The sequence below is a fragment of the Pelecanus crispus genome, chromosome 21 (assembly GCF_030463565.1).
Source record: "Pelecanus crispus isolate bPelCri1 chromosome 21, bPelCri1.pri, whole genome shotgun sequence".
Classification (NCBI taxonomy): Eukaryota; Metazoa; Chordata; class Aves; order Pelecaniformes; family Pelecanidae; genus Pelecanus; species Pelecanus crispus.
In genome coordinates, this window is record NC_134663.1 from 1,022,563 (window position 1) to 1,085,418 (window position 62,856).

The window sequence follows — 62,856 nt, forward strand, 5'->3', positions numbered from 1 at the left end:
GGGATGGTAAGAAAAGGAGCTCAGGCACCTGCACCATGACCTTGCAAAAGAACCATCTAGAAACACACACTGGACAGCTTTTGCTAACTATTTCTGGAAGCAGACCCAGAGCACACTGAAACTTCCTGCAGTGACCAGGTGTTGCACGTGGGACATACGCAGATGTTTTGCCAAGAGGGCGTAAGGCACCTCAGCCTTTGCCTTTCAGGGGAAACCCAAAAGCAGTGTTTCTCTCAAGGCTATACACAGGACCACCTGATTTTTCTGCAACAAGTTGGTAGTTTCTTGCTGGAATGAATAAAGGACAGAAGCCACATTTATTGCATTAATCTCCATACCAGGAGACTCAAAATGATTTTTATTCCTCCCTTATATTGCATTTCTGTAACTTTTACAGTATTAAAATGATTAACAAAAGCATAAAACGGGAAACAAAAACAATCATTGAGAGTGTCTCCTCCGGCACTCCAAGGCCCATCATCAGCAGGGGCTGCGCTTGTGTATTCGCACCCACACGGAGAGGCTGAGGCTCGGTCCTTAACAGGACGCACTCTGTTCTCGGAAGGGAAGAAACCGCCTTTCCCAGGAAGCAGGAAGGCACTCAAGGCATGGGCTACTTTTAAGCCTGGCTGGTGGGAATCCTCAAGACAAGGTCCTGGCTCTTCACTGGATAAGCACTCTCAGGGCACGTGCTTTAGATGTCCATGTCGAACTGCTCTTCCTCACCTGCTGAGAGGGACAAAAAAGAAAAACCCCACAAATGAGTCTGCAAAGTTTCACATTAAATACCAAATATTTTATTGAAGAAACAACCATCAGCTGTGCTTCAGAAATGTGGCAGTTTGGACTTACAAGCTGCACTCAGGCATCAAGTTTGATATGCAAACCATCTTGCACAAGCAAAATGTAAGCTCTCTCCACAGAGGGGGTCTTACTCGCAGACAGACAAGAGCAGAGGTAGAGAAGATGCCCTTTAAATAATTTTTACCCCTGGATTTCCTTGTAAAAAGGAATGTAAAGAATAATGTTGATGACAATCACTGGTATAAACTTCTGTTACTAACGACACAAACACACATTTCACAACTTATTATCTGTTCAGCTGTTACCACGGCTCACGCAATCTGACAGGAGGCCAACATGAGCAGCAATGATCTATTCCTGAGGACAAGGCTTCTTTCTTTGGAAGAGTCACAACCAAGCTGGCACCCAGCGTGCAGCCCGCGTTTCAGTTTGCCACAGAACCCGGCGAGCCACTAAAGGTCACAACAGCGTGTAATAAAAAACATTAAGCAATATTGACTCTGGGAAGAATTTGCTTAGAGTGAGCATGGAAGCCAACTAATGAGCATTTAGATCTTTATTTTTAGAGAGAACATAAATAATCATACTTGGTAGTTTCAGGTTGCTTCAAGAAGTAACCTTGCATAGCTTTAAAAAAACCTGTTCAAGAGCAATAGTTGCTCATTTTGCTACTAGAGTGCCTTTAGTTAAGTGTTGATGTGCACAAAGTGGCCAATGACCTCTGTTCTCACCTCTACCTTGCCACCTTATGCACACCTGCAAGCTTCTGCTGAACCCCCTAAGGAGAGGAATGGATCCTGGATAATTGATATATATACAAATCAGGTATTAACATCCCCACTACGTAAACTGAGCTCACTTGTACACCAGAAGCCTGTGTCAAGAAAAGGCAGGAGGAATTTACAACTGAGGCTGATATTAAAAACCCCAAGCAAATCCTACTCTGAATTGTAATCTGATCTTTTTCAAAAATGAAAAGCAGCTGCAGAATGGGCCAGGATAGAGGCAGCAACAGCTGCACCCATTCTCTCACCACAGGACTACTAATCCAATAGCAGCCTCCCAAATGCTAAATTAGTGAGAATAAAGCAATTATGACAAATTGCATTTAACTAATTGAAAAAAACATCACATTGCTGGGGACCACAGTAGAACCTAATGAGAACCTAATTACCCCATAACATCAAGCACACTTTGATTTTGCAAGAAGTTATCAGAGTATTGACCACAGCTTACAGGGATCTCCTGGCTCCAGTCCACAGGTCAACTTTGGTATTTCTAGGAACCAGCACTGCACTGCACTTGGTGGTTTGTTTGGTTTTTTTTGCATGCACTCACCTGCGCTCACTTTCTCATCACAGTTTTGGACATGGTTGTTCTCAATCTTCAACTCCTCCACATTTGGGCTTGTAACACCTGGAATGTCCGGAAGGTCAGAAGGTGGTGTTTTGGCAAGCGGAGAATTGCGGCACTCCATCAAAAATTTACGATCATAAATAATCCTGGTACCTGGAGGGAGAGAACACTGTCAGCTTTTAGCATTTTAATGCATGGAATACAGCTGGGCCATCTTCACAGCCAGGTGCGCAACACAGGAGCCATTTAAAGTGATACCTATTATTTAGCACTTTGTTCACTCTGTGCTACCTTACAAGAAAGCCAGATACAATTAACACGAGCCACAAAAAAACCCCAAAAGGTGTGAAAGACTCACGTACCCAAGTAATAGCTAATGCTACTGGTCTGGTGCACAGAGAGAACAAGACTCCCAAGCCCAGACTGATGCTGCATGTGATAGGTAGAAGGGGCTGGATCAAACTCAAGGTCACAGAAAAACCCAAAGAAACAGTAAACCGAATTTCATTTCAACTCTTAAACATAACAGGCTTTTCTGAGTTGTCCAGGGCTGAGAACTGCAGGCAGACACGAGCGCATACATCAGGTAAGAGGACGTGGCACTGCCTCCCTATGCCACTCGGAACGCTGCCCGGCAGAAATTCCTGCATAGGCATTCGCTTTTGCATACCAGGTGCTGGCTGCCCAGCACAGCTACCAGCACCTTTCCAAAGCTTCGAATACAGAGCGGACTTAATGCCCGTCTGCTTTAATGGTTACGCAGACCACATCCCACTCTCCCTGTCCTACGTGGAACAAGCCAGCTCCAGCGCATTACAGCGAGCCTCTGCAGGAGCTGAGCTCGGCTCCGGGCACGGATTTCTAGGAATATCACTGGACTGAACAGCCCGTTCCTCATAAAGGAATTGCATTGGAAAAAGCTCAAAAGCCACACACGTCAAAGGAATCCCTCCAAACAGACCACAGCCTTAACCCAGAAAGTGCTGAAAATCAGGGGTTTTTTTTCTTCCCTCAAGAGGATGCCTGCAAAGCTCCTCTCTGGATCAGGCCCCTACCACTCTGCTCCTGTTCCAGCAAGAGGGAAAGGCACCTTCGCCTTGTGTACTCCCTGAAGAACTTTAACTAAAAATATACACACGCAGGGAAACAAGCTCCTATTAACATCTGTCCGGGGACATAAAACTCACTTGATTTTGAAGCATGGCTATAAAGTAATGTAGCTGGCTATCATGTTTCAAGAAAGTTCTGCTAATGAGCTCCCAAAACGCCAGAGACCTTTTCACTAAAAGATTTTGCATTTGAGTTGCTTCACTAGATCCAAGGGGAGATCAAACCCAATTCAGCGCTGTGCTCTAGCAGTTAGCTGGGTTTGAGAAGGCAGGCGACCAGTCTGCAAGCCGAGTGTTAAATTCCTGGGAGGTTCACAGAGGCAAGGACGGGGGTTCCTAGAACTGCAGCTCATGTACCGAGTATGAAGAGCACAGTTCAGGCGGACAAGAGCTTCCACGCCTGGTTCACGTTCCTCTGACAGTCACATGCCCAGAGCTTACGAAAGCAAACACCCTGCAGACCACCGGAGCAGGACACCCGGCCACAGCTGTCAACAGGCACAGCCCGAGGCCATAAATGGGCTCCTTCCAACATGTAAAAATCGAGTTAATAGCAGTTCTTCTCCTGTTGTAAGGGCGAGTGTTTAGTGTGACAGGCTACATCCCATGGGAATTGCTCTGCTCCCCGAAAGCCCTGGTTATACCACGGCTTCAACACCCGACCGCCTCACTGCGCAACCTGGAAAGCCCAGATGAGAATTTGGCTCACTGAGTATTTTCATCAGGACAAAACACTAGGTCTGAAGAAGCATCCAGCACAACACCTCACTCCTTTCCCGCTCCCCGATGGAGCGCAGGCACCGTGAGCCGCGCTGCTCTAAGCCACCCCCATCCCCGCTGCAAAAGCCAACACCTCCGTGGCCGAGCCAGCACGGAGGCAGCTCCTGCAGAAGGCACGGCGAGCACCAGCGGATCGCCACCCGCTCCGTGCCGCTCACGGCAAGCGCCACGAGCACTGCAGCTCGCCATGCATCTCAGTTCATGACAGATCAAGCTGCTGGGACTCCCCAGATACTACTGTACATGGGCTTTACTTAAAGATAATGTGTGTGTGTGCTGCCGGCAAGCGGGCGAGGAGCCAGGACAGGCACAAAGGGAACGCTGAGAACAGACTGTGCTTAAAGGTCACACACCACTTCTTACACGCTTCTCCGCACTTCTTCATACTGGGTTTGGGGTTTTTTTGGTTGGTTGGGGTTTTTTTTTTTTTACCACTACTGACTGCTGTAAGAAAAACAGCTACTGCCTGTGCTGGCAGAGGACAGGGAATTACTTCGCTCCGCCAACCCTTCCAGAGAGGATCACAGACCCCAGAGAGACCTGTGAAGGGAGCTAAAAAAGGAAAATCAAGTCCTTTGATTGCTGGCGCCAAACCAAGGCCCAGAAACCATGGTAAAACTCTGCTCGCTCACATCAGTCCCATGGTGAGCTGTGCCACTCCCCTGCTACCAGGATTAGAGGGAGGACACTTTAGAGCATAAGACGTGACTGTCCGCCCTCCTCGGATGGGCCCCTTTTATCCAAACCTTATCAACACTTCTGGAGACTCAAAAGCAACCGGCCCAAGAACTTCATCTTGGTGTTGCGCACACTGAAAAATCTTAGAAAGGAAAGCTTGTGTATTTGTCCACAAGCAGCAAAGCCAGACCAGAGTAAAGGTGTTAACGAAAAAGCTGATCTACATGTGCCTGGCGACTGGAAAAGCAAGTGTTCCCCTACTCTTTCCAAGTCAATAAACTCAGCTGCTAGATGCACATAACTCAGCGTACCGTAGCTGCGGAGCACGACCTTTTCAAAAGCCTTCAGTCACCCAGCACTGCTTGCTGCGGGTTACTAGCTCTGGCACCGAGCCCTTTTTCCATCACTCACATCCCCAGCGCTGCCTACAGCCAAAGGGATGACTTCAGAGACTACAGTCCTCAATTCTTCTCTGAAATTAGTCAGAGGTTTTGCATGACAAACTTGATTTGCTTCTTTCTTTTGATTCTTCAGATTTAACCTACTGTTTTGCAGGAAATCTCAGACTCAGTGGATACAAGGGTTCACGGAAAACAGATGAAGAGAGCACAGCCCAGGAAGGCTCTCTGAGTCCAAGCTGGCCTGGCCCCAGCACTCTTTAAAGTGACACTTTAGTGCGTTAATCTGGGGAGTTTGCTGTGAAATGTATTGATAATGTTCTCATGAGAGCTCTTCCAGACTGTACAGGACAAGGAATTCTTTGTAATAGTGACCACAAAGGCAGACCAACAACCCAAGGCATCGGGAGTTTTAAATCATTCCTCTTTTTAGCACGCGAATCCAACACCTGAAGACAAAGAGCCAGCGCCTGCAGCTGGGCCCCGGCAGCACGAGCCGTCCTCAAACAGGCTGGGGACAGACTAAAGCACCACGCAGTCACGAGAGCACTGTGGATTTTGCCAGGTGCGCACACCCTAACAATAAACACCATTTGTGTTTCTCCTCCGCACTCTAGACATTCATTAACTCTCCAACAGAGACAAACAGAGATGATAATCCTGGAAGGCTCATTATGCTGCACAGCACTGTTAATTGTTCATTTCCATTCTGTTACTCAGAGCACATGAATATAGCTGAGGAAGTCATTCTCATTCTCCCATCTTCCACGGCATAATTACCGCAAGTGCTATTTAAGTACTTCAGTTATTTGCTGCTTTCAGAGAAGAGAGAACATATGGCAAAAATAACACAAGAACTTCAGTTCCCCAACCAAGCTTTTCTGCACAAACACAAAAAAACCAAGTGAGTCAGCAATGCTGACTTCCCTCTTCTCTCTGAATTTTAACCCCTGAAATACCACACTGTAAAGAGACCGGTAGGTCTGAGGGACAAACAAACATCATCCACCGCCTGCCATTTAGTTTGTTCTTTGGGCTGAACTTCAAGTACAGTTTCATTATTCCTGCTGCTCACGTTGATCTTTTACGTAGCAGCATGGGGGAAAAAATTCTTAAAGATATGGAAAAAATTATCTCAAACCAGCGATCAGTGGGAGCGCAGGCAGCTGCTGTAGCTGGAAATACACACAACCGATCTGGTGCCCGGTGTCATCATCTGGAACCGCAGCCGCTTGTCTCGAAAGCCAAACTACTCAAAATAAACAGACGCTCAAGCAAGTGGCATGAACACAAAACCTTTCAGATGGACGAGCCCCTTTGGGAGCTTTGCACGTTATCTCCCTGCTGTAGGATGCAGAGACAGAAGACACACGAGGTGCAGCCAAGATAAACGCTGAGCTTACAGGCTGTGTCCTTGCAGCCCCCCTTAGCTGCCTCCACCCTGAGCAGGCAGCGAGCACAGCTCTCACAGTTTATTCTTCTTATTTGAAGATCAAATCCCTAAAAGATACCACTCCTGGTAGTTGCACACAGCACAGCTAACGGGGCCGCACAACAAGACTTGCAGCAAAGAAAGAGGGAACCGACCCACTGTCTTTTTGCGGTAGAGGAGGACCGCACTTCCAGAAGTTAGAGCAACTTGGGACGAGGGGGGGGGGGGGGAAAAGGCCCCAGGGTTTACTTACTGCCAGAGGAAACGGCAAATATTAGAGATTAGAATTAATAAGTAACTGAAATCGGAGGATGGGTTTGCTCCCTGCAGGGCTACCCAGGAGCACAAACCGCAGCCTTGTTTTTCAGCACGGACACCCAGGCAGGTGCTGCTTCGCTGCACGGGGAAGGTGGAAGCCCCCCGGCTCCCTTGTTGGAGCTCACAGCGCGGCAGCGGCCGAGCTCCCTGGCCCTGCTAAGCCAGACCCCGGCCCGGGGAAGAGGGATCCACTCCAGCCGGCCCACGGGGCTCCCGGGTCACCCCACAAAACAACGCCAAGTCAGCCCCGAAGCAAGAGCGCCCAGGCAGCCTGGCGAGCTGCTGCTGCCTAAGCGGGGGTCCCTCCCCACACTCCTCCTGCGGAGCGGGAGCCCCCCTGCTACCCGCAGCCCCCCGGGCAAAGCGAGAGCCCCGCAGCCAAAGCCCCAGTCAAAGTGGGAGCCCCCCCCTCGGAGTAAGAGACCCCCCAAGTCCCCTTGCAGCCCCCGGGCAAAGCCAGGGCTCCCCCTCGGGCAAAAGGGGAGCCCCCCACTTCCCTGCGCATCCCCAGGGCAAAGCGAGAGCCCTGCGGCCAAACTCCCAGTCAAAGCGGGAGCCCCCCCCCCCTCGGAGTAAGATACCCCCCCTAAGTCCCCTTGCAGCCCCCGGGCAAAGCCAGGGCTCCCCCCCCGGGCAAAAGGGGAGCCCCCCACTTCCCTGCGCGTCCCCCTGGGCAAAGCGAGAGCCCCCCCGGGGCCAGGAGCCCCCCGCTCGCCCCCCGCCGCCGCCCCCACACAAAGGCCTCCCCCCATAACCCCCCGGTGGGGTAAGAGCCCCCCGAGTCCCCCGGAACAAGGGCCCGTCCGGTTCCCACCGCAAAACCAGGGCCGCCCGCCGCACCCGGGGGGCTCCCGCTCGAGCATCCCCCCACAGGGAGAGGCCTGGCCGCGGCCCCGGCCCGCCGCTCACCGCCCGGCGTGGTCCCGAAGACGGTGCCCCCCGGCGTGGTGCTGTAGTCGCCGGGCGGTAGCGGGGCACCATCGGGCAGGGCAAGGCGCTTGCCAGGGCCCGGGATATCGCGACTCGGCGTCTGCTCCTGGCAGCAGCGGCCCGACATGGCGCCGGGACCGGGGCGCTGCTGCTGCCGCCGCCCTGCCCGCCCTGCCCGCCGCTTCCGCCCGAGGGCCCGCCCCTTCCGCCGCGCGGCGCGACGGGAATGGGCGAGGGGAGGGGGAGTGGGCGGGGTTTGGGCAGGGCAGGGGCGGGGTCTGGGCGAGGGCGGGGGAGTGGGCGGGGTCTGTGCGAGGGCGGGGAAGGGGGCGGGGTTTAGCCCGGGTATGGGCGGGGCCTGGGCGGAGGCGGGGGCGGGGCACACCCGGGCGGTCGGTGGGTCCCTGTGCCCGCCGGTCCCGCCCCCCCGGGGCACCCAGCGCCTGTGCCCCCCGCTCTGGGGGTCGCGTTGCCCCCTGCCCCCCCCGTGCCGTGCACCCAGCGCCATGCAGTCACCCCACAGGGTCCGCAGGGGGATGCTGGCAGCGCTGCCCCCTCCCTGCGCCCGACGGGGGTCCCAGCCCCCCCTTGCCCCCCCGGCGGTGCCCCCCCCACCCGCTTAGTGACCCCCGCCTGCCCCACGCGGGCCGTGCAGCTGGGGTGGCCGCCGTGGGAGGTCCCGGGTGGTCGCGGTGTGAACCCTGTGGGGACAGATGTCGGCCCGCCTGGGTGGCAGACCCCCATCCCAAATGGCCCTGACACCTGCGGGGGGGCAGGGAGCAAACGCGGGAGGGGCTGGGGGGGCCACACAGCGTCTGCACGCGTGTCCAGCACCCCCACGCCGCGCCCCGAGGGGTGCCGGGACGCACCCCGGGCAGGACTGCTCCGGTCGGGGCTGCCCAGGCCTCGGGGCAGTGAAAAAAACCAGTTTGTTTCTTAAAAATTTGTTAAACAGAGCGTTTAAAGGGGAGCTGAAGCGCAGAGGGAGGGCAGCAGGGCGGGTGGGACTCGCTGTGCGGGAGCCCCAGGCTGGGCAGGGGGGAGAGCTGGGGTGCTGGGGGCTTCAGCCCTGCCACAGAGCTTCTCCGAGCATCCTCGGGCAGGGCAGAGCCTGCTCCCCCCAGCACGACCACCCCGCTCACAAGTGTGATGAGTGCCGGCAGCTCAGCCCTGCCTGCGGGCCGGAGGGAGAGGGGCTCCCTGCGCTGGTCCGAAGGGTGCCATGGCTGGCAAGGGGCAGACCCCCACCGGTGCCCCCGCTATCCCAGCCTGCTGCTTTGCACACAAGGCAGCCGATGCTGACCCTGCGCCGTTTGTAAGCCGAGGGCCTGACCCTGCCTCTGCTCCTTGCTCTGCAGGTACCTGCTGGAAAAGCCCTTCGGGTCTTCCTTGCTCCCCCCGCAGTGACCGCAGGGCTCTGGACCCACACAGGGACACCGGTCCCATGCTGACATCTGCTGATGGCAGGGAAACAGGGAGCCGGCGTGGAGGCGAGCGCCGTTTCGGTTGGAAAACCATGGTGGTGGCCAGGGCTGTGGCAATGACGGTCCCTGGAAGGGGGCTTGGGCTGCTCTCCTGGCCCAGGCGGTGGTGGGACGCAGCCGGCCCCTGCCCTGCCCAAACCCCACCATCGCCCTGGCTCCAACAGATGGAGCTCAGCTGCCGCATGCCGCGCCGGACCCTGGCCCACGGCCTGCAGCTGGGCACAGCCAAACCGGCATTCCCTGCCTGCTCCCACCCACGCTTGGCTCAGGCAACCCCAGCCAGCCAGGGCTGAGCCAGCTCCCGCAGCCCCCCGACCACTGCCCCATCCCTGGGAAACGAAACCTCACCCCTGCGGAGCCGAAACCTCACCACTGCGGAGCCGTACTCCAGCCCTGGGGCACTGGGGGTCCCCGGGGGGCTCCGAGCCCTTTCTCCAGGGCAGCGTTTGTGTGAGCAGGGCAGGGGTCTCCTGCCAGGCTGGGGGATGGAGAGCGGCGCTTCGAGGGCTCTGCTCCCCAAGGACCCCCGGGACCCCGGGCAGGCTGCGGTGCCAAGCAGGCAGCCCGCGCCCTGTGCCGGCTGCTGAATCGATTACCAAGCGCTGGGGCAGGAAAAGAACATATCCGGCCGTGCGGAATGACATCAGCAGTGACCCCCAACCCAGCGAGGCATCCCGCCACCGAATAACAAGGTCCACTGCCATTTCCTCCTCCTCCTCCCAGAGAATGGACCATTACGGGGTCAAGGAGCTGGGGGGAGGTCAGGGATTAAGGGCACATCCTGGCTGGGGTGGAGCAGGGGGCCATGAGCCCCCGCTTCTTCGGGGGGTCTGCCCTCGGCGCCTGGGGACCCCCGGGTCAGGGAGTGGGCAAGGACTGGCTGCTACAGTAACTGTGGGGGGAACCCTCCAGGGTGTTCAAAATCCCACAAAATGCCATTTCTGAAGGTGCCCCTTCAAGGGACCGGACCCTTTCTGTCGAAGACGGCTTCTCCACGCCATGAGACCTGCAGGCACGTTCCCATGGGGGGGGCTCCAATGTGGCACTTGGGAGACCCCAAAAGGCTGCAGAGGAGCTGGGCAGCGCAAGATAGGACAAGAGGACATGGCCTCAAGTTGTGCCGGGGAGGTTTAGATTGGATATTAGGAAAAATTTCTTCACCAAAAGGGTTGTCAAGCATTGGAACAGGTTGCCCAGGGAAGCGGTGGAGTCCCCATCCCTGGAGGGATTTAAAAGATGTGTGGATGCGGGGCTTAGGGACACGGTTTAGTGGTGGGCTTGGCAGTGCTGAGTTAACGGCTGGACTTGATGATCTTAAAGGTCTTTTCCAACCTGAACAATTCTGTGATTCTATGATTCTAAGACAGCCAGTCCCCGTCCCGGACCAAGGATGTGGATGCTCAGCTCTACCTTTGCTGAGCTCTGCAGAGCTCCAGCCCGTCGTGGAGAACACGCTGCTCTCCCGGGCTGGCAGCGACGTCCTTCCTGGACTCTGCTGATACAATCTCCCCACCGGAGAGACCTCCCCAGAAACCAGCTGGCACCGAGCAAGCCGGTCTGGGATGCACAGCCCAGAGCCCTAACAATAGCCTTTCCTCCTCATCCGTCTCTGTCTCCCATTTCCCACACAGGCTGGAGATTAAAAAAGAAAAAAAAAAAAGCAAGAAGAAAGAAAGGGGAAACCACCTGGACCCAGGGCCAGGGAACAACCGGCCCTGGGCAATAAATCAGTGAAGTCTCGGGGGGGGCAGGACCCCTGTGCTGCCTGTCGCTGGGACGTCCAGCATTTCTCTGGGGTTCTGTGCACGGGAACGGCACCGACAACCACCAAGGACAGAGACGAAGGGGGATGTGGGGACCCCAGCCCCGCCACGGCATCGCCATCCCCGCGCCTGCCGGAGCTCGGTGCTCCTGGCAGCACGCGGGGGACCAGGGATGCTCCTGGACAGGGAGGTCGTGCGATGCCCCCGGCTGCCAGCTCTGCTGCCCTGGTGCTGCCCGCCCTGCGCCGGCGGGCAGGGAGGGGGCATCAGGCCCCGGCGTTCGCCTGCCCACGCTACCAGCACCCGCTGGTTACTGTATGTTCATCTCTAGGGTGTTTTATCTGCCCTTTCCCTGGGCAGCTAACAGGGCTGGAAAGCCCTTTGTCATCCTCATGCGATACCAGGTTATCGCCTTATTGCCTTCTAAATCGGGAGCAGAAGCGCTTCTCACAGCCGTCCGTCTCTTCACCCACCCACCAGCAATTGCAGGGTCTGCCGCTGACCCGGCTTAAGTCGCTTTGAGCTGGGCAGGGTTGGCTTTTTGTGAAACACTCGCTCTCCCAGCAGGCTCCCAGGGAGGGAAATCTGTCTCGTGGCTCTTGGAAAACGTGTCTTACAAGTCATGAAATACTGAAGTTTGCATTGCATGCATGATGGCCGGGGGCTGCCGTGGGGAACAGCCCCCTTCTCCGCTGCCCTGCAGCCCCTGGCGTGAGAGCAGCCTCGGGGGACGGGCAGCGAGGGGCAGTTCCTGGGCAGTTCCTGCCCATCCCTGCCTATCGCCGGCGGCACTTCCACCAATACTAACTGGGCTGCTGATTACAGGAGGGTTTGCTGCAGACAGGAAGAAAATAAACTGAGAGGAGGATAAACTTCTGCATGGTGGGCAGCGGGGACTGGCGGCTTTCGTCTCGCCCCATCCATCATCTCCCCGTCTGCACGGATCCCGCGCCGGAGGGCTTTGCAGCCCGACGCCGCACCCCGGCTCTCCTGTGGCTGGGAAACCCGGCTCCAGCCCCATGCAGGATGGGGTGGTGGCGGTGGGTCCCCGGGTGCTGCTGCCCATCGTGGCGACCCCCCGGCGAGGATGTCCCTGTGCCCCGGCATTTCCACCCCATCCGTGTTTACATTCCCCTCCGATTCCCGGCGGAGATAATGACAAACCCATATCCACTTTGCCCGCCCAAGGGCTGTTTGTGCAGATAAAAGTTGCCCCCGGTAAACAACCCCATCCTGCCCGTGGGAAGCGCACCTCCGCCCTGCCCGCAGCCCTCGGGGAGGAAAACCCTCGCCAGGGCTCTGCGGGAGCGTGGCTCCCTGTGTCCCTGTTCCCCGGGCGCAGGTCGGGGCTGGCACTTGCTGGGGGTGCTCAGCACCCAAAATGCACCCCTGGGGACGTGCCGTTTGGGTCACGCTCTTGCAAAGGAAATTTGGCAGAGGCAGGAACATCGCTGCAGGCTGGCACGGCACGGGCACGCGCCTGCTACCGGCATCTCGCACGAGCCACGGCTCTGCTCGCACCCGCACCAAGCTCTGCCCCAGACTGCGGGGTTGCAGGGGCTCCCCTGCGCTGGGGGCTGGGGGTCTCCGGCTGCTTGCGGGGGGAAAGCCTGGCAGAAATGACTGCAGGGGAGGGAAAATGGAGCAGGCAGAGCAAATGGCACCAAGTCAGACTCCCGGGAGCTGGGATGCTTCTCTGGATCGGGAGGGAAGCCTTTGCCCGTCGGCTGCAGGCTCACATCCGTGCCCTCCGCATGTGCCAGCGGCTGCGTTCGCCCCTTCCCGCACATGCCGGCCAGCTCCCGCCGGCTCCGTAGATGGGGCTGGAAGCTGCCCTGGATCAGCAAGCACTCGTGAGCAATCCGCCTGCCCTTCGGTACGGGTCCTGGCCTCTTCCTTGGGGCAGAAGCAGAGAGGCAGCACGGTTGGGCAGGCTGCGGAGAGGACACAGCTCGGCCGTGGGGTCCCAGCACCCAGACTCCCCTCGCTGCCCTCGTTCACGCTTCAAGTCGCTTTTGGGAGCCAAAAGGCCCATGTGCCAGTTGGGAAAAAAAAATATTCCTTGGACCTTTCCTGACCTCGGAGGGGCTCGGTCCCTCCGGCAGCCCGGCAGCTCCTGCTGGCAGGCTCCCCGCTCTTACAACACCCTGCCCTGCCCAGGCAAGCCAGCGCTGCCCTTCGCAACCACAGAAATGCCCGGGACAGGGAAAGGTTTTCATTCCCTGCCCGCACTGAGAGTAACCAGCCCTCGGCAGCCTGGCTGCCCTGCGGCCGTGCCGGATCCCGTGTGGACAGGGATGCTCAGGCAGGTCTGCTGCAGGAGATGAGGCTGAGCTGCCAGCGCGGGTTCTGCCTTCCCCTGAAAGTCAGGGTTTGGAAACCAGCTCAGCCTCTGCCTCCTCTTCCTCCTCCTCCTCCTCACTCCCACCTCCCTGGAGCTTTCGCTGCAGCCGCAGGACCTCCCCACTCATATTCTCCTCTCTCCCTACCAAAGGCACCCGGGAGTCACCAAACAGCAAGCTGCTTGCAGTGCGCATTGCATAAGCGTAAAAACTGAGCTCCGAGTGTGACGTGAACTGTGTACCGATGGAAACACCCGCCTGCGCGGCACGCCAAGAGAAACAGCCGGGCTGAAGGTGCTGTGGGTGCCAGAGCTGGGCTGGGACTGAGCCGGGCTGTGAAAGACAGCTCTGGGCAGCGACAAGGGCGCCTGGAGCTGTGAAATCTTGCTCAGCTCCCAGCCCGGGGGAGGGAGTTTCACCTGCCGGGGCAGAGGGACCCGGAGCCCCTCGCAGCCCCGGGGGTCTCCGTCCCGGTGGGCTGGGCAAGGGGACGGGGCGCTGGGGCAGCCGCTTCTCCCAGCACCCGGACCCACGCTCCAGGATGCAGCCGGCGGCGAGGAACCTTTTCCCCATTTGCTTCCCTCAAGAAGGAGGTTTCTGAGAAACGCCGGGGAGGCAGGAGGAATACACGGGTTAAAAATAGCCGCCATGGCATGGGAGCCACCGCCAAGCCCAGGGCCAGAGCCGGAGGGGAAGCGCCTGACCTCCTCCTCCTCCTCCTCCTCGTTGTTGTTGTTGTTGCTGTTGTTCTCCCACCCTGCAAACGGCACCGCGGGCTGGAAGCAAACGCAGCCCAGGGGCTGCGCAAGCGGGGCGAGCCCTTGCACGGGTGCAGCGGGTGCAGGGGCAGGCCCCGGAGAGGACCGGGGCACTGGGGAGCGGGGATGCGGTTAGGTGCCGGGGGTACAATTTGGAGCTTCAGCGGACGGTGCCCGGGGTGGGGAAGGGGACAGAGGAGGGGCAGGGGGATGCGCCATGGGCAGCACCAGGGGTCTGACACCGCGGTGGCACGTGGCGGTTTGGCCGGGGGCCGTGGCCGGGCTGGCAGGCGGCTCTGCTCCGGGCTGCTGATGCTCGCTCCCTCCCCGCTGGCGCAGGAGCAGGACCTGAGCCCCCATCCTTGCCCAACTTTGCCCAAAACAGCCTTTTCTCCCCAAAGCGGGGCCGGACCCGCACCCTGCTGCCCCGCGGCTTGGGGCAGAGCCGGGGAAAGCCACCGTCGGGATGCTCCTCTCTTCCTCGGAAACCGCTGTCTGAAAGCACAGCTACTCTCAGACGTTATTTTTGTTGCTGACCTTTTTTCATGACAGTTTCCACACTTTTTGTGAAATCCGTACCAATGTTATTGCAAACTTCTCCCTCCTTCCCCCCCACCCTGTTTTTCTTTAGCAATAGCTGCAGGAAAACCAGAAGAAGGAGAAGGACTTGTGAAAACATCCGTAAAACCTTTGTGGGTCCCGGCGGCAGCGCAAGGACTCTCACTTCTCTGGGTACCTGCAGATGGGGGGAGATGGGAAATGTCGGAAACGAAACCCTGCTGTGAGGGGTGTTAAAAATGTCAGAAATAGGGACGAACTTCCCGCAGGCGCTGCTCTTGCTGCTGCCGCAGGGTCTCACTGCAGCAACATGGGAAAGAAAACAGATTCTTTTTTTTTTTTCTTTTTTTTTTTTTTTAAACTCTGAAAACATAATTGCACAGGGATTTGGGGGGCAGGAGAAGGACCTGAGATTGCTTTAGTTTAGCCTTTGACACTGGCTGGGTTTCAGGATCTCGATGCCCCTTTCCCTAATTCTCACAACGCCGCCGTAGCCTCGGGAAGAGCCGCAGCCCCAGGGTGGCGAGTGGCCGTGCCCAGCCCCAGGCTGCGGGCTCTGGGCAGGGCAGAATTGGCCCCAGCAGCGAGATCCGTGCCTCCACCTCCTCTCCGGTGGGAAGCGATGCTGCTCACCGCCGTGGGGGGTAACAAGCTGCATTCACCATGCCAGGTTTGCCACCCGTCCAGCCCTGTCTGTCCTCCCAAAGCCACCCTGGGGTGCCAAGGCGAGGAGAAGGGATCCCACCAGCCCTGCCCAGCCCCATCCTCTGCCTTGGAGGGCACCACGGCTCCCTGCGCCGAAGCCGTGTGTCCGTAGGGCAAAACACTGTGGGAACAGGCTAATAAACAGTGAATCGAGTGACCTCAGCCCTGCCTGTGCAGGCAGCCAGCAGCGGGCTTTGACCTTCTCAGTACCCAGGGTACACTCTGCCTCTTTCATCATTATCGATGCATTTGCTCCCAGGAGCTGCGCTTGGAAAACAGGATATGAGCGTGCGAGACGGCCGCTCGCCCTCCCAAATACGCAGGAGCTCAGAGCCCGCTGGGACGCTCCTGTCCCCGCTGCTGCGGGGAGCACGGCTTGCCCCGAACCGGGGTGGCAGTGCCAGGGCTCACGTGCCAGCTCGTGGGGCTCGTGTGCCGGCTCATGGGGCTCGTGCACCGGCTCGTGGGGCTCGTGTGCCGTCTCGTGGGGCTCGTGTGCTGGCTTGTGGGGCTCGTGTGCCGGCTCGTGGGGCTCGTGTGCCGGCTTGTGGGGCTCATGTGCCGGCTCGTGGGGCTTGTGTGCTGGCTCGTGGGGCTCGTGTGCCGGCTCGTGGGGCTCGTGTGCCGGCTCGTGGGGCTCACGTGCTGTCTCGTGGGGCTTGTGTACTGGCTCGTGGGGCTCATGTGCCAGCTCGTGGGGCTCATGTGCCGGCTCGTGGGGCTCGTGCACCGGCTCGTGGGGCTCATGGGGCTCGTGTGCCAGCTTGTGGGGCTCGTGTGCCGGCTCGTGGGGCTCGTGTGCCAGCTCATGGGGCTCACGTGCCGGCTCGTGGGGCACCGGCTCGTGGGGCTCGTTGGGCTCGTGTGCCAGCTTGTGGGGCTCATGTGCCAGCTCCTGGGGCTCACGTGCCGGCTCGTGGGGCTCGTGTGCCGGCTCGTGGGGCTCGTGTGCCAGCTCATGGGGCTCGTGTGCCGGCTCGTGGGGCTCACGTGCCGGCTCATGGGGCTCGTGTGCCGGCTGGTGGGGCTCACGTGCCGGCTCGTGGGGCTCATGTGCCGTCTCGTGGGGCTCGTGTGCCGGCTCGTGGGGCTTATGTGCTGGCTCGTGGGGCTCGTGTGCCGGCTCGTGGGGCTCGTGTGCCGGCTCGTGGGGCTCACGTGCCGTCTCGTGGGGCTTGTGTACTGGCTCGTGGGGCTCATGTGCCAGCTCGTGGGGCTTGTGTGCTGGCTCGTGGGGCTCGTGCACCGGCTCGTGGGGCTCATGGGGCTCGTGTGCCAGCTTGTGGGGCTCATGTGCCGGCTCGTGGGGCTCGTGTGCCAGGTCCTGGGGCTCACGTGCCGGCTCGTGGGGCACCGGCTCGTGGGGCTCGTGGGGCTCGTGTGCCAGCTTGTGGGGCTCATGTGCCAGCTCCTGGGGCTCACGTGCCGGCTCGTGGGGCTCGTGTGCCAGCTCGTGGGGCTCGTGTGCCGGCTCATGGGGCTCGTGTGCCGGCTCGTGGGGCTCGTGTGCCGGCTCGTGGGGCTCACGTGCCGGCTCATGGGGCTCGTGTGCCGGCTCATGGGGCTCGTGTGCTAGTCGGGGGACCAGGTTTACTCCCCATGCTCTGCCGTGTGCTGCCGGGGAGGCTGCGCTAGGGAAGCAGCCAGGTCAAAGGAGCTACGAGACGTGCGATGGGTTATAAGCTGCCCCAGATGCAAAGCACAAACCTCGCTTAAACCCCCGTAAAGGTGATATATATGCTGCCCTGCAAAGGGAAATGTGTTGGGTACAGGTGGGGTACTGAGCATGTCTTGACTAATCCAAACTCTAAAACCAGCAGCTTGCATGAGAGTCAGTGAAACGGCACATTTTTATTACTTTTTATTGTTCTGCACAGAGAGTTTTCCCCTTCCTGCTGCTGCCTGTGCCTGAGCCCTGGCTGACACGATGCTACGGCTCCCAGAGCTGCCTGCGCTTGCATTTACCCGGGGAGGGGAGTTTATATAGAGCCGAGAGTTTATGTACAGCTTCCTCCGGCCTTCCTGGGACAGGCAGTACCCAGCGGGTTAAAGCTTCATCACAGCGTGTTTATGTGCTGACAAGGAAACATGATGACAGATAATCCCAAACAACTTCAAAGCAAGATTTGTGAATCCGATATGGAAACTATTCCTAAAGTCTCAGTGCGGAGAGCCCCAGACTAATTACCACTGCGGACATTAAAGGCAGAGCAGGACCCGTTGCCAAAAGCCCAGCGCCTGGTCTGGCCCTGTGCCCTCCCCGCCGAACCCCGGGCTCCCTCTCTGCGCCGCAGCGGGCGGCCAAGGGGATTTGGGGTAAAACGATGCTCTCGAGCAGCTCTTGCTTGGCAGAGGGTAGAGCATCACACAGTCCTCACCGACCTCCTGCGCTGTCCCCAGGTGTCCCCGTCCCCGGGGCTGGCCCAGGACAGCCCCATCTTGCCCCTCAGCTACGCCAGCCCACCCAGCAAGAGGGGATTAATGCTGAACCGGGATGCAGCCCCCTCCATCTGGGAGGCATTTAGGGATTAGGGAGGGATGAATAAATGAGGCTGAGGAGGTGGTGGGACGCTGGTGGCAGCCAGCACTACGGCAGGCAGCCTTGCAGCAGCTGGTGGCTTGCTCCAGTGCAGGTAGTGATGTGGTGCGTGGCTTTGCGTTGGGGATGGCTCCGAGCCCGCGTTGGTTCGCTGCAGAGGGGATGTCTCATCAGCCCCACGTAGCATTGCAGGGTGGTGCGGGGCTGTGGGGTCTCTGGGCAGGGCTTGCTCAGAGGCCCTGTGCAGATGGGGATGCCGTGGGGTCCTGGGCTGGCAGGATTCACGTGATGTGGATTGGCAGCTCTCAGCAGTGATAGTCCTGCCTGCAGAGCCTGAGCCTGCTGCCTGGTACCTGCCTGGGTGCTTCCCCAGAGGGTCTGCATAAGTAAATCACATTTTGAAGCTCTTGAGGGTTTTAGCGGCTGCTCAGGTTGCCCTGGCTAGGCTGGGGCATAGAGTATGTGTGGTTTCCTGGAAAACCTTTTTGGAAGCGTGGTGGGGGAGTGAGTGCTGATGAGGCTGTAGGGGTGCAGTGCCCATGACAGAGGTGCTGGGGCTCGCAGCTCTCCCAGGGCTGTGGTGCTGAACCTCTCCGCCTGCACTTGACCTTTGCTCTGGGCTGGGGACTTGCGCCAGCATGGCGCTGGCTCTGAGTTCCGTGGATGGGCAATGCTTTGCAACATCAGCCTGGCTCAGGAGGGGCTCTGGCACAGTCTTTTACTGGCGCAAAGCTGAACTGCATCTGTCTGGGTGCAGCAGTGCCTCTCCCCTGCTCCGCTCCCTGCACCCCTGCTCCAGGGAAGGGCTGGGGGTGGACAGGCAAAAATCCTCAAACGCTCCGTCGGCAGCTTCAGTGCAATCACTCGCTGCACCAGCTTTGCTTTCTGCCCCTCTGCTGCCATGGGGAAGCTGAGGAAGGCTGAACCAAAGAGAAGAGCAGTGGGGCCCCGGGCAGAGGGGGCTGCCGGCATCCCTGCCGTCGGTGTGCCGGCAGCGGCAATGCCAGCGAGCAGCAATGCCGCTGTGACTCCTGCTGTGTGCTGTTTTCTATCACTTGTTCTGTAATGGCGAGTATGCAAACAGCGTGCCAGGGGAGAGACAGAGCAAGAGTTCCCAGCTATAAAAAGCTTTTGTTTTATCCTAGCGTGGCATCAGTCCTGCTCAGCCTTGGCAGCGTCTGAATGTGCTGCCTTTAATGATGCTGGGAGGCAAAACTGGCGCTCGCCTGCTGCTGCCCGGTCTCTCCTCTCCTCCCATCGAGCCTGAGCCCCTCCTCGGTGCCTGCCTGCCCTCTCTGGGCCCAGCCAGCTTCGGTGAGCTCACAGATGCAATTATGAAATGAACGTGAGGTGATAGAAGATTAAAACCGTGCTTAATACCTGAGGTGGCAGGTCATGGGAGCTTGGGCAGGGATCTGATAGCTGGTGCCCTTCTCCCTGCCAGCTGCCTGTGCACAGGCTCGTGTACCACTCGCCCAGGCTGGATTCATCTCTTGGGTGGATGGAAATGATCCGTCCTCCCTCGGCCGGCCTCATCCCAGTGCATATCCACACAGGCACGCTGCGGTACCCCTGCTTTGGACAAGGTCGGGCTCTCTGGTTTGCAGGTGACAGGGTCAGCTCCACCACGTCTCTGGCTCGCGTTGCAGCCCCAAGGCAGGCTGCGGTGCTGACACTGCGACCGACGCCGGCTCGTCGCCCCTCGGGGTGCAGCGCCCTTCCCCTAAGCGGGCTGGAGCCAGAGCCCATGTCTGCCAAGCTCCTGCAGCCGTCACAAGCTCCCCTCTATCTGCTAAATGCCAGGCGCTGATTTATCTGCTTTACATGTCTGGGATCATGCCTCACCCACACCCTCGGTGAGCGGGATTAGTAGAACCAGAGCCGTATGTGTGAACCTGAAACACTTAATTAGGATGTTGTGTGCATGCAGCCTGGTTGGGTGGATAAGGCTGTGGGACAGGGATTAAACAGTGCAGGGACTTTACATCCACTTCGGCAGGAGTGCCAGCATGCAAAAACTTTGTTTAAGATGAGGGAGGGTGATTTACACCTGACACGGGCTCAGGATGTCAGGGCTGGCCAAAGCAGGGTCCCCTGGCCCTGCATGGGGGGCTACCCTGGTGCACCAGCTGGAGGAAGGTGGGCTTGTGCCCATCTGGCTCTGCAGGATCCCGGGTTGTTTCCCTGGGAATCTACAAAAGGGCATTTGAGCTCCTTGTAGGAGAAGCGCCGGCACGGAGGAAGCCCCCGCTCTGTCCTCCCCTGCTCTAAGGGATGGCTCCTGCTCGCTGCCAGCGGGCCTGGGGGAGGCCGATGTTGCAGGCTGGTGGGCAGCCCCGTGCCCTCAGCACCACCGTCGCAGGAGTCCAGGACCTTGCAGGCATCTTGCTCCGGTGCTAGGGTCCGTTTGCAGGTGGAATTGCCCCAGTGAGGCACCCTCCAAGAGCTGCTAAACACCAACACCCTCTGCAAGGGGCTCCATAGCTGCTCCTTGAGCCGTCTCAGCCCCTAACGCCGTGACCAGGCAGACCCCGTGCACCCCCAGATGCTGTTTGAGACCTCCGTGACCAGGCAGACCCTGTGCCCCCTCGGATGTGTCTGGGACCAGCGCAGGCATCTGTTTCCTCTCTCCAAACACATCCATGGGCACCAGAAGCTGCATGAGTAAGGAGAGCCACGCTGCTCATTCCCTGCATCCCAGCTCTCCCCAAGCAGGGATCTTCCCTAATCCATCCTGTCTCTCTCTCTATGTATAAAGAAGTATTTTTAAATATCCATTGTTTATTCTGTAGCAACAGCCAAAGGAGCTGCTCTGATCCATGGCATAAACATATTTTCCCAGAGTTTTCTAAACAGCCACTTGACCCGCTGGCCAGCACCTCCCTGTAGGGTCTCTCCGGGACCGGCTCTGCCTCCCTCTGCCCGTGGCCACAGCGGCTGCCCAGGTAGGGAGCCAGGCCAGCATTTGTGGCCCGTGGCAGGGACGAGCAAGGGGAGAGGATGCTTTCCCTGGTGCTCAGCCCTGGGCTGGAGGGTGCAGCTGGGGTCTCCAGCACCGCGGGGGCTCGGGTTGAGGCTCTAGAGCAGCGGGGATGCGGGTCAGGGCTGTGCGAGACCCAGCATCGCTGTGCTTCAGCTTTTCCAGCTGTAGAACTGGGACAAAGATACTGAGCCACGTTACTTCCCCTGCCTTGATGAAATGCCCGGGACTCTCCCTTCCTCTCCCCAATCAAGCCAGCTCCCTGGGAAGGGACGGCGCCCAGCAATCCTGTCTGGGAGTGGGAGGAAAAATCTCATTTAGGTGCTGGAGAGAAGACATCAGAGGTGGTGTTTTGGGTGTCTGCTTCAGCACCTTGAGAAAGCCTGGCTGTTTGTCCCACCTTGGGCAGCGGCGTCTGTCTGTTACTCACTTTGAACGTGGTGGGAGCACTCCTCCCAGGGCAAGGTGCTGTGGAGATGGTCTGAACATGCCGTGAAGGACCATCTGCGGGAGAATACACTGTCAAACACCCGGGGCCCAGTCCTGTAGCCCTTTCGGTGCCCAGGCTGGGCGCACACTGGGCGGCCAGGGCTGCTGGGGAAGCGGAGGTGAGGATGAGGAGCAGTGGCAGGGATGGGGAGTGGAGGTGAGGATGGGGAGCAGAGGCGAGGATGGGGAGCAGAGGCAAGGATAGGGAGTGGAGGCGAGGATAGGGAGCAGAGGCAGGGATGGGGAGCAGAGGCGAGGATGGGGAGCAGAGGCGAGGATGGGGAGTGGAGGCAAGGATAGGGAGTGGAGGTGAGGATAGGGAGCAGAGGCAGGGATGGGGAGCAGAGGCGAGGATGGGGAGCAGAGGCGAGGATGGGGAGTGGAGGTGAGGATAGGGAGCAGAGGCAGGGATGGGGAGCGGAGGCGAGAATAGGGAGTGGAGGCGAGGATGGGGAGCGGAGGCAGGGGTGGGGAGCGGAGGCAGGGGTGGGGAGTGGAGGCAGGGGTGGGGAGTGGAGGCGAGAATGGGGAGCAGAGGCGAGGATGGTGAGTGGAGGCAAGGATGGGGAGTGGTGGCAAGGATGGGGAGCAGAGACAAGGATGGGAAGCGGAAGCGAGGATGAGGAATGGAGGTGAGGATGGGAAGTGAAGGCAAGGATGGGGAGCGGAGCAAGGATGGGAAGTGGAAGCAAGGATGGGGAATGGAGGCGAGGATGGGAAGTGGAGGTGAGGATGGGAAGCAGAGACGGGTGGGGAGCGGAGGCAGGGGTGGGGAGTGGTGGCAAGGATGGGAAGCGGAAGCGAGGATGGGGAATAGAGGCGAGGATGGGAAGTGGAGGCAGGGGTGGGGAGCGGAGGCGAGGATGAGAAGCCACCAGCCCCTGGTCACCCAGCGGGGTGGTGGCAGAGCCGAGAACAGAGCTGGGCATCCTGCCCCGTGCCCAGCCTCTGCCGGCTCCATGGAGCCAAGCCCTTGTTATCCACGGACATTCCCACGGATGCTCTTGCTTTATTTTTCAGACACAAAATCCAACTGCGGCTCCGCGTGCTGATGCGCGCTGGAGTTGCGTGTGCAGCCACGTTGAAAAGATGATGACTTTTCCTGCACGCATCTCGTTTGTGCCATGCACCGTTCCAGCGGAGGGACAAATCGCCCTGTAAACAGCAAGTCCAGGGCTCGGTCCCAAGCCAGCGATTAATGCCAGAGCTGGGAGCTAAAAGGGGTTGCATCAAGCCCTTGTCTGACTGCTTTGGAAAACCAAAACAGTCTTGTAAAGATCAAGCTTGTAAAAATGGGGCTCTGTTTTGCTAGCTCATGAATGGGAAGAAATGCCAACTGGATAATTTTTTACACATATTTTTTTCCTCTTTGTCAACATTCCCCCATTTGGCTGAAACTTCAAAATGCCATATTTGGAGAGCGCCTGTCTTAGAAGTTCCAGTATTTGTATAAATAGCTGATAGTGAAAAAAATTACCCACGCTGGAGTCTGCCCAGGGGCCTTCAGGAGGAGCGGAGCTGGGGGCAGCGATGGGGCCGGGGCTGCTGGGGCTCTGGAGCAGCCCGGTGCCCTCCAGCCTGAGGTGGCTTCCGCTGCCGCATGCGAGTGGAGAAGGAGGTGTGGGTGGGGGTCTCCGAAACACCAGCACCCACCCCGAAGCAGGAGGGGGAGCAGCAAAGGTCTGCCCACTCTCCTCCATCGTTGGGAAGGGGATTTGGGCAGTAAACGTGGCAGTGAAATAGTGCCTGTGAGACGCCCTGGATGTCTTCTTTTGGAGTGGGGCCGTCATCTTGCCATCCCCCTGCTGATGTCGGGGGGGCAGGGGTGTCATTGTCCCCCCCAGGGACAGCCGGTCCTGCCCAGGGTGGGCCTGAGTGCGGTGAGGGGCGTACGGAGGTGGACACGTGGTGAGGGGCGTGTGGCAAATTCCTGGGGCGCGCGGTGAGGGGGTTAGAGCACAGGGTGCAGGGCGAGATGCTGAGGAGAAGGCCTGGAGCACACGGTAAGGGGTGCTCAGAGGGAATGAGGGGTGCAGGGTGATGGGTGCAGGGTGAGGGGTGCTCAGAGGGAATGAGGGGTGCAGGGTGAGGGGTGCAGGGCGAGGGGTGCTCAGAGGGAATGAGGGATGCAGGGTGAGGGGTGCAGGGTGAGGGGTGCTCAGAGGGAATGAGGGGTGCAGGGTGAGGGGTGCAGGGCGAGGGGTGCTCAGAGGGAATGAGGGGTGCAGGGTGAGGGATGCAGGGTGAGGGGTGCAGGGTGAGGGGTGCTCAGAGGGAATGAGGGGTGCAGGGTGAGGGGTGCAGGGCGAGGGGTGCTCAGAGGGAATGAGGGGTGCAGGGTGAGGGGTGCAGGGCGAGGGGTGCTCAGAGGGAAGGAGGGGTGCAGGGTGAGGGGTGCAGGGCGAGGGGTGCTCAGAGGGAAGGAGGGGTGCAGGGTGAGGGGTGCAGGGCGAGGGGTGCTCAGAGGGAATGAGGGGTGCAGGGTGAGGGGTGCAGGGCGAGGGGTGCTCAGAGGGAATGAGGGGTGCAGGGCAAGGGGTGCAGGGCGAGGGGTGCTCAGAGGGAATGAGGGGTGCAGGGTGAGGGGTGCAGGGCGAGGGGTGCAGGGTGAGGGGTGCTCAGAGGGAAGGAGGGGTGCAGGGCGAGGGGTGCAGGGCGAGGGGTGCTCAGAGGGAATGAGGGGTGCAGGGTGAGGGGTGCAGGGCAAGGGGTGCTCAGAGGGAATGAGGGGTGCAGGGTGAGGGGTGCAGGGCGAGGGGTGCTCAGAGGGAATGAGGGGTGCAGGGTGAGGGGTGCAGGGCGAGGGGTGCTCAGAGGGAATGAGGGGTGCAGGGTGAGGGGTGCAGGGCAAGGGGTGCTCAGAGGGAATGAGGGGTGCAGGGCGAGGGGTGCAGGGCGAGGGGTGCTCAGAGGGAATGAGGGGTGCAGGGTGAGGGGTGCAGGGCGAGGGGTGCAGGGTGAGGGGTGCTCAGAGGGAATGAGGGGTGCAGGGCGAGGGGTGCAGGGCGAGGGGTGCTCAGAGGGAATGAGGGGTGCAGGGTGAGGGGTGCAGGGCGAGGGGTGCTCAGAGGGAATGAGGGGTGCAGGGTGAGGGGTGCAGGGTGAGGGGTGCTCAGAGGGAAGGAGGGGTGCAGGGTGAGGGGTGCAGGGCGAGGGGTGCTCAGAGGGAATGAGGGGTGCAGGGTGAGGGATGCAGGGTGAGGGGTGCAGGGTGAGGGGTGCTCAGAGGGAAGGAGGGGTGCAGGGTGAGGGGTGCAGGGCGAGGGGTGCTCAGAGGGAATGAGGGGTGCAGGGTGAGGGGTGCAGGGCGAGGGGTGCTCAGAGGGAATGAGGGGTGCAGGGTGAGGGGTGCAGGGCGAGGGGTGCTCAGAGGGAATGAGGGGTGCAGGGCGAGGGGTGCAGGGCGAGGGGTGCTCAGAGGGAATGAGGGGTGCAGGGCGAGGGGTGCTCAGAGGGAATGAGGGGTGCAGGGCGAGGGGTGCAGGGCGAGGGGTGCTCAGAGGGAATGAGGGGTGCAGGGTGAGGGGTGCAGGGCGAGGGGTGCAGGGTGAGGGGTGCTCAGAGGGAATGAGGGGTGCAGGGCGAGGGGTGCAGGGCGAGGGGTGCTCAGAGGGAATGAGGGGTGCAGGGTGAGGGGTGCAGGGCGAGGGGTGCTCAGAGGGAATGAGGGGTGCAGGTCGAGGGGTGCAGGGCGAGGGGTGCTCAGAGGGAATGAGGGGTGCAGGGCGAGGGGTGCAGGGCGAGGGGTGCTCAGAGGGAATGAGGGGTGCAGGGTGAGGGGTGCAGGGCGAGGGGTGCTCAGAGGGAATGAGGGGTGCAGGGCGAGGGGTGCAGGGCGAGGGGTGCTCAGAGAAGGACCAGGGCAGGTGGCCAGGGGCTGGTGTGTGCATGGCGTGGCGCGGGGTGGATGGAGAACAACAAGGACGGATGGTGTGGGACCGGGACGCATGGTGAGGGGCACATGGAGAGGGGCTGGAGCACGGTCATGGACACATGGGCAGAGGCTGGAGCACAGTGATGTGTGCTCGGAGAGGGGCTGGAGTGCATGGCAAGGGGCACAGGGAGAGGGGCCGGAGCACAGTGAGGGGCACACAGAGACGGTCTGGAGCACGGTGAGGGGTGCATGGGCAGAGGCCAGGGCATGGCGAGGGGCACACAGAGAGGGGCTGGAGTGCACGGTGATGGATGCACGGGCAGAAGCTGGAGCGCGGTGATGGGTGCACGGAGAGGGGCTGGGGCAAGGTGAGGGGCGCATGGAGGCGGGCTGGAACACACGGTGAGGGGCACACGGACAAAGGCTGGAGCATGGTGAAGGGCACAGGGAGAGGGTCCGGAGCACAACGAGGGGCGCATTGAGAGGGGCTGGAGTACATGGTGAGGGGCACACAGAGAAGGGCCGGAGCACGGCGAGGGGTGCATGGGCAGAGGCTGGAGCACGGTGATGGGGGCACGGGCAGAGGCTGGAGCGCACGGTGAGGGGCACAGGGAGCGGGTCTAGAGCACGGCAAGGGGTGCACGGACAGAGGCTGGAGCACGGCGAGGGGCACAGGGAGAGGGTCCGGAGCCTGGTGAGGGGCGCATTGAGAGGGGCTGGAGCACACGGTGAGGAGCACACGCAGAAGGGCCAGAGCACACGGTGAGGGGCACACGGACAGAGGCTGGAGCGCATGGCGAGGGGCACAGGGAGAGGGTCTGGAGCACGGTGAGGGTCACAGGGACAGGGTCCAGAGCACGGCGAGTGGCACAGGGAGAGGGTCCAGAGCACGGCGAGGGGTGCATTGAGAGGGGCTGGAGCACATGGTGAGGGGCACATGGATGGAGGCTGGAGCGCATGGCGAGGGGCACAGGGAGAGGGTCCGGAGCACGGTGAGGGGCACAGGGAGAGGGTCCGGACACGGTGAGGGACACAGGGAGAGGGTCTGGAGCACGGCGAGGGGCACGGGGAGAGGGTCCGGAGCACGGCGAGGGGCACGGGGAGAGGGTCCGGAGCACGGTGAGGGTCACAGCGAGAGGGTCCGGAGCACAGCGAGGGGCGCACGGCGGGGCCCGGGGCGCACGGCGGGGATGCCGGGGGCAGCGGGGCGGGCCGGGGGGGGCCCGGCCGCGGGGGAGGCGGTGCCGCAGCCCGCTCTTCTTTCATTGATCTCCGGAGCGGGGCAGCCCGGGGCCGCCCCGCGCCTTTAAAGGCTCCTCCTCCCCGCGGAGGGCAGCCCGGCCCCGCCGCAGCCCCGCCGGTCCGCCCCGACGGCTGCTGCGGGCTCGGGGTGCTCGGGGAGGGAGCGGGGGGTGCGCACGTCGGGGGCGCGGGCCCGTGCCCCCCAGCCATGGCCGCCCTGCCCGTGGGCAACGGCAGCGCCTGGGGGGCCGCGGCACCGGGCAGCGGCAGCAACTGCAGCGGGGCCGGCAGCCTGAGCCGGCAGTGGGCCGTGGGGGCTGCCCTGAGCCTCACCGTGCTGGTCATCGTGGCCGGCAACCTGCTGGTGATCGTGGCCATCGCCAAGACGCCGCGGCTGCAGACCATGACCAACGTCTTCGTCACCTCGCTGGCTTGCGCTGACCTCATCATGGGCTTGCTGGTGGTGCCGCCGGGGGCCACCATCCTGCTGAGCGGCCACTGGCCCTACGGGACGACGGTGTGCGAGCTGTGGACCTCGCTGGACGTGCTGTGCGTCACGGCCAGCATCGAGACGCTGTGCGCCATCGCCGTGGACCGCTACCTCGCCATCACGTCGCCGCTGCAGTACGAGGCGCTGGTGACCAAGGGCAGGGCGCGGGCCGTGGTGTGCCTGGTGTGGGCCATCTCTGCCTTCATCTCCTTCCTGCCCATCATGAACCACTGGTGGCGGGACAGGGCGGACGAGCAGGCGGTGCGCTGCTACGACGACCCGCGCTGCTGCGACTTTGTCACCAACATGACCTATGCCATCATCTCCTCCACCATCTCCTTCTACGTCCCCCTGCTCGTCATGATCTTCGTCTACGTCCGTGTCTTTGCCGTGGCCACGCGGCACGTCCAGCTCATCGGCAAGGACAAGGTGAGGTTCCTGCAGGAGCCCCCCAGCCCTAGCTCCAGGAGCAGCCGGCGCAGACGGCCCTCCCGACTGCTGGCCATCAAGGAGCACAAGGCGCTCAAGACCCTGGGCATCATCATGGGCACCTTCACGCTCTGCTGGCTGCCCTTCTTCGTGGCCAACATCATCAAGGTCTTCTGCCGGCCACTGGTGTCAGATCAGCTCTTCCTCTTCCTCAACTGGCTGGGCTACGTCAACTCAGCCTTCAACCCCATCATTTACTGCCGCAGCCCCGACTTCAGGAGCGCCTTCCGCAAGCTGCTGTGCTGCCCGCGCCGCGCCGACCGCCGGCTCCATGCTGTCTCGCGGGACCTGCAGCGCTGCCCCTGTGCCTTCAGCCCCCGGGGGGGGCCCTCGGAGGACAGCAAGGCGGCGGGCCCCGGGCAGCCCGGGGAGGACGGCGAGGCTCGGGGAAGCGGCAGCAGCAGCCGCTGCAGCAGCCGGACAGAGGAGACCAACCTGTCCCAGGGCAGCGGCCACCGGCAGCGGCCCCTGAGCGAGTCCCGGCTGCAGGGCACCCAGACCACGCTGTGCTCACAGCTTGACGAGTAGGTACCCGCAGGTGCTTGCTTGGGGGGCCCCAGGGGACCAGCCCTTTGGGGTGCGACCAGGGGGGCTGTCGATGGTGGGGCCATGGTCTGACAGTGCAGCGTGGAGCTGGGAGGGCAGGCAGACCCCGGAGCCGGGGGGCAGGCAGAACGCAGAGCCAGAGGGCAGGCAGACCCCAGAGCCGGAGGGCAGGCAGACCCCAGAGCTGGAGGGCAGGCAGAATGCGGAGCCGGAGGGCAGGCAGACCCCAGAGCCGGGGGGCAGGCAGACCCCAGAGCTGGAGGGCAGGCAGAATGCGGAGCCGGAGGGCAGGCAGACCCCGGAGCCGGGGGGCAGGCAGACCCCGGAGCCGGGGGGCAGGCAGACCCCGGAGCCGGGGGGCAGGCAGACCCCAGAGCCGGAGGGCAGGCAGACCCCAGAGCCGGAGGGCAGGCAGACCCCAGAGCCGGAGGGCAGGCAGACCCCAGAGCTGGAGGGCAGGCAGACCCTGGAGCTGGGGGGCAGGCAGCGCCCGGAGCCACGGGGCAGGCAGACCCTGGAGCCGGGGGGCAGGCAGACCCCGGAGCTGGGGGGCAGGCAGCGCCCAGGGTGCATGGGAGAGGCACTGGGGTGTGGGGCTGGGAACCGCTGCCCTCTGCCTTTAGGTTCCCCTAAAACCCCGGCCCCTCCAGGGGGCTGCAAAAGTGGGGTCCCAGCTCAGTCCCACCTTGTCCCTTCCTGGGGAACACCCCAGCCCGCCAGGATGGGGTCTGCTGTTCCTGGGTAAAGAAAACGCTGGTGGTGAATAGGGAAGCAAATCAGCCAAACACAAACATGTCCCAAAGCCGGGGATTCCCCCCCTTCTCCCTCCGCTCCCACTTTCTGCAGTTAAAGAAGGAAAATGTGGGGACCCTCTCCGCGGTGAGGCAGCCGGGGGGCTGCTGTCGCCAGCCTGGGCTCTGCGGGTCGCTTTGCCCTCTGACAGACCATCATTCTGGGAAGGGAATTTATTTCATTGCTCTGTGTCCCTCGCTGCTGTCAGCTCTGCGGACGGAGATGGGCTCCCCGGAGCCGGCAGCCCCGTGCCAGGGCAGCGGGCTGGCAGGGACGCCTGTGCCGCGGCTCTGCCCTGCCCGCCCGCTGCCTGCGCCCTTACGTGGATTTACACCTCCTTCTGCAAATTACAGGGCGGGTTTTTCCCCCCCTGAGTTTTTTATTAGTATGAAAAAATTTGAATTATTCCGATTACTGTAGATTTTAACCAGCTTTCTCTGGTCCAAAACCGCTCCTGACACCCGAAGGCAGGAGAGGATCCTGCCAGCACGCGCAGGCAGAGCTGCTGTCGGCAAAGATGTGCAGAAAGAGGTGCCAGAAAGTGTTTCCTGAAGTCTTGTGTTTTGAGGAAGCATTCACCCATCCTAGGAACACGGGACGGTAAATCGTGGGAAAGGTCTGGGCTCTTCACGCACTGTGCTCTCTGTTTAAGGTTTGCCGGCAGAGAGACGCCAGCGGGTCCTTCCATCTGACTGGGAGCAGCCGAGAGCCGGGAAGAGAGTGAGTGCGCTTCCCCCTCGCCGGCGCTGCGGCGGGGTCGGGGCGATCGTCCCTCGCAGCGTCTCCTCTGCCCGCGTTGGCCGCTGCCTTCCCTGGGGGAGCGCAGCCTTTGGCCAGCCTGCAGGCAGCTGCCTGCTTTCGGGCACGTGAGCCTGGCATCAGCCCGGCCGGCCGCTGCGGCCGCCTCTGCTGCATTGGCTGATGGGTTGCCGGAGCTCCAGACCGCACGCACGGGTGCTTTTTGCCCAGCTCCGGTCCTGGCCCCCGCTCCGTGCACACCGCTCCCCTTTCCCCCGGCGCAGTTGCTTTGGGTTGCTGGCGCTACTCAGGGTTGAGCCCGGTGGGCGATGCTGCGTCACATCCCACCCTCTTCTTGCAGGGCCAGGCATTGCGAAGGGGACGGAGCAGCGGTGCTGGGGGCGACGGCGCTGGAAGGACCCTCCAGTGCAGGCACCGACCCGGAGAGGAGAGGGGCTCTCCCTCGGGAGCGCTCGCGGTCACAGCAGGGCACGAGGAGCCAGCTCCTCCATGCCGTTGGTGCTGGAGAGCTGGAGCCAGCTGGGAAAAAGCTCCTGAGCTGCTCACCAAGAGGCAGCGCAGCCTCGGGGACGTGCCCGTGCTCCCCGTGCAGATGGGGGACGAGCTCCCGCCCCGGGACGCACGGCTGGCGTTGGGATGCGGTGGCCAGCGGCTCTGCTCTCCCAAAGGACCCTGTCATCCTGGGCTCAGCCAGGTTTCGGACAGCCTGTCAGGAAGGGGAGAAGAGAGCAGGCATGAGCCCTTTCCAGGATCTCCACTCCATCCCTGCCCCAGCCGCTGCATTCCTGGGGCTGGGTGTGATCCCGGGAGCCGCAGCAATATCTTTAGCAAAGGAAAAGCACAGGGGAGCGAGGGGAGCTCCGAGCAGGGCGGGCTGGGCAAAAAAATGTGAATTATGCTCTTGTCAAATCTCCTCTTGTTTCTCCGTCTCCGCTGGGGGCAGATGTCCGTGTTCCCGTGCTGTTCAGGGATGGGGGGGTTGTTTAGGTGAAGCTGGAGGAGCAGCAGTGGGGCCAGGCCGGGAGAGCGTTGTAGGAGGGCGGTTTTCATCCTGAGGCCCCTGCACGCCAGCCTGGCTACGTGGGGCGGTGGGCTGAGGGCGGGGAGGTGACTCGCTCGAGCCGTAAATCCAATTTGTGCTGCCAGCACGGCGGGAAGCGGCGACAGGGCCAGTCCAGCTCCTCTGCGCACGCTGCGGCGCGAGCGGGATGCGAGTACAGACGGGCGCTCACGGCCGTGCCCGCGCCACGCTGCCGCACGGCAGCTTTTGGGGATGATGTTGGTTGTAAATATGTCGTGCTGACTGTAAAGTTTTTGTCCTGTTTTGTCTCCCCCCACCCTCTGTGTGAAATAAACCTTCGACACTCTGCGATGCCTTCGAATCTGTGCTGAGCTGAGGGATGTTTCTTCCACGTGCCCTTCCCGAGGGGCTGCCCGAGGCTCGGGGGTGCGTCCCCCTCCCGGGGCGGTGGCCGGCAGGGACCGGCTGAGCGGGCAGGCAGGGAACAAAAAAAGGGAACTTTGTGCCCCCCCAGGGTTTGCCAGCCTGGGAATGCACCAGAAAGTAGGCATCCATCCCACCAAAAATCAGGAAGTTTTTTACCAGTGTGAATATTTGCTTGGGAGAGCCCTGTGCCGGGATGATGCCCGGAGCACCGGGGTACCCCACACACCTGCAGCCCCCCGAGCTGCCCCGGCCACCCCGTCCCTCCCGGGGAGCCCGTGCAGAGGTGCCCAGTGCCACCTCCTGGTGCTGGGGAAGTCCCAGCTCCCACACGGAGCCTGCGGAGTCCGGCTGCAGCCCCAGGGACCGAGGTGCCGGGGGTCTCCCCTGCCAGGATCCTGCCTTGGCCCATTTTGCTTTTAATACCTAGCAAGGATGAAAGCACTAAATAAAGAGAAAAACGCAGCTGTTGGTGACTGTTTCCATTTTAGAGCTTCAGACGTTGGTTTGGTGGCTCTGATGGCTCTTGGGGGGCTGGTCTCTGATCCCTGCAGCTGACCCCAAGCACAAGCAGGTCCTGTGTGTCCCCCAGCCCCCCATGGCCTCATCGTCCCTGGGGTACCCTCCGTGACCCGCTGAGGGGACACAGCCCAGCATCAGCCCGGGAGCTGCTCTTTGGCCCCCCCAAGAGCCACTGTGTTAACAAATAACTTCCCAAACCGCAGGCAAGCCCCGGGCAGGGGGTGAAGGGGGGCTGTCCCAGGGAATGGGGGGCTCTAGGGCTCTGCATGTCCCACTCACAGGGCTGGCATCCTTGTCTCCAGTCAAGCCAAAGTCTGCTCAGGTGAAGCTGCTTCTGCCTCCAGGTTTAATTATGTGCGGTGATGGGGGTGGGGGGGGGTGCATTGGTGCCACCTGTCCTCCTGAAGCACCTGCGCCGTGTTCCCAAACTGCACCTCCCTCGGGGTCCCCCTTTTCTTTATTAGCAGCAGGCGCCATGCATTGGTGTTCTTTCCTCTTTGGGTGCTGCTTCTCCCTGGCTGGGTATGGGCTGCTGGGGGGGGATGGATGGACACACACATGTCCTGTGGTCCCCTGGGGCTGCTGCTGCGTGTGAGGCAGCTCGCTCTGACACCCTGGTTCCCATGCTGGGTTGTGCTGCTGGATTAAGCATCAATGCTGGCAAAGTGTTTGATGCTTGTGTGGCATTTAGAGGCTTCCAAGTGCTCTCTCGGCACTAAGTGCTTCCCTGAGGCTTCAGCTGCTCTGGTTAGCCAAAACTGCTCTGTGCTGGGAGGGAGCATGGAGTGTCCTGTGCTACGTTTGCGTACGGTGCTCCCCTGCTGCAGGGAGGCTGCTTGCCCTCTTAAAGCTGGTTTTGTCTGTAAATGCATTTAACTGGCTTTTCCTTTCCCCAGGGGATGCATAAGTGGCGAGGTGGTTTTATTCCTCACTCAGCGATGCTCTCCTGCCCAGGGGAGGCTGGTCCAGCTGCTGTCTGGGTGTGAGCTGCCCGCAGGCTGCTGTCCCAGTTCTGGGCTTTTGGGACTGGAGAGTTTGCTCTCAGTGCTCCTAAGTCGCGTTTCTTCTGCATGTTTCTGCTGCAGAGCAGCCCCACACTGTTTTCTCTGGTGCTTGTTCCGCAGGAGCTGGTTCCTACTGCCAGCGTTGAACCCGCTGCGGAGGATGAGCAGCTCTTCTCCCTTCTCCAGGTTGCTGTCAGAGGAGAGGCCCATTGCTGCCCTGTGGGGTACGGAGCTGCGCGCCCCGGGCTGGCTTGGTGGCACCTGGTGGCAGGAGTGAGCAGGGGGAACGGTGGCCGTGCCCTGCGGGCACCTGGGGTGGGTGTGCATGGGGAGTGTTTCCCCCTTTCTTGCAGCGCAGGCACCCAGGGAAGCCTCCCTTTTGCTTTTGGCTCGCCCGAGGCTTGCACCGGGGGAGCAGCGCAAGCGTGCGCAGATGGTGCTGTGTCCCCGCAGGCTGCCAGCTGCATGCGGGCACCCGGAGCTACGTGGTGAAGGAGGACGATGACTTCTTGGAGCACCTGCTCCTGCTGAAAACGGTGAGGTCCCAGGCTTGCCGAAGAGCCTGTGTGCCCCAGCAGCGGGGCTGGCTGACGGCTGGGCTCCCTGTCACGGGGTCTGTGCTTCGCCCCACAGATCTGCCTGGGGGCTGACGCCGGGGACGAGCTGCACGTGGTGGCCGTTGACTCAAGAAACACCTACCAAGAGCCCAAGCCACTGCCCGTCGCGGCGCTGCGGGCCTCGGTGCTCCCCATGGTAAGGGCAGCCAGATGCCTGGCGTGCAGCCTCTGGCTGCGGGGCAATAATTTCACCTCAGGAGCCTGCTCTCCACCGAGCCACGGTTGAGGCTCTGGGCAACGCTGGGAGCTCCTTCCCGCTCTGGCCGTGTCCATCTGACCGCCTGTAAACCCCTCCCTGGTGCAGCGGAGTTGCTCGCCCCGTGACAGTGCTGCAGGGATTAACGTGGGCTGCTGCCCACCCGGGCTGGGCTTGGGGGGTTCTGAGCTCCCATTCTTTGCAGATCAACCTCAAATGTCTGGAGCTGGTCCCCCCTGTCACCTTTGTGCTCAAGTGCGGAGCTGGACCGGTCTATCTCAGCGGGCAGCACGTCACCCGTGAGTGTGCTGGGCTGCGGGGCGAGCGCGTGGGCTGGGGGCTGCGCTGGGGGTGCTCTGGGGTCCCACAGTGGCTTTAGCGGCAGCTGGTGCCCTCAGCAGGGCGGCTGCGCCCCGGGGATGGGGGGATTGCCGGTCTGCAGAGGGGATTACAGCTTATTTGCATTTGTGGGCTCGGCAGGGTGGTCTGTGCCGGCTCTCCCCTCTGCCTTTGCTGCCGCGGGGCGGGACGGTGTCCGTGTTCCCGTGCCCAGCCTGGGGTGGGATTGCTGGCTGTGGCTGCAGCCGGGGGGGTTTTGCCTCCCCTCAGTGGGTCAGGGCCACCCCCTCCCGCTGCAGCCCTGTATCTCCCCTTCTCAGTGGAAGATGATGCCAAGTACGAAGCCCCTGAGGAAGAGGTCTCGAAGGAAGACGTAGGTGATGAGGATGATGCCGGAGCATCATAAATAGCTGCAGCTTGGAGAAGACCTTGCGGCTCTGGGCGTGGAGCTGGCGTGACGGTGGGGACACCCTGCGCCGGGATGACCTTTGAATGGGACGGATCCTTGCAGAGGGACACAAACTGTCTGGGCTTTGGATATCATCCCTTGTCTCCCCTCCCTGCCTTCTCTGTTCCTACCGTGCTCCCAGAAATGCTCTTTTTTCTTCTTTTTATTGCAATAACAATAGGAAAATGCAAATACCCTGGAGTTAGTCTGGATTGTGCTCTGGTGTTCCCACACCAGCCCGTTCTCGCCTGCTGTCCTGTCCCTGCTGCCTCCTCTTGGAAAAACTTATTCCATGTGTACGACTGCCGTGATGCTGTGGGTTGTGCTGCTAACCCGTGGGTCTGGGGGACTGGAATCCCGGCAAGCAGCCCCTGGGGAGCTGCTGCCCTGCCCTAGCCCAGGCCAGGGGCTCAGGGGCTCTCCCAGCCCCAGCGTGTCTGGAGGAGGAAGGCTGCGCCGTGCTCTGGCTCGGGGCTCACGTGTCCGCATATGCTCAGGCACCCCTTCGAGGGGAGGGCACAGCGCTCGGAGGCTGAGGTGCTCATTGCCTCCCTGCGCAGCCCTGGCACCGATTATCCTGTGCGCTCCCCTTAATGGTCCTTTTGTTCCAGTAGGAATCGCTCTGACCATTGCCTGCTTGGATCAACAGGACAAAGTTGTGTTGCCGCCTTTGTGGCAGCCCAGGAAACGCAGCTGAAAGCCGCCCAGAACAAGCAGCTGCTGAAATAATATAATTAAAAGTCCTAATTGAGAAAATTGCCCAAATCCATCAGATGCATGACATTAGCTGGCAGCGAGGCTGACTTTAAAGAGGAGCCCTGGCTCTGCAGGCGGGGTGGGCTGGGAAGGGAGCACACAAGTCTTTTTTTATTTTTTATTTTTTTTTATTTTCCCCACTTATCTCTGTGGCTTTTTCTATGATTAGCTGATCAGCGGGTGGAGGGAAGATTGCTGTCGTCACGCTGTAATGGCTTGGGAGAGGCTGGAGATGGGCCTGGGTGAAACCAGCTGCCAGCCCTGATGGGCTGCAGCCTGGCAGCGCGTCAGCCCCCCGGCGTGGGCTCTGCCCGGGCTCGGGGACACGAGGGGACAGGAACGCAGCCTTCGCCCTGGCAAGGGGTTTCTCGGGCATCACCTCCCGCAAGGCAAGTGTGTGCCCTGAGCCCCTTCCCCGCGCGTGGGTTTGAGATGCGCCCTGGCACGGGGAGCAAAAAGCCCTGAGCTCTGAGGGGGGAGAGGAGGGGAAGAGCAAAACTGTAATGAGTAATTAACTCGGCTGGCTTTTCTTTGCCCTTGCCTTGTGCTCAGCACGCAAGACTCTGCGTGCTACTTCTGGAGAGAGGCTCAGAGCCACAACCGTTGCATTTCGCACTGAAACAGGTGATTCTGGCTTGTTTTCCCCACAGGATCAGCTCCAGGACCTGTCTCTGGTCGGAGCTGGTCAGCGTGACAGTGAATTGTGTGGGAGGCGCAGGCTCTCCCTTGCACCCTGCTGCCAGGGCTGCTCAGGTCGAAGGTGTCTCGTGGGGGCCGGAGCGTCCTGCGTGAGCATGGGGACGACGCAGCCCCCCCGGTGCCTGTCCCAGAGGTGTTCTGGTGGTGCTGGGTGCAGGCAGCGCTGCCAGCCACAGAGGAGCAGCAATAAAAGCTGATGAATTCATTGCTCCTAATTCCTCAGGTGGGAACAAAATGTGCTGTTAATTGGAAAGCTTGCTGAATGCTGGCCACTTGGTGTGATCCTGCAGCTGCATTAAGACATCTCGCCGAGTGCAGATTAAGCCCTATAAAGAAATCCGGGAAGAAAAGAAACACAAAGCGGATTAAGGTCAGTGCTGGTGAATTTGCACGGTGGCCTCTTCAACTCCCGGTGCGTGTCAGGGGAGTGCGCGGCAGTGAAGTGCACGAGCAGCTGCCCTGGTGCTGGCTGACTTCTTGGTGCCTTCCCGAGAGCAGCGGGAGCCCGGTGGTCCGGACCCCCTGGCTGCGCCCTGCGTGCGAGGACTAACTCCCGGGTTGCTTGCCCGTGGGTGCACGGGCACGGAGCTGTCGCTCCATGTGAGCTGCAACCCCCTTGCTGGAGCCTGGTCTGCAGGACAGCATGCACCGCCCTGGCTGCAAAGTCGGGTCTGCAGGACAGCATGCACGGCCCCGGCTGCAAATGCAGCATGGGACCCTGGAGAGCCACGGCCCGTGGCCAGAGCTGGCATAGCCCCGGCAGCAGGACGGGTGGGTGCTTGGGGAGATGCTCTGTCCCCCTTCCCGCAGCCCCCGGCAGCGGCGTGCTTGCCCCGTCCTGCATCCTGCACAGCAGCGTCTCTTGGAGGGCTTTGGCATAACCATGGCAACTGCCAGGTAATTAATAAGACGAGTCTCAATGTCATGGAGACAAAACAGGAACAAACAGAGCGTGTGGGGCGCGGGGCTGCACGCCTGCCCAGCCGGGTGTGCAGGGCCCCAGCGCAGGATGCGGCCCCTGAGCAATGCTGTGTGCAGCTGGTGCTGTGTCCACCCAGCCGGCACCGAAATGGGCTCCGTTCCCCCCGTGGCAAGGATGACCCCGCCGCGAGGGCGGCACGTGGCAGCCGGCGTCCCCTCAGCAGGACTGGGCTCTGCGGGCAGCGCAGCCCCCGCTCCTCGCAGCACTCCTACGCAGGATGGGCGCCAGCCTGCGGCACAAAAGCGGGACCCTCAGCTGCGTGCCGGGTGGCTTAAGGACTTAATCTGGGGAATAACTGAGAAGAGTTTTGGCAGGGAAGGGGGATGCAAGAATGACATTTTAACGCAGAAGGTGCTCCCGTTAGGCTAAAAGCTGCGTCAGAGATTTCTTTCAGGCTGGCTTGCTCCCTGGGAGCCTACGGGCTTTGCACGGGGCGGTGGGCACAGCAGTGCCGGGCTCGGCAATAGGACAGCCCCGAGCGCTCGCAGCCTGGCAGGGCTGGCAACCCTTTTGGGATGGCTTTGCTGGGTACCCGGTGCTGTGCAGCTCCAGCTGTGTGCCTGTCCTCCAGATGTTCACGCTGACGCCCTAAAGCCCAGGGGAGCTGTACGAGACCCCCCAGGGAGCCAGGGCTCACCCCAGGCTTTGCCTGTGCAGAAATGTTTGTGCCTTCCCCTGCTCAGGGGTGGTCCCACACCTCCGCCGGGCACGAGTCACGGCCGCTCCTGCCTTTTTGCACAAGCACCTGCTTGATAAATGCAGGAAGGCCCATTCATTTTGTGCGCAAGTGGCCGGTTATTCGATGCACGAGCACCCCGTCAGTTCACCCGTGAGTACCCAATGTATTGCACGAGGGGTTAAAGAGTGCAAACCCCAGCACTCGGTGAGCGCACGCGTGAGCACCCCGTTAATGTCTGTGGGTGCCCAGCTGGTGTGGGTGTGTGCCCAGCTAGCTCTGGTGTGAGCCCCCATATCTCGGGAGTCCAGTGCTGCGTAGAAAGGACAGGAGGAGCCTGGGGAGGCATTTCCCCAAATACCTTTTAATTATTTACATTTTCTGCTGCCTCAATACCCATACCAAGGATGAGATGCTTGTGTTAATTGGAAAAAATTAAAATAAATCAAACTTTCTCCAGCTGGGATTGTTTTGCCCCGGTCCCCCTCCTTGTCCAAAGGGCCGGATCCAGCCCCGCTCTGGGAGCAGGGGTGGCTGCAGCAGGCAGATGGGTGCATGGCCGAGCCACCCGCCTGGCAGAGCTGGACCAAAACCACCACGGTTTCAGAGCTGGCCGGTGAGAGAGGCACCGGGGGGTCCGCTCCCCTCTGCGTCCCCGGGGCAGCCCCCAAGCAGGAGCCTGCCCAGCCCGTGGGAAGGCGGCTGCCTTTAAACTTAATTCTTTGCTGCAGGCGCTTCATTTGGAAAAGCGGCCCTTGGTTTGGGGACGCGTGCGGGGCTGAGGATGTGTCTCAGGAGGCTTCTGCACGCGGTAATTTATTTACAGGGGGATTTGTACCTGCTGATGCTCAGCTGGCAAAATCCCTCCCCGAGCAGAACAAAGAGCGGCACGGGGCTGGCTGTGGGGGGAGGAGGTTGCACGGCTTTGGATTCAGCGGCAAATGTTTGATAACAGGGACTTTATTCTGAAACACCTCTTCTGCCTCCCAGTGCATCCTTTGAGGTGGGGTGCCTTGCAAAACACGTGGGGTGAAGCAGGCAGGGTGCGTGGAAGTTGGTCTAAAAACCCGGTTTAATGCAAATTCGGACTGTGGAGCTTTTGGGGGGCTGCGGAGATGTGTTACAAAACTGCGGCTGGGTGCAGCTCTCCATTGGGTTCTCCTGGGGACTTCCAAAATCTGCTGGGTGGGTTTTGGTCTTACTAGATCAGGTACGTGAGGGCTGAAGGGTGAACTAACAGCTGGTACAGAGAGACATAAACAGGGCAGCGAGTCCTGTGCTGGGAAAGAGTGGGAGATAATATATGGAAATAGCCCAGGAAATTAAAGTTGGACTGCAGCCGGTGGTGAGATGATTCAGTGGGCAGGAGGGAGGCAGGGGATGTGGAGCAGCCCGGGAGAGAGGGCTGCACTGGGCCGGGGGTCCTGGGGGTCTGGCAGCAAGCACTGTGTGCTGGGATGGGAATCCTGGGATGCAGGACTGATCTAATTTTTGCCCCTGAATTTCCTCCTTGCCCTGCATCCCATTGCCTTTGCAGCTGATTACATGAAAACATTGCTTTCGGCCGTGCCGTGCTGGGGTCTGTGAAAATGCCTCGGCTGAGCCCCCTGAATTGGAGCAGCAACGAAACCCAGACTGCCTGCTGCCAGACTTAGCATTTGAGGAGAGCCTGGTTAACCTCGTTAGGGGGATGGATGAGCAGGGTGCAGGCGCACGAGGCTTTGAGGCAGAGCAAAAGTAGCAGAGCATCTTTATTCGTTTATCCATTAATGTCCTTTGTTATTTCCAGAAACATTAGGAGCTATTTTCTGGCTCAGCTGCCGCTTCCCTTTTTCTTCTGCCAGCACCTGCCCCTCTGTGCTGGCTGGGCTGGGGCAGAGGCAGGATTGCTGCAAACTCTTCTTTTAAAGGGGTGTTGATGAGGCTGGATTTCGGTAAGTGCTTCCCCTGAGCCCATGGTCAGCCCCACTGCTTTTCTCCTCCTCCTCTTCCCCCTCGAGCCGTAACTGCTGCAGAGCCCGGGGCTGCCTCTCGCTCCCGACGCAGGGCTGCTTGCTGGCATCACCCCTTTTCTGAGCCTGATTTTCCATTTCCCTCCCCAGGAGCCTGCAGGACGAAGCTGCCATCCCAAGCTGCGGGGGAGGACAGCCATGGCAAAGCTGTGACAAGGAGCAGGATGCACTCCACGGACACCTGAAACCTGCAACAGACGGATTTTGGAGTGCTGAGGCTGGCCGAAGCGAGGGGTTTCTTGGGTCTCAGCTGCAGCCATGGAGCCCGATGGGGACAGGGACGTGACCAACGCCACCATCTACGAGCTCGCCCTGCAGAACCGCTCCAACGCCAGCGCGCAGTTCACCGGGGTGCAGCTCATCCAGTCCTTCAAACCCCTCATCATCCCCTGCTACGCCCTGGTCGTCCTCGTCGGCGTCTTCGGCAACTACCTGCTCCTCTACGTCATCTGCAAGACCAAGAAGATGCACAACGTCACCAACTTCTTCATCGGCAACCTAGCTTTCTCTGACATGCTGATGTGCGCCACATGCGTGCCCTTCACCTTGGCCTATGCCTTCAACCCCCAGGGCTGGGTTTTCGGGAAGTTTTTGTGCTATTTCGTCTTCCTGATGCAGCCCATGACGGTCTACGTCTCTGTCTTCACGCTCACAGCCATAGCGGTTGACAGGTAGGCGCTGGTGGGGTGGATGGTGTGGGGGTCCAGGTCTGTCCCCACGGACCCCCAAGGCTACTGCTCGCTCGGCTCGGGGTGTTATGGGCTGAATACTCAAAATTGGAAAAGCAAAAACCCAGGGGATCTTTGCAGTCTCTCTGCAGCCTTTTCTTTAGCATCGGGACTCGGCCTTGGGTGGAGGAAGTGTAGTGAGGTTGTTTGGCTGGCTGCTATTTTGCATGGGGAAACGCTGTTGTGCAGTTTCATGCCTGCCTGTACAAAGCCATCTCTACCGAAATCCAGACCGCCCACAGCCAGGTCTGTGCTCCCGGCAAGCATGGCTCTCGCAAAAGGGCTCTTGGAGTTTGTACCCGGGGCTTCATACTTTGCTGGATAAATTTGCACCCAAATCACGCCGTGTTCTGGCCCCCAAGTGGAGAGCACTTGTGCCTCCCTGAGCGGACCCGGGCAGGGGCTGACGGGGGGGTGGTTTATAAAAGCCCTGTTTCCATAGAGATCTCATCTCGTAAAAGATGCTGCAAACCCTGCGGGGATGGGTGCGATGCCGGCAGCGCCGCGAGTGCCTCTCGTGCCGCTCATGCCGGTTTGCTTCTGCCCCGGGGGAGACGGGGCAAGGCTGTGATGGGAAGGGCAAAAAAAAAAAACCTGGGAAGATTTGAGCAGAATGGCTGAGAAAGCCTGGGCTGCTGGCAGAGCTGTGCTCCACTCGCTGGGGGCTTGACGTGTCCCCAGGAGTGCTGGTGGTGGTTCTTTGCTCTTCAACAAAGCCTTTTTTTTTTTTTTTTTTTTGGGGGGGGGGTGGTGAGAATGATTTGCTTACGTTTCTCCTGCTAAAGAAGCAGCCATCAAGTTATACTGTTCTCAGCGTGTTCCTAAAACGTCATTGGGATTATTGTGGCTCAGCCCCAGGCAGCAGCTCAGCACCACGCAGCCATCGCTCACTGCCCCTGCCCCGGTGGGATGGGGGAGAGAATCGGAGGAGTGAGAGTGAGAAACACTCCTGGGCTGAGATAAGAACAGGTTAATAATTGAAATAAGGTAAAATGGTAATGATAATAATAACAATATAATAATGATAATAACAATATCCAAAGCAAGCGATGCACAATGCAGTTGCTCACCACCCGCCAACCGATGCCCAGCCAGTCCCTGAGCAGTGATCGCTGCTCCCCGGCCAACCCCCCCCAGTTTCTATACTGCCCATGACGACGTATGGTATGGAATGGCCCTTGGGGCAGTTGGGATCAACTCTTCTGGCTGTGCCCCCTCCCAGCTCCTTGTGCCCCTGGCAGAGCCTGGGAAGCTGAAAAGCCCTTGACTGGCATAAGCAGTGCTGAGCAACAACTAAACCATCAGTGTGTTATCAGCATTCTTCTCCTACTAAATCCAAACCACAGCACTGTGCCTGCTACTAGGAAGAAAATGAACTCTGTCCCAGCTGAAACCAGGACAGGAGTTTATCCCAAATGGATGATTTCAGCCCAAATCCCTCCATCTCCGATGAGGGGGAGCATGCAGCCGCGCCGGGGCTCTGCTTGGACTTCAGTGTGAGCCCTTGAGCAAAGCACGTGCCAAAGAGCTGTCGGTGTTTTCCTCTGCACGGGCAATGGGGCTGCGCGTTGCGCTACCAAACCCCGCAATATGAAATGTTGCGATATGAATCGTTGCAATAGCAAACGCTGCAATACTGAGCAGCAGCCAGCACGGGCTGTTGCAGGGGGCAGAGCACTTAGTGTGCGAAGGAGCTGCATAAAATCAAACCATGGTCACTGAAGACACCTCGCTGGGAGCTCACTTAGGGCAAGCCCTTGATCGTAAGATGAGGCAGCATGGAGAGGAGTGGAAGATGCTCAGGGAAGGAGGAAGTAAAAGAGGAATCTAGGACAAGAGGAAATGGGCTCAAGCTGCGCCAGGGGAGGTTTAGGTTGGATATTAGGAGAAATTTCTTCATGGAAAGGGTAGTCAAGCATTGGAGCAGGCTGCCCAGAGAGGTGATGGAGTCCCCATCCCTGGAGGTGTTCAAAAAACGGGCAGAGGTGGCACTGGGGCACATGGTTCAGTCTAGTCTACTCTTGATTGGTTTAGTGTGGGCTTGGTAGTGTAGGTTAATGGTTGGACTGGATGATCTTAAAGGGCTTTTCCAACCTACACGATTCGATGATTCTATGAATTGCCGGCTTTTATTGTTATTCACTCGGTGCTGCCTGCGGTCCTCAAAGCAGGTTCAGACACAGGCTGCGGGAGGGATGCTCCGCTTCCCAAAACCGCAGAAGCGACCTGGTGCCTCCATGGGCCCCGTGGCAGGGCACGGGATCATGGTTGTCCCCGCTGTCCCCAGCCAGCCCTTTCCCAGCTCCTGCAGCCAGTGGGCTCGGCCTCCCGCAGCCCCTCACGCCGGCCCTTCTGCCTTCGCCAAGTGTCCGGGAAGCGCCGTGGGGGTGGCTGGGGGAAGGCTCTGGGGCTCGGGCTCCCCTGTTTCTCTCCCCGCAGGTACTACGCCACCGTGCACCCCCTGAAGAAGCGCATCTCGGTCACCAGCTGCATCTCCGTGGTGGGGGGCATCTGGCTGCTCTCCTGCGGGCTGGTGGCCCCCGCCATCGCCCACACGTACCACGTGGAGTTTCAGCAGGAGGGCTTCGCCATCTGCGAGGAGTTCTGGATGGAGAAGGAGACGCAGCGCCTGGCCTACGCCTACGGCACCCTGATTGTCACCTACATCCTGCCCCTCTCTGCTGTCTCCCTCTCCTACATCTGCATCTCAGTGAAGCTGAGGAACCGCGTGGTGCCCGGCCACCCCACGCAGAGCCAAGCCGAGTTTGACCGCCTGAGGAAGAGGAAGATCTTCCGCCTTATTGTGCTGGTGGTGGCAGCCTTCGGGGTCTGCTGGCTCCCCATCCACGTCTTCAACATCATCCGGGACATCGACATCAACCTCATCAACAAGCACTACTTCCTCCTCATCCAGCTCCTCTGCCACTGGTTCGCCATGAGCTCCTCCTGCTGCAACCCCTTCCTCTACGCCTGGCTGCACGACCGCTTCCGCGGGGAGCTCCGGAAGATGTTTGCCTGCAAGAGGAAGATCATCCCCGCCAAGAACTGCGGGGCTGCCGGCAGCGTGCTCTGAGGCTGGGGTCCTACTCCACGGCCACGCGCTTTGTCCCGTGCACGGCAGAGGTTTCCCCGCTGCCCGGGGTTTGGGGATGCCCGTCCTGCCATGGGACTGGAGGTGAACGGGGTCCTCCTGCCTGCCCAGGGGTTTGCAGCACTCGCTGCAGCATCCTTCCCTGTGCCTGCCCTGCGTCGGGTGCTCGGCTCTGAGCTCCCTTTGCCTCCAGGACAGCAGCCGGCCTGAGCAAAAATGCATTTGCTACAGCTTTTCCTTGCAAAGTCGTCCTAGCCATCACTGGCCATGCACCCGCAGCCCCAGCAAAACCCGTCCCTCCCATGAGGGTCCTGAAGGCAAACCTGCACCTCCCCGGGGGGCATGGGCTGCACCCCTATGGGGCTGCCCTCTCCCCTCCTGGCTGCAGGCAGCCCCCATGGCCCGCGGGCTGCTCCCCAGCGCGGGCCGCTCCGCGCGTCACCCCGAGGTGCTGCACTCCCATGGGCTGGCATCACCTTGCACCAAGGCTGCTGGGTGTTGGAGGAGGCGAGCAGGGGATGGGATGGGGGACACAGGGCCGAGCCCCGCGGGAGGGGCGGCAGGCTGCACGCTTCGCTTCAGGACCTCGCGCTGTCGTTATTCTGAATTAATGAAGGAAGGGAGCGCGAGGAAGGGGTGGAAAGTGTTTTGCTGGAGTGATGGCTGTAAGTAGCTGCCTGTTTCATTAAATGAATCACACGGCTCTCATTGCATCGGGTGTTGGAAATGGCATTTCTCCTGTGAGATTGTTTTTGGAGAAGCGCCAGCGCTTTTCCTGCAGCCTCGGAGCAGGCGAGGGGACAGCCGGTGCCAGGACAGGTCAGCCGGCTCGGCCCTGCACGTGCACCCGTCACCCTACAGCCCCCCATGCCTGTACCCTGGACACGCACCCGCCTGTACGCACAGGCACTTGTGTACCCCCCGAAACACCCACACAGCCTGCCCTGGGCAGACACGCGCAGCCCTACGCATGCACAAAACCACACCCCTGTATACACACACCCCTATTTGCACACTCCTGTACACATACACACACCCCTCTACACACTCATGCCCATTCACACACCTCTGTGCATACATGTACATACACATAGCTGCATGCATACACACACCCCTGTACATGCACATGGCTGTACACACCCCTGTACATACATGCACACACCTGTACATACATGCACACACTCCTATATACACACCCCTGTACACACAGAGCTGTACACACACAGCCATTCATACCCCCTGTACATACATACACACACACGCACATTCACACACCCCTGTACATACATGCACACACACCTGTACACACACCTGTACACACATGCATTCGCATGCCCCTGTACATATGTGCACACACCTGTGCACACCCCATACACCCGCACACCCCCATACACCCGCACACACCTGTACACCTCCCCCATACACCCCTGTACATGCACACCCCATATACCTGCACATACCTGTACATGCACACCCCCATACACCCCTGTACATGCACACCCCTATCCACCTGCACATACCTGTACATGCACACCCCCGTACACCTGTACACCCCCCCATACACCCCTGTACATGCACACCCCTGTACACCCCCATACACCCCTGTACATGCACACCCCTATCCACCCGCACAAACCTGTACACCCGCATACACCTGTAGACCCCCCATACACCCCTGTACATGCACACACCCCCGCACACCCCTATACACCTGCACACCCCCCCGCACACACCTGTACACCCCCCATACACCCCTGTACATGCACACCCCTATCCACCCGCACAAACCTGTACACCCGCATACACCTGTAGACCCCCCATACACCCCTGTACATGCACACACCCCCGCACACCCCTATACACCTGCACACCCCCCCGCACACACCTGTACACCCCCCATACACCCCTGTACATGCACACCCCTATCCACCCGCACACCCCTGTACATGCACACCCCCCCGCACACACCTGTACACACCCCCATACACCCCTGTACATGCACACCCCCATACACCCGCACACACCTGTACACCCCCATACACCCCTGTACACCCCCCATACACCCGCACACCCCTATCCGCCTGCACATACCTGTACATGCACACCCCCGCACACACCTGTACACCCCCCATACACCCCTGTACATGCACACCCCCCCACACACCCCTATCCGCCCGCACACCCCTGTACATGCACACCTCTATCCACCCGCACACCCCTGTACATGCACACCCCCCCGCACACACCTGTACGCCCCCCATACACCCCTGTACATGCACACCCCTATACACCCGCACACCCCTGTACACCCCCATACACACCTGTACACCCCCATACACACCTGTACATGCACACCCCCCGCACACACCTGTACACCCCCCCATACACACCTGTACATGCACACCCCTATACACCCGCACACCCCATACACCCGCACACACCTGTACACCGCCCATACACACCTGTACATGCACACCCCTATCCACCCGCACATACCTGTACATGCACACTCCCGCACACCCCTGTACATGCACACCCCTATCCACCCGCACATACCTGTACATGCACACTCCCGCACACCCCTGTACATGCACACCCCTATACACCCGCACACACCTGTAAACCCCCCCATACACCCCTGTACATGCACACCCCCATACACCCGCACACCCCTGTACACACCCCCCATACACCCCTGTACATGCACACCCCTATACATCTGCACATACCTGTACATGCACACCCCTGCACACCCCTGTACATGCACACCCCCATACACCCCTGTACATGCACACCCCTATCCACCCGCACACCCCTATCCACCTGCACATACCTGTACATGCACACCCCCGCACACACCTGTACACACCCCCATACACCCCTGTACATGCACACCCCCATACACCCGCACACACCTGTACACCCCCCATACACACCTGTACACCCCCCATACACCCGCACACCCCTATCCGCCTGCACATACCTGTACATGCACACCCCCGCACACACCTGTACACCCCCCATACACCCCTGTACATGCACACCCCCCCGCACACCCCTATCCGCCCGCACACCCCTGTACATGCACACCCCCCCGCACACACCTGTACGCCCCCCATACACCCCTGTACATGCACACCCCTATCCGCCCGCACACCCCTGTACATGCACACCCCCCCGCACACACCTGTACGCCCCCATACACCCCTGTACATGCACACCCCTATACACCCGCACACCCCTGTACACCCCCATACACACCTGTACACCCCCATACACCCCTGTACATGCACACCCCCCGCACACCCCTATCCGCCCGCACACCCCTGTACATGCACACCCCTATCCACCCGCACACCCCTGTACATGCACACCCCTATCCACCCGCACACCCCTGTACATGCACACCCCCCCGCACACACCTGTACGCCCCAGGCCCCGCCCACCCGCCCCTCCCTCCCAGGCCCCGCCCACCGCGGCCCCGCCCGTGCTCTCGCGAGAGGCGCGGGCCGACCGGGCGCCCCCGCCGCTCCCCGCGCCCCGCTCCGCTCCGCTCCGCTCCCCTCGCTCCGCCGCCGCCATGTCAGGCCCGGGCCCGGCGCCGGCCTGGGCGCCCACCCATGTGCAGGTGACGGTGCTGCAGGCGCGGGGGCTGCGGGCCAAGGCGGCGGCGGGCGGCGGCGGCAGCGACGCCTACGCCGTGATGGCGCTGGGCCGCGACAAGTTCTCCACCTCGGTGGCGGAGCGGTGCCAGGGCCGGCCGCTCTGGCGGGAGGAGGCCACCTTCGAGCTGCCGCCGCCGCCGCGGCCCGCGGCCCTGCGCCTCACCGTGCTGCACCGCGCCCTCGTCGGCCTCGACAAGTTCCTGGGGCGCGCCGAAGTCGACCTGGCGGCCCTGCGGGCTGACGGCGGCCGGCGGCACACCAGGTGGGCCGGGGCGGGGGGGCCGGGGCCGGGGCGGGGCGGGGGGCACCCCCGGGACGCGGGGCCGGGGGGGGGAGCCCGCTGTGCCCCACGGCGGCCGGGGAGGGGGGCCTCTAGGGGGTCTGGTGGGGGGCCTTGTGCCCCGTGGGGACCTCTGTGCCCCGTGGGGGACCGGGGATCTGGTGGGGGGACCCTGTGTCTCACGGGGGACTGGGGATCTGGTGGGGACCCCTGTGCCTCACAGGGGACTGGGGGTCTGGTGGGGGGACCCTGTGTCCCGCGGGGGACTGGGGGTCTGGTGGGGGGACCCTGTGCCTTATGGGGGACTGGGGGTCTGGTGGGGGGACCCTGTGTCTCACGGGGGACTGGGGGTCTGGTGGGGGGACCCTGTGCTTCACAGGGGACTGGGGATCTGGTGGGGGGACCCCGTGCCTCGCGGGGGACTGGGGATCTGGTGGGGGGACCCCGTGCCTCGCGGGGGACTGGGGGTCTGGTGGGGGGACCCCGTGCCTTGCGGGGGACTGGGGGTCTGGTGGGGGGACCCTGTGTCCCGCGGGGGACTGGGGGTCTGGTGGGGGGACCCTGTGCCTCACAGGGGACTGGGGATCTGGTGGGGACCCCTGTGCCACACAGGGGACTGGGGGTCTGGTGGGGGGACCCTGTGTCCCGTGGGGACATGCGTGTCCCACGGGGGACTGGGGGTCTGGTGGGGGGATCCTCTGCCTCACAGGGGACTGGGGAACTGGTGGGGTGATCCTGTGCCCCATGGGGACCCCTGTGTTCCACAGGGGACTGGGGATGTGGTGGGGGAACCTGTGCCCCATGGGGACCCCTGTGTTCCACAGGGGACTGGGGATCTGGTGGGGGATCCCTGTGCCTCACAGGGGATTGAGGATCTGGTCGGGACCCCTGTGCCCCATGGGGACCCCTGTGCCTCACAGGGGACTGGGGATCTGGTGGGGGGAGCCTGTACCCCATGGGGGCTGGGGGTCTGCTGGGGGAACCCTGTGCCTTGCAGGGACCCCTGTGCCCTGTGGGGGACTGGAGTCTGGTGGAGGACCCCTGTATCCCACAGGGGTGGGGGGAATCTGGTGAGGGACCCTGTGCCCCACTGGGTCCCCTCAAGCCCTGTGAGGGCCCATGGGGGGACCCCTCGGGGCAGGGTCCCTCTGATGTGGGTCCCCCCCCCAGCTCCGGGCTGCCAGCCCCCTGGAAGAGGCTGGGGGTCCTGGCACCCGCGGCTGCCGGGCCGGCCCGGGGAAGCGCGGACGGTGCTGTTACAGCCAGTCCTGCCTCGTGCTTGGCTTTGATTTTTTAAATATTTACGTGTGAGTGCTAACAGTGTACGTTGGGAACAGCCAGGCTGACCCCAGAAACTTAATGTATTTGAAATGCCTTCTCCTTCCCGCAGAGAATGAACGCGGGCTACAGCCGGCTGTTTATGCATTTTTCTTAATAAATACTTAGCAGAGCCTAAGCATGTGTAAGGGGAGATAATTCAGCGTTATATGGGCCGGCTTCACTCTTGTCAGCAGGACACTGAGCCGGGAGAGTTCTCCCTTAATGCCGAGTGCCAGCTCTGTGTCATACTTGCTCCTTTGAACATAAACACCGGGACGGTGCGCTGAAATCCCAGGGGCGGTTACTGGGAGGGTTTTACTGGGAGTCAGCAGCCTTGTAATGTGGCTTGAGGTGGCCGGTGAGTCACCTTCCTCTTCTCGCTCACCTGAGCAGATCCAGGTATTAACGCCGGCTCGGCCAAAGCCGAGATCGGCCTTGTGTTTCTTGACAAAGCCTTTGCTGCTTGTGAAGCCTTAATTATAACGTGGCTGTCATTAAGGTTGTGTCAAGCGCTAATGTGTTTACGCTGCGCAGCGTGATGTGCCTGCAGTCAGCAGAGCTCGGGGAGTCAGCCCTGCGAGGCGAGCGCTGTGGGTCCTCCCGGGCTGGTTTCTTTGTGTCTGGGCCAAAGGAAAATAGAGGCGGGGGGGGGGGGGAAACCATCAGCTTTGATGATCCTGGGAAAGCTGCTGATACTTCCAATTGTGAGCGGCGGCGTCCCAGCCCTCGATTTTCTGTTTCTTTTGTCATCACGTAGCTGCCGTGGTGACATATACCTGTAAAGGGCTGGTTTTATTTGGAAAATAAATGCATGTTGATTGGCAGGTGCCCACTAACATAATAAATGAAATTAATAAGATTCTATACTTCGTTGTTTTGGGGGGGAGGTTGTCAGTGCCTTATTTACTTTCAGCCGCTCTGAGGTGGACGTAGTGGCGTGCTTCTCAAAGCGATGGCCATGTTTCGGTGCTAAGCTGCCTTTCGCTAAACGCGTAGTTTGTATTTTGGATGCTGTTTGAACAGGGCCTGCTCTTTCCCCGGGGCAGAGAGCACGCAGCATGAATTGTCACGACACTGTATGAATGCAGGATGCGCCTAGAAATCACGCGGTTTAGAACAAAAGTGCCCGGTGCTGGCTTGCATTAAAGGCAGAGGATTTGTGCTTCCCTTGCTGCTGCTGTTGCTGCAGGACCACAGCTTTAGGGACCTGACAAAACCTAACATCTCCTTATAAAATCCCTTCCCCGGTGCTGGTGTCTTGTAACTTCAGGCCTGAAGACCTAACTGTAGCATGATGCTTGAGCATTTGTTTCCCTCTAATGTGTTTCTCTGTAGCAGATTTCTGAATTCATCTCCTTCAGTTAATGCTCATTAGTTTTGAATTTTCTCTGAAGTAAATTGCCTTCTCCCATTCTCTTTCATTGCTTCCAGTGCACCTTCAAAGGAACAAAGTGCAAATTTGATGGAGAGGCAGATTTGCGTGCTCTGTTTGCTTCCTTTATTTTCATCTACCAGCTGGTGAGGAGGAAGAAGCTGGCGTTTTCCAGGCGGCCTTTCCTATCGCTTCTGTGGAGTCGGGAAGTCTGCGGCTCCAGCAATAGACAAAAAAGTATCGGTGCGCAGTGCTGATAATTTTCTTTGCCGGCCCTAATGTGGTTTGAATGTCGTTGAGTGGTAATTGAGCACGTGCGATAGCGGCACGCAGGTGGCGGTTTTGCACTTTAGGATACCTTGAGCACTTAATATGCAGTGCTTCATATTCTGGAGCTGCATTTCGGAAAGGGATAAGGTTCTGTCTGTAACGAATGTCCTTCCTGGTGCACCCCAGTCACAAGCTCGTAGAGGTGAGTGGAAATCCCCAGACGGTCTGTAAGGCTTGGTTTGGCTCTCCTTGTGTTGATTAGGGGTTCCTTAGCTTAAGAGGCATTAAGATAGCAACTGAAAGGCAGCTGGAATGAAAGGTATGAGGGCATGGGGCGTGAGCGCAAGCTCTCTGGTCCCAGTTTCAGCTCTCTGAAGCTGCTGCTTTCTGCTTTCATACCCACTTCAAAGTCCTAGCCTCTGCGAATTTCTTTCGGGAAGCCAGATAAAAGCACAGAAGAGAGTGGCTGAGCTGAAATACAGGAATTCCATGTTGTGTTTCTTTTTTCTCTTCTGTTTTTTTAACCCTTCCTGGTCTGGGTTTTAAAACAAATTTTACTAATAACTTTCTATTTATGATAAGAAATGTTTTCCTTGGCACCTGGGGCCATATGATTATGACGTAGTTGTAAGATTAAAGGCTTTGCTTTTTTTTTTTTTTTCCCCCTACACTGTAGGCTTATTTGTTTTTTAAGACATAACTACCCTCTGTTGTTCTAAGTTACCTGTGCCTCTCAAGAACTTGTTGGTAAAAGAAATCTCCTTGTTTCTGCAGGTGGTACAAGCTTCGCTCCAAACCAGGGAAAAAGGAAAAGGAGAGAGGGGAGATTGAAGTGGATATCCAGTTTATGAGGAGCAACATGACAGCCAGTATGTTTGATCTGTCCATGAAAGACAAGTCTCGCTCTCCCTTTGGCAAGCTCAAAGACAAGCTCAAGGGGAAGAGGAGCAGTGGCCTTTCTGACACGGCATCGGCGATCATTCCCAGCACAACTCACTCCCCTGCTGACAGCGAAGATGAGTCAGTCGAGAAGGAAAAGAAGAAATCAAAGTTCAAAACTCTGTTTTCCAAACCTGGCCTGCAGAAGACTTCCCTCTCCCAGTCCATGTCAGTCCTACCAACGCAGCAGCCTGTCACCGAGAGGGTTCGGCTTCGGCCCAGCGACTTCCAGTCACAATGGGATGACGAGGAGTCCGAGACCTCTCCAACCTCAGAAAGTGAGTATTGGCACTTGCTCTACTGATGAAGCACAAAGCCTTTCTCCAAAGGTTTGCTTGCCCTTTTGTGCTTTTTAGAGTACTAGTTAAATCCTTCTTACTGAACAAATCCATAAAAAGTCACTTCTGTCCACAGTGGGACGTCCCACACAGGGGACGTTAGACACTCACAGCTAAGCTTACCTTGGGATAGCATAGAAACCGTGGGGTTGCACGAGCAGTGCAGCTTCACGGTAAGTGATCTGTGGTGGTTTTAGGTCATTGAATGGCGCGTGCGATCCGGTATGCTGAGGGCTGGCAGTGGTAGGGGACCCAGAATGTTTGGAAGTGGCTGGTATAGTCACACTTGCGATGTTGCTGCGATCCATTAATGACTGTGAAGCACTGAGGTTGTCAGTAGCAAGTGTCAAGAGGAAAGGGTGTTCTTGCATCTTGAATTTCATCCCGTTTATTTTTTCCAGAAGCCTTTGGAGATGCCCTGGAAGAGAAGTCCTCTCCTTCTCCTGTATTTAAATCTCGTAAAACAGCAACTTTGGACAGCAGGCAACTAAACCAAGTAACCACTAGCCACACCAAGAAAGAAGGGCTCTCTTTGTTCAGTGGCCTTAAATCCAAAAGCGATCCTGTTTCCAAGTCTAGTCTGTGTATCAATGGCAGTCACGTTTATATGGAAGAGAGCATGACAAAGGACAACACTCCAGCCTCTTCCCCCTCTCCACACAACTTCAGGCGGAAGCAGCTCTTTGCTTCAGAAGAGAACCTGTCTTCCAGATCTACTAAAGGACCTGAAGAGACGGGAAGAACGTCTCCTAGTCATGCTTTCTCTGGGTCTGCATCCTTGGAGACCTTTAAATCCATGACTTTGCCGTCATACAAATTGCTTAGCAGCGAAGAATACCTGGAAGCCAGCGTTCCTCCAACTGTTGAGGTTATTAAAGAGACCAAAAAAACGGACCACAAAAAGTCTGCCTTGCTCTCTCTGGTCACAGGCAAGAAGGAAGCAGTGAAGACCAGCGATGCTGAGAATATTCCAGACAGGACCCTGCAGGATGAGCAAAACAAAGTTCTGGAAGAGAAGAGCGAAGAAGAGGCCAAACGTCTTGAACTTCCAGCAGATATAAGCAGAGGGAATCCTTCAGAAGACAGTCACCGCGCAGAAGATGCCTTTGCAAATAAGCAGCCGCTCAACCCTTTCGAGGAAGAACGGAAACCTGAAAAAGCTGCTGTGCCAGCGAAGACCAAAGCCGTCAAGCCCAGGTCAGTCGTGCTTGCCTCGGAAGCTGACAAAAATAGCGATGTGCAGCGGTGGTGGCAGGCTTTAGCTAGGCTGCTTCCTGCCACAGAGCAGTGCTTCTCAACTTGGCATCCTGCCTGCGGCTCTGCAGGGTACCTGGTGGGTTTAAGCTAGCCATCGGGCCCTTTGATAGCAAATAATAACTCTGAGGTCTTTCTCGGTATGAAGAAAGAGATTGATATCGGGATGTTCCTTATAAGCGATGCTGAAATAGTGGTTCTCTGAGTGCAGGCATCTTTGCAGGTACTGTAGGGGTGATTTTTCTTGCTGGATCTCTTGCAAAAACTAACATTCTTCTGAGCTGTGTGGCTTGAACATAGCCAGGGGCTGAAATACCAGTTCTAACATCTTTACTTTTCCCTTCTGTATTTGGCTGTGGTCTTCGAAAGTGTTAATCTTGGAGCCCTTCTGCTTTTGGCATTGTTCACAGCAACATGAGGGACGTTTGTGTGAATTTGTACACAAGGCTTTTTCGGAAATTCTGCTCCTTTATCCTTTATATATATATATATAAGAAACACCTGTGTGTGTATATATATGGGTGTGTGCTAATAAGGCTACGTTTTGTGTCTGCCTCTAACTCCTTATTTTCAGTGCTTCTCATGTCTAAACATCTTGCATATGAAGTGTCTTACATACTAATAAAATTGCTTGGGGTGCAAAAGATGAGACGGTGCTTAAAAGCAGCCACTGCAGTAACCTGTGCAAACTCTACAGCAGAAGTGTTCTGACATAAATCAAGTGCTTTGTAAAGGCACATTTAAGTATGTAAAGTCTATCAGATAGGCTCTGAGGTCTCTTGCAAGTATAATTCGTTTCCAGTGTTAGGAGTTGATGGAGTCTGGTGCTAAAGCTTGTCTGTTCCTGCCTCGTGTTGCATCCGCAAGTGACATGCGAGTTTTTTGTCCCTTTTTGCAGACTGGGCGTGTCTTCAGAGGAGGAAACCAAAGCCACGCTTCCTACTCTTGCACCTGATTCCCTTCCTGCTTTTCTTTCTGTACACCGTATCAGTAGTGACAAGAATCCTTTTATTTCTAAAACGGGACAAAAAGCCGAAGTGCCAGACTCTGAAAACATTACTAGTTCTCCCGCATCTATTGCTTCTCCTCCTCCTTTTGCTGCAGAGCTTTTGAATGGCAAGAACCCCTTTACTTCTGAGTGGGGCAGGGCATCCACAGCCTTGGATCCTGAAGGCATTGCCCGTTCCCCTTCATCCCATCATCTTGCAGCCTCTGTTCCCAAAGCGCCTCTTCCTGGGCAGGTCTCTCGTAGTGGTAATAATCCTTTTGCTTCTGAATGGGGGCAGAGCTCACAGGGCCAGGGTCCTGGAAGCTCTGATACGCAGGCTTCCCGGGGTCTCTCTCGCCCACCCGCGCCTTCCCTCCCCTCTGATTGTCGTTTTAATGACAATAATCCCTTTGTATCCAAGCTTGGGTGGGAACCAGACGCGCCAGTTTTCAAAGCTGTTGCTAGTTCTTCCCCTTTCTGCCTTCCTTGTGATGAAGACTGTTCCTCAGCAGAACACCCTGCTGAGCTGAAACACTCTGGTCGCGATGCTTTAGGGAGCTCTTCAGATGCGGCTTCAACTAGTAATGTCAAAGCTGTACCAAACCCTCTCAGCACCCTTTCCGATGGCCCTGGTCTGGCTCCAAAGCAGCAGTGCGATTCTCCCAAGCTTCAGGTTGAGACTTCTTTGAAAAGAAGCAAGCTAGGCAACAGGAAATCTGTGTCCTTTCTCTCTGATGGATCGGAGGGTGTTACATCAGGTGATGAGGATTTGGGTGGGCAGGAATGTGAAAAGCAGCGCTCTGATTTCAGTGAAATGTTATTGACAGGTTCAGATGCAACAGGAGAGCGAGCAAGGTTTGCTCGCAAACTGGAAGCAGGGTGCTACTCATCGTCAGAACTCTCTAGTGACAGCACGGGTCCCATCCGAAACAGCAAGACCGCTGTTCAGGGTGGCGTGGAAGTAGGTGGTGTAAATACTGAACCCTGCGCAAAGGACGGCAAACACTTTGCATCTCTCTCGAAGTGTAGTAATAGCCTCTTGCTAGAGATCGGTGCTGAACAGCCACCTTCCCCCGAGGGTGAGCTGAATGAGAAGCAGGAGGTCTTTGGTGAAAAGAGACGAGAAGAATGTGCACCCGTGTTAGAGCCCCAAGCAACTCCCCTTGATAAAAATTACTCATTTTCTGAAGTAGGATCTGCCAAACCAACCTTGGGAGCTTGCACACTGTCCCCTTTGGAAGCTGATGCAGGGAGGGCTAGCAGCGAGGTGTTAGTGACTCCAAAGCCAGCCCCACGGCTGTCTTTAACGCTGAAAAAGTGCCCACTGGTTTCTCAGGCTGATGAGTTAAGCGGTGATGTGCCTTCTTCAGGTGATGGTGTAAAATCTGCACCTGGGCTCCCATTACCTAATGATAAAGCCTCAGATGCTTGTGGGTGCCTCCCCCAAACTGGCTCATTAGAGACTGTCACTCCACCAGTGACGCTCAGAGATGACAGCAGTAATAGACATTTAAAAAATGAAGGTGGTGACGATGTATTTGACTGTCTTACAAATGTAAAGTCTGCCATTCCCGTTACCGGAGACCGTGGTTCGAAACTGGGCGGTCTTCCAGTTATTCTGGAGGGAGGCTCTGATGACGAGCTCCTGGGTGACTGTCAGGAGAACTGTGGTGTCACTGCAGGTGATAAAACCGTTTCAGAGACTGGAAAGCAGTCCCTAGATTTAATGCCTTTGCATGAAGAACTGAAAGAGGACTCTGATAGCTGTGCTGCAGCCCAAGTAACCCCGGCTGCTCGGGGAGGAGGAGGAAGTGCTCCTGGTGCTTGTAAGCCAAGCAATCCACCCGTGCTGCCTGTTCACAGTGTCAATAACCACGTAGCTGACTTGGGCTTAGGTATGACATCCCGTTCCAGGGAGCACAACAGTCATTTTGAGGAACAAGAACTGAAAAGAGGTGCAGGTGTTGAGGAGCATGCAGAGCATGACTTCTTTGAGCCTTCTGTTTCTTCTTCCTCCCTGTCAAGTTCTCCCCAGCCCTACTTTTCTTCTCATTCTCTCCTCTCTGACACGCCAAGTCATAGAGCAGAGTCTCCGAAAAAGCCAACAGCCGAGGGCTTCGCAGATAAAGCAGGAAATTCTGGCAAGAAGAAGCTTCTTCAGGCATGGGTTTCACCCTCTGAAACATATCCTAACCAAGCTCAGCAGAGTGGTGAAACTGTGTCTCCTAAGCACAGGTGAGAGAATATGGGAAATACACAGAAAGTGTCTCAGTGCTGATGTGAGCCTTGCTTTTCCTTCCTGTGAGCGCAGATCTGTCTCTCCAGCTGCAGGAATTTACTGCACTTTGCGCTGACGTGGCATCGTACAGCCTTAACTTCCTCCGGCCCATGGATTTATTGGGGCCTGGGTCCTGTCATGGCAGCGCAGGATTATTGCTGGCACCAGATGAATCTGTACAGCTATTAAGGGTGCCCAGAGCACTCGAGGGGACCTGCCATTCATCACAGTGCTACCTCTTAGGAGAAATGTTAGGAAAACTTGGTCACAGTTTAAGAAATAGGGTCGTTTCATCAAATTGGGGAAATGGAGTGCAGTTAATCCATTTTTCAGAAATGGGAGAATGGTCACAGGAAACATGATGAACTGGATGCTTCCTTTCCTGGCTGAACCAGGCTCCTGAAGCCTCCAAATGAATCGCAGCAAGCGATGCAGCTAAAGCCTCTCCCTCCTAGGAACGCGCAGCTGCTTTGCAAGCTCTCTGCAGCAACTCCTGCCCGCTGGGGTACTGTTGTCCGAGGAACAGCACCGCTGACCTGTCAGCCCTCAGTGCTTTGTCTGCAGAACTCTGTCTAGGGTCTAGATGATCTAGAGATGCTTCTGGGCCAGCATTTGCTGAGATACAAGTAAAATTTTCTTCCTGTTTTAAAATTGGCAACATAAATCCTGCTCGAGCAAATGAAGATAGCACTTTTTGGCAGCTTATGGCGTAAGTTCAGATTGGAAAAGGTGTAATACATGCTTGTCCCAGGATAGTAGCAGTATTTGATATGTTGCAAGAACCACAAATATGTTCACGTTAGGAAAGTCGGGCTTAAATACTAGTGCGTGAGAGATCAGAGTAACTGCTGCTGTGTACTGCCTCCTCCTGTAGACTGACCTGGCTTTTCTTCTGTGACATACCATTCAGTATGTATTTCCCTTGTTACTGCTTCTTTATTTCCAATGCCTTAAGTCAGTAAAGACAGTAGAAAGAGAATGGGAGTATACTTATAAAAAGCCTATAGCTTAGACGGAAATGCCTCGTCTTCCCGAAGCTGAATCACTTATCTCTCTGGAGATAGAGAAGGGTAGGAATTTTTCCCAATTTCTTGCTATATTTGGTTTTAATCTGAAGATCTGTGTAGTGCTGGTGTTACACGTACTGCCTAAATAACATAAACCTTTTTTTAATGTTGCAGACTCCATCCTGTGAAGCCAATGAATGCCACCGCGAACAAGTCTCAAAGTAAAAACCTGGATGTCATCAGCACTATGAATGAAAAGCTGCTCGAAATGAACGTGAAGGTATGGAGGAAAGTGGCACTTTAAACCAAAGCTTAAGTAGTAAATTGAAGAGAGGTCGTGTATTTGAGGTACTTTGCCTAGGCTCATATCTCATATAACCTGAGCAGAACAACAACAGTGGTTATTAGACCGTGGGTGGCATGAACTTTCTTTTTGTCAGTCCCCAAAGGTGGGGACATTCTTTACATATTTTTTGTTCTTGCAAACTGATCTATAATAGAATTGGTGCCTCTTGCTTGCGGAGGGGATTCTCAGTGGGGAGGAGTGCGGGGTGTTGTCTGACTCCCCAGAGGTGAGCGGGATGTGTGAGCCATGAGGTGGCTGTGACAGGAGCGACGGGTGACGAAGGGTGACGCACGGGCGGTGCTACCCCTGGAAGATGATCCCGTTGGTGACGTGTGGGAGCTGCGTAACTTGGACCTGCACCGAAGATTGGACAGATTAGTCACTGTCTATTGTCAGACGTGCTTAGTCCCCAAAGCTCATTTTCACCCTGAAATAAGTATGTGGCTCTTAAAGCCGAGAAGGTGGGAAAAGTAACCTCAGGGTGGCTGTTGCCTTGCAATGTGTTGCGTTAATATCCTGTGCAGATTGAGGGACCGGGCGCCTGCCATTAAAGCAGAGCTACTTCCTAAAAGCGTAGCTGTGCAGCTTGCATAATCACTCAGATTTAAAGGAGATTTTTGCATAATCTTGGCCTCAAAAGAGACCTTCAGGCTTGAGGAGTAGCTTAAAAGTCATGTTGATCAGAATGGCTAGAAGCGTCTCTGGGTCAGCAGGGAAAAAACCTGGGTACTGTTACTGTCTCTAAGGGTTTCTGGGGGAAAATGAAAAGCTAGTAGCAAAATAACTGTAGTGCCTCCTTCTGGTGTAAGTGGAAGAGAAGAAAATGCGAGTTAAATGAGTCAAACTGACACGTTGCTGTTTTGAATGAGTTGAAAACTTGTAATTAGTATTCTGGTGTGGTGCTCTGATTCCACGTAAGAAATTATGCTTGATGTAGTTACGCGAGCCTGTTGTATGCATGCTCCCTGTGAAAGAAAAGCCTGGGCTGGCATTTTGGTTTAGCGTCTGAGAAGGTAGCTGCAGGAATTGGCAGAAGCTGCTAACTACCTGTCAAGTTTGCTTGAGGGTTAAAAGCAGACTTTTTGGAGAAGCTGCTCTGTGATGTGTTTTCACAGTGATAACTACAATTAGAGGGAAATGCCAAAGGCCTAGGTGGGTGTTTCTTGCCGTTTAACCTGAATTTGGCTTTCCTAGTCTTTGGTGTGTTTTAAACAATAGCTGTCCCAGTGCTTGTGTATAAACAATGGTCGTTGAGGGTTGCATGTCTGTAACTTCCATGCATCTTGGCTAAGCTGGATGGGCTGCTGCCTGGAGTAGATAGCACGACATTCTTGCAGCTTCAATTGGAGAAGAGTTGAATTGCAGAACTGACATTATGCAAAGATTTTATGCTAAAACCGATGGCCTGGTTACTGTCCATAATGCCTGTCATGCCCTGAGCCTGCCTTCTGTTCTGGAGAAGACTGCCTGAGCTCTATAAATTGTGTCGCTGTGCCGTAAGTAGCATGCACTTAGGCTGAGGCAGTTGCTCCTTTTCCCTCCAAGTACTTTCAGAAAGCTATTCTGCATTTTGGAAGTGCATGAGTAGATAGCGTTTTGTTTGAATTTTCCCAGGCTAGGTTCGCTAATGGCCCGAAAGGTGCTTTGTAGCAGAAAGCTTGCCTGGCCTGCCAGCCTCTCCCTGTTGTTGTTCATGCCTCGGCCATTGCACAGCTCGGCCCTGGGCAGCCTGCTCTTCTTGATCATAAGGTGCTAACGACTGACATTCCACAATGTCGTTTGGATGGAACTTATTTTTAAAAAGATACGAAGCACAGCAATACTTTTGAAGAGCAGCTGTGGTTCTGCAAATGCTGTATGTAAAGTTGTTCATTGGCGCTTTAAATCCCAGAAGCCAGCCACCAGGTATCATTCTGTTGCTGTTTTGAAATGCCCCTATGTCTGTAATGACCCTGCCTTTCTTCTCTCTTGAAGAAATACGATCCTTCAGACCCTGCCTATGCTTATGCCCAGCTAACACACGATGAGCTGATCCAGCTGGTCTTGAAACAGAAGGATACAATTACCAAGAAAGATCTCCAGGTGCGTGAGCTTGAAGACTACATCGATAACTTGCTTGTCAGAGTCATGGAAGAAACCCCAAACATTCTTCGTGTTTCAACGTCTGGAAACAAAAAAGCTGGAAAGATGTAAAAGCTCTCGGGACGTTGGCTGAACAAAGGACTGAATTCCCGCCAGTGGAGTTTGATTAATAAGGAGATGATGTGAAGTAGATGGTACCGGTTGTGCTGCCCACAGAAAATGACCTCTTTCCTGTTTCTGCCTTGAGCAACTCTCAGTTTGATTAGTAGTTACATCAGGTCTAGTATATGGAGTCCAGACACAGAGTCAACTTACCGTATTTATTTTTTTGGTTTCTTTCCATTATTTGGGAAGATCTGTTCAGGCATCTAATCCAAAGGCTGATTGCGATAGGAAGGATGAAGGGTTTTTGATGTGTTTTGCTTGCCAGCAAGGCACTGACGATCCTTTATGAAGATTTTTTTTTAATGGTTTTGTTTCGTAGCAGCTTTGATAGATTGACTACCCTTCTTTCCATATCTTAAGTTGTAGTGCAATATAAAATCTTGTACAGTAGAGCTTGAGGATTTGATTGTTGTTTTAAAAAAAAAAAAATTAATAACTACACTGGAGAAGTCCAAAGATGTGTGCTTCAGACCAGGGCTGTGTGGGCTGTATTTTAAAAGTAATTAATGCCCTAAAAGTTGAATGCAAGTTAAACCTTAGATTGGAAAGGAAGAAGCAAAGCTTAGTTAATCTTGTAAAGTACATATTGTTTCGAAGCAGTTCTCCAAGGGGAAGGTTTACAGTTCTTTTTGGTGTAGGAAACACTGAGATGTCGTGGTACGTTTGTCTGCCATAGGAATGGTAGTCATGAGTTTGGGCCAAAGGTGCATTTTAAATCAGAAGCTGTTCTCTTATAATTCAAGGGTCGTTCAAACAAGGGAGGCAGAGGTACACCTGGTTTCTGTTCCATAATCTTAAATAGGCGTGGATTTCACAGTACATGTGCGTGGCCCGTGTCTCTTGCTGTATGGGATTTCTGTGATGATTTTTCTTTTACACAATTGCAGTTTATTAAATTTAAATACATTGGATTTTGGAGGTGGGGCTTACCTTGGAACGACCTTTGAAGGTGATCAGTCTTACAGTGCTTTCTTTCATGCATTCCTTATACAGCCAGGAGGGGAACCAAATTACCCTCCCCTGGGGATGGGAGCAGTCACTGTGCTAGTGCTCAAATCTGATTTGGTTTTCTTTCTGACTTGCTGCTCAAAATGGAATGAAAATTTTATGTAGTTGAGAAAGAGCGCTGGTTTTGCTAGACAATCGATACCTCTGTCTGCTTCCTTAATCTGTGGCTGCTTTGCAGCTCGATAGAGACGGGTATGTTCTCCTCCCCGTCTCATCAGACAGCAAACGGCAGCATAGCAGCTATTGAGCAGCCACCACAACAGGCTTCCTCCACTGAAAAACCAAACGTGGCTTTTCTTTGGCAAGCTTTTGTCAAAGATCAAAAAAATCAGATGCCTCTCTGCATCTCTGGGATTTATCAGGGTTGTGAGAGTCGGTAAAAGGCTTAGAAGAAAGTTGAAATACCAAAAGAGTGGGTAGCAGAGGACCAAAGCAAACGCTCCTACCTTTGGAAGTTGAAAGGGTCTGTTGGGTCACTCCTGGCTTAGCTCGAAAGGGGTGAGTTTCTAACTCAGTTTTTCTACAGCAAAGCACTTTATTGAAGGACTAGACTAGCTGGATCGACTATCAACCTGTTAGTAGCCTGCTTACTATTTTCGTAAAACACTGAAAACTACTGGAGACTTCTCAAATACTGAATTTTTGTAGTAAAGAGTAGTTTAATATATTTGCCTAGAGATACATACATTTACTGGAAAATTCAAAAAATGCTGTTAGTTACACTTCTGTTACTGTAAACTGGCTAACTACCAAAGTCTGGAGCTTTTCTGACAGGGCTCTCCTTTGCAGGAAGCTTGAGTTGAAACAAGCCTTAAGTGATAAGAGTCTTCTAAGACTTCAGGTACTTTTTATTCTAATTTTATTTTTATTTGAGCAGATGTCTTCAGTGAAGGGGTTATTTCTTTTCTACTGTACCCTCTTCTGTGAATGAAGGGTCTGAAATGCAGATGCCGTCTTAGTGGCATCTTCAGCTCTTGGCTGGTGGTTTTAATTTTGAGTGGTACTGGTTAGCGTTACTGAAAACTGCTGCTGCTTCTCCTGCCTTGAAATAGTGAGGAAGATGAAGGATTAATTTGTTTCCTCCTTGTGCCTTAGTGGATCTCTGGAGAGAAAGGATTGCCTATATACCTCACTAATAAACTTGCCTTCTAGACTTTATTCCACAGCTTTCTGATGTTCTAGGTCAGAGAGTCAGAAAAACCAGTTGTGCCTTTGAACGGTGACTTAACGGTTTGAAACTCAAAAGTGGTATTGGCGGTAGTCAGCACTGGACACATGGGAAGCAAAGACTGGACTCTGGCTTTTTGCTGGCCTCATTTTAAAACGATGTGGGTACTACTGAGTCACTGGCTGCTGGAGGCACCACGGTGCTGTGCGCAATGCTTTTGGAGTATGGATTTTACGAAGTCTGGACCACGTGCATTCCCATTGGCAAGAACGTGCACCTTGAAGTTACACGCACAGAAACAAAGTGGTAATGCGCGCTCTTAGCGGTCTCTTTAGAGGTAAAGCCTTAAAACTTGTAATGTCCTCTCCTGGCAGCCTTTTTGGCCAGTTACGGCTGTGTCCGTCGAGGTGGACCCGGGCTGTGTCTGGCTTTGCCCCCGGGGTTGTTCTCTCCGGTGGTCGCAGGTGTCGAGCCTCCTGCCAGAGCAGCACGGGCACTGCTGCGGGGCCACCGTCCTGCAGCAGCCACGCTTCAACTCCCATGGCCGTGAAAGCATCGCGCAAACCTTGTACCTCAGTCTTTCATTGGCAATACTAGTTAAAGCCTTTCTTTGGCATTTTATGTCCAGAAAGGTGCTTCGCCTTGACTTTAAGGGCCTTAAGAATCAAATGTATTGTTTTATTATTGAAGGATCTGAATGTATTTTTTTTCCCGGTTTATACTGTCTGCTTTTAGCCTGGGTACCTATTTGTTTTTATGCCTTTTGGTTTCATGGAACACTAAAATAAAAATACCTTAAAGCCAGTGTTCTGATCACTTTCTCTTTTTTCTGAAAGAGCAGTTTCAAAAGGGCCTCATTCCCTCCTCATGACCAGCTCTGCTGCCCGAAACTCCTCATCCTCAAGGTATTTTTGGGCTGGTACCGTCCCTGCAAGCTATCTGTGCGTATCAGTGCAGGAAGTTCATGGTAAACACCTCACAGGGTGGGGAAACCTGATGGACAAGCTCAGCCGCATCACAAGAATCAAGAGTTTCTGTAAAGCAAAAAAAAAACCCCAAAACCTGTGAAAGGCGGTTAAATCACCGTGGTCACAGCTCTGGTCCCCTGGCCCCTAATTGTAATGGCCCTCAAATTGTGGGCAGCGGATGAAGAAATCAGCAGATGAAGAAATCAGCCTCCCGCTGTCTCGGGGCCATTTAGCCCCAAACCCATCTGCGCTGCAGGAGCCCTGAGTGCTATCATCACC

At 57.6% G+C, this 62,856-nt stretch overlaps 5 protein-coding genes across 6 annotated transcripts; 4 read left to right on the top strand and 1 right to left on the bottom strand.

Moving 5' to 3' along the window:
* Positions 1–329: 329 nt before the first annotated feature.
* EIF4EBP1 (eukaryotic translation initiation factor 4E binding protein 1) lies at positions 330–7,932 on the bottom strand. 2 transcript variants are annotated; one of them, XM_075724001.1, is made up of 3 exons: positions 7,785–7,932; positions 2,143–2,313; positions 330–726 (listed from the first exon to the last, which is right to left on the bottom strand). In XM_075724001.1, the coding sequence occupies exons 1-3, from the start codon at positions 7,930–7,932 to the stop codon at positions 695–697; spliced, it is 351 nt and encodes a 116-aa protein (XP_075580116.1). In that variant the 3' UTR covers positions 330–694. The 2 variants fall into 2 exon arrangements, with proteins under 2 accessions (XP_075580116.1, XP_075580115.1); XM_075724000.1 differs by having other exon boundaries at positions 330–729.
* Positions 7,933–26,747: 18,815 nt separating this feature from the next.
* On the top strand, positions 26,748–29,548 carry ADRB3 (adrenoceptor beta 3). Its single transcript, XM_075724109.1, has 2 exons — positions 26,748–28,042; positions 29,509–29,548. Exons 1-2 carry the CDS (start codon positions 26,748–26,750, stop codon positions 29,546–29,548), a joined length of 1,335 nt encoding a protein of 444 aa, XP_075580224.1.
* Positions 29,549–32,745: 3,197 nt separating this feature from the next.
* Positions 32,746–34,143, top strand: LOC142595518 (nucleoplasmin-like). The gene is made up of 5 exons (XM_075723915.1): positions 32,746–32,809; positions 33,039–33,121; positions 33,219–33,338; positions 33,604–33,697; positions 34,058–34,143. The coding sequence occupies exons 1-5, from the start codon at positions 32,746–32,748 to the stop codon at positions 34,141–34,143; spliced, it is 447 nt and encodes a 148-aa protein (XP_075580030.1).
* A 5,425-nt stretch (positions 34,144–39,568) lies between these two features.
* Positions 39,569–43,111, top strand: LOC104030920 (prolactin-releasing peptide receptor-like). The gene is made up of 2 exons (XM_075724140.1): positions 39,569–39,981; positions 42,478–43,111. Exons 1-2 carry the CDS (start codon positions 39,569–39,571, stop codon positions 43,109–43,111), a joined length of 1,047 nt encoding a protein of 348 aa, XP_075580255.1.
* A 3,598-nt stretch (positions 43,112–46,709) lies between these two features.
* RAB11FIP1 (RAB11 family interacting protein 1) lies at positions 46,710–59,578 on the top strand. Its single transcript, XM_075724017.1, has 6 exons — positions 46,710–47,056; positions 50,811–51,253; positions 51,715–52,510; positions 53,466–55,790; positions 57,015–57,120; positions 59,161–59,578. The coding sequence occupies exons 1-6, from the start codon at positions 46,710–46,712 to the stop codon at positions 59,377–59,379; spliced, it is 4,236 nt and encodes a 1,411-aa protein (XP_075580132.1). The 3' UTR covers positions 59,380–59,578.
* Positions 59,579–62,856: the final 3,278 nt, after the last annotated feature.

Excerpts from the sequence above, each read along its gene's own strand:
- EIF4EBP1 (XM_075724000.1), bottom strand. The coding sequence starts at position 7,932 with ATGTCGGGCCGCTGCTGCCAGGAGCAGACGCCGAGTCGCGATATCCCG. Across the intron at positions 2,314-7,784 it reads CTTCGGGACCACGCCGGGCG|GTACCAGGATTATTTATGAT; the intron begins GTGAGCGGCGGG and ends CTCTCCCTCCAG. Across the intron at positions 730-2,142 it reads TGATGAGAAAGTGAGCGCAG|CAGGTGAGGAAGAGCAGTTC; the intron begins GTGAGTGCATGC and ends TGTCCCTCTCAG.
- ADRB3 (XM_075724109.1), top strand. The coding sequence starts at position 26,748 with ATGGCCGCCCTGCCCGTGGGCAACGGCAGCGCCTGGGGGGCCGCGGCA. Across the intron at positions 28,043-29,508 it reads CTGTGCTCACAGCTTGACGA|GTTTGCCGGCAGAGAGACGC; the intron begins GTAGGTACCCGC and ends TCTCTGTTTAAG.
- LOC142595518 (XM_075723915.1), top strand. The coding sequence starts at position 32,746 with ATGAGCAGCTCTTCTCCCTTCTCCAGGTTGCTGTCAGAGGAGAGGCCC. Across the intron at positions 33,339-33,603 it reads GGGCCTCGGTGCTCCCCATG|ATCAACCTCAAATGTCTGGA; the intron begins GTAAGGGCAGCC and ends CATTCTTTGCAG. Across the intron at positions 33,698-34,057 it reads CAGCGGGCAGCACGTCACCC|TGGAAGATGATGCCAAGTAC; the intron begins GTGAGTGTGCTG and ends TCCCCTTCTCAG.
- LOC104030920 (XM_075724140.1), top strand. The coding sequence starts at position 39,569 with ATGGAGCCCGATGGGGACAGGGACGTGACCAACGCCACCATCTACGAG. Across the intron at positions 39,982-42,477 it reads ACAGCCATAGCGGTTGACAG|GTACTACGCCACCGTGCACC; the intron begins GTAGGCGCTGGT and ends CTCTCCCCGCAG.
- RAB11FIP1 (XM_075724017.1), top strand. The coding sequence starts at position 46,710 with ATGTCAGGCCCGGGCCCGGCGCCGGCCTGGGCGCCCACCCATGTGCAG. Across the intron at positions 55,791-57,014 it reads ACTGTGTCTCCTAAGCACAG|ACTCCATCCTGTGAAGCCAA; the intron begins GTGAGAGAATAT and ends TTAATGTTGCAG. Across the intron at positions 57,121-59,160 it reads TGCTCGAAATGAACGTGAAG|AAATACGATCCTTCAGACCC; the intron begins GTATGGAGGAAA and ends TCTCTCTTGAAG.